Below are 63,427 nucleotides of genomic sequence, written 5' to 3'. Positions count from 1 at the left end.
ACTTTAGTAAGGGCTTCGTAAGACTATTAGCTTTTATTAATACTATTAAAACTTAATAAATAGAAATAAGTCCCCTTTAAACCTCTTAGCGTAACTAATACTAATAGATATCGATATACTATAGCTAGGTCAATAGCTTACTATTTTCCTCTATAAGAATCTATATAGTCTATATATTATTATATTCTATAGCTAATAGGGTCGGAATTTATAGTCGTAAAGATATTAATAGCTAGCTAAGGAAAATCGCTTCTTTAAATACTTTTAAAAGAGCTAGTAGCTCTACCTCTATACTTAAAGTAGTAACGGTAGCTTACTTTAAAGCTCTCTAAGTAATAGTTCCTTTAAAAAGGGATATAATATACCCTTATAAGCTCTTTCTATCTAAGGAATTATCTATAAAGGATAAATCGCTTAAATAAAGGAAGATTTCGGCAGCTAATTTCCTCCCCTACCCTCTTAAGTATAGACTATATAATCTTATTAAATAAAGATAAAGGATTACTTAGTTTACTACTTCTTAGTACCTAGGGCTAGTATTTTAGTTATACTTAGCTAGCTAAGAGACTATAAAAGAAATATCTAGTCTAGTAGAAATAGCTAAAAAAAGTAAGGAGGGTACCTTTTATTAATATTAGTGTTTTTCTTACTCCTTAGCGTAAAAAGATAGATTAAGTAAAAGCTCTTTATTTAATATTAGCGTAAAGGGAAGCTTCTTATTAAGGGTATTAAGGAGGAATTTATAAGCGACCTTATTAATATAAGCGTTTTAGGTAAGCTAGATAGTCTATTAAGACCTATTTTAAAGGATTTATATCCCTAAGAACTATTTTAGCTCCCTTAGCTTAGTTATCTTATACCTTTATTATAGGCCTTATATAGCTACCTTAGTAGTAGCTTCTTTCTCTTTTAAGTAGGCCTAGATAATATTATCGATATAAAAGAAGACTATAATTTTACCCTTTTATATTATATATAGTTCCTAAGGGACTTTCTTAAAGCTTAGAGCTTTAAAGGAACCTATTAAATACTATTATTAAAGGAGGGGTAATCTTTATAGTCTATATAGAGCTTTCCTAAGCTATAGAACCTTTCTTAGTTATTAGAAACTAAGAGGAAGTTATATATAGATAACGTCTTCTTCCTTAAGTAAGTAGTTAATAAAGGCGTTAAATATATCTATCTAATTAAGTTCGAGGTCGAATTCTACTACTATAGCTATAAGGGTCTAAAAAGACATCCTTACTAAAGTAGTTACCTTAGTAAGTAGATCCCCTTTTGCCTATTAATTCCTATAAATAACTAGCTAAGCTTTATACTTTTAAAGGAAGCTATATTTATTAGTCTTATAGATAAAGACCTACTTATAGCTAAGGACCTATTTTCCTCTTACCTTTTCCTTAAGGACTTCTTTAAAAGACCCTATCTCTTTATATAAGGCTAGGTAGTCTTTCTAGGCCTTAAAAAACTAGTCTTTAAAGGGGTGTTTTTATAGCTACTTTTAGTTTATTAGTAGGTCTAGGAGGTCTCTTTTATATACCTTTCTTACTAATAGCTATAGCTTAAAGAGCTAGCCTACTATACATACTCTATAGGAACTATCTTTTATAAGCGTTAAATAAAAGTTAGAAAAACGATTAAAATAAAGGAGAAATTAGTCTTCTTTTATATCGGGCCCTATACCTTCCTTTACTTCTTAAAGTAAGGATAAAAAGGCAGCTAGGTAATCCTTTAAGAGAGGTGCCTTTCCTACCCCCTTAGGGGTCGAGATAGGAAGACTAATAAAGAAAGCTACTTTTAGATCTTCTTTTTATTTTATATAAGGAAGCGTAGAAAGGTAGGCGTATTCTAGCTCTACTACTTTCCTATAGTCTCCTTCTTTATCTAGATTATTTAATCTAGTAGCTTCCTTTTTTTCTTCTTTAACGTTAACGTTATCCTTAACTACTTTAACGTTAGTTTCTTTTTTTATTACCTTATATAAGACCTCTTTTTAAGACTATTAGGAAGGAGGGATTTAAATCTTTTAAATTAGCTAACGTTATAAGAGTAAGAGGGGCTATTAATCCCTTTTTCTATCGAAAAAGCTAGATTTATTAAAAAGTATATCGCTAGTCGAAATAACCTTCTATAAAATAGGAATCTAGATCCGGAAGATATTTATAGAATTATAACTAATAAGGTAACTAATAAAGGCTCTAAGATTAAGCTTTCTTTTCTTCTTTCTCTTTAGCTATATATCGGTAGTTATAGTATATATCTTATAGCTATAGGTATAAAGGTAAGCTAATAAGGCCCTCTTTTTTATAAAGAGCTTAAAAGGGGATTTCTAGTCTATTCCTAAGGTAGTCTCTCTAAGGGTCCGGTTTTATAAGTAATAAGCGGTCTTAATAACTTCCCTCTTAAGGTCGTAGGGAAGCTTTATAGTAAGTCTTATCTTATAGGCCCTTTTTATTATAGTACCCCTTAATATTTCTACCCCTCCGTTCTAGGCTTAGGTATTTAGTGCTAATAAGAGGGGTAAAATGCCCCTTTTTCGAAGCTAATTTAAGATATCCTTTATAAATAGCTCTCTATTAAACTATATCTTCTTTAACGTATAGCTAAAGTAGGATTTTATTTAGTTAATAAAGTCCTAAAAGGTAGACTAGTTATACTTACTTAGGTAGGTCTATAAGAAATAAGGGAAAACTATCCTTAAAAAAGTATCTATAAAAAACATTACCCTAATAAAGCTTTCTTAATCCTTAAAGACGTTAGTTTAGTTAACTTAAATTTCCTTATATAGCTAGTCTAGCTATAAAGGGGTTCGTTTAGAAATTTATCTCTTAGTCTTTTCTTAGCTATAGTATTTATATTCGATAGTCTTTAGTCCCTTTATTCGTATACTATATTATTAGCCTAGCTTATATAAAGCTAAGGGGCCTAGGTAACTAAGTTATACGTACTAAAGAAGACCGTCTCCTTAGGCTACTAAAAGAAGGTCCTTTATAATAGACCTATTCCTCTTAGTAAGGAAAGCTAACTTATTAAGTAGTTCCTTTCTATAAATAGGTTAGAATATAAGAATAAATTAACCGAATTTTTCTTTAATAAGAGTAATAGTTTAATTCTTCTAGACTAGCCTTATAGGCTCTAACGTTATATCTTAGAAGATTCCTTCTTCTTAAAGAAAGCGGAAAGAAATTAAGCTTATTAAAAATTAAGGGTAAAAAGCTACCCCTTTTTATTAAAGAATTTATATAAACCTATCAGGCAATTTTATTATAAAATTTACCCTTTTATATCCCTCTATTTATATAGTTAATTCCCTAGTAATAAGGTATTCCCTCTATACCTTCTTAAAAGACTAGAATTATAAGAGTGTATTATAGATATTAAGGGAAGTACTAAGTTAAGGATAGCTAGTTTTTATAGGGGATAGTTAGAGGGTCTTAATAGGTAGTCTTACTAATTTATAAGGAAGATAAATACCGGATTTACTATACTAATAATTTTTCCTTAAATTTATAGCTTAAATAAGGGTAGCGGAGTTAATTACTATTTCTTAGGAACCTAAATCTTATCTATCTTCTTCTATAATAAGGGGTCCTCCTTAAGAGACTATTATATCGTTTCTTATAGCCTTTTTAAAGGGTTAAATCCTTTAGTTTAGTTTTCCTTAAAGACCTACTAGTATTATAATAATTAATAGCCTAGGGATTTATAGGCTAGGCAGCTATTTCGTTATTTAGTTTTTTATCTCTTTAAGGAATCCTCGTCTTAATCTAGAAGGTTTACTTAAAACCCCCCCCTTTTTACCCTTTATTACTAATTTTAACGAGGTTCGATTTTAACTAGTTCCTTAATTTTTCGACTAATAGACTAAAAGGTCTATTAAGGGACTAGTTAGGCCGGTCTAACTAACGGGACTAGGGCCGGGCCTAGAGTAAGAGGCGGAGCTAGGGCCGGGACTAGGGCAGCTATTAAAGATAGTATTAATACTCTTAAGGGAGGAGGAGCTAGAGGGGTAATAGCTATAATAGTAGTAGCGGGAGCCGTAGTAATAAGGGCTATAGTAGCTATAGGGGCTATAATAGCTATAGGGGTAGTAGGTTAAGCTGTCTAGGTCGAGTGCTAGCTATAAAGGAATAAGACTACTTACTATTATACTTTAATAGCCTTTTTATTTAGTTCCTAGCTAGCCTCTTAAAAGATAGTTAAGTATCCGTTACTAATAGGCTTTATTAGTAGAGATATATTCTATAGCTATTAGCTAGAAAGAGCTTTTATTAAGAAGTATTAGTTAGCTTCCTTAAGGATTTCTTCTTACTTAGCTAGCTATAAAGAAGCTAGTAGGTTCCTAGTAAAAAAGGCTCTTAGGTAGGCTATATAAGTCTTCCTAATATAGTTAGTTATATATCCCTTTAAGGGAGCTATTAAGGTCTCGAGCTTTAAAAGCTACTACCTTAGAGTCTCTTCCTCTTAAAGAGATATTAGCTTTATAGTACTAATAGATTCCGTTATTACTATATAAGTAGTAGTTAGTAGCTTCGTCTTATAAAGGTATTCCTTATAATAACTCTTATAGTTACCTAAGGTAGTAGAAAAAGCTCTCTACTATATAGAGGTTAGCTTAAAGAAGAAGGAAGCTCCCTTTATAAATTCTATTACTCTAGGATAAAGAGGGGGCTTAAGAGGGTCCTACTTATTAAGGAAGACTAAATTATAGATAGTTCTACCTATACGAGCCTATAGCTCCTTTACCTACTTATCTTAATCTTAGGGCTCTATAAGAATCGTTCTATAGACTATAGGGATAGTAAAGGAGTTATTTTTCGATATTATTATAAAAGAAGGGGGTAGAAAAGTTAGTTAAAAATCGGCTTTTCTAGTAAGAAGGGTAAAAGGGATCTATAAAAGATATAAGAAAGGTACTTTTTATAGTAGCTAGAAGGTATAGGAATACTATTCCTCCTAAGCTTATAACTCTTATAAAGAGAAATATAAGAAGTATATATAAAATATATAAAGTTAAAATTAAAAGTAAGGGGTTAGATAGGTAGGGCAAAGATATTTAATTCTTATAAGGCTAGTAATTAATATAAGGGAGTAATTATTATATTACCTTAATTATCCTTCTTTCCTTTATCTAACGCCCTTCTTTATACTTATTTAGTATCTTAATTAATAAAGAAGATCCTACTTAAAGAAGCTATTAATATCCTTTTAACTACTAAGCTTTTTACTAGTTTTTCCCCTCTTTTCTAGCCGTTACTAGGATATCTATCTTATCTTTTACTACCTCTATAAGAAGCTATCGCTACTTTTATATCCCCTTATACCCCTACCCTCCTTTCTATACCTCTTTTTAGCTCCTTCTTCCTTCTTTTATACTAAGTATTTTTAGCCTCCTTAGTCCCTTATACTAAGGGATATCTCTAAGAACTATAAAATTAAGCTACGCTTCGCGATATACCCCCTTAGCTATAGCTTGCCCTTTAAAGGCATAGCTAATATAGCTTTAGGCTAGTAAGCGTATAGAGGAGGTTCTTAGCTCTATACTTCTCCCTTTACTTAAGGAAAGCAAGGGCCCTTTTTAGGTCCCTAGGCTCTTTTAGACCTACTTAAGGAATAAGGGCCTAAAAAGGGGAAAGTCTTATAAGAAAGAGGGCCTTTTTAAAAGGGAAAAACCTAATTAAATAAGGGGCCCTTTAAAGGGAAAAACCTCTTCCTTTTCTTTAGCTATAGACGTTACCTTCTCGTACGTACTATTAGCTCCTCTTAAAGACTCTTAAGGCGGGCCTTTAAGGATAGCTTTTCTTAAACGTCTTCTAGCTTAATTTACTATAAAAAGATAGCTAGCTTCTACTTTAGTAGGGGCTTTATAAGACTATTAGCTTTTATAAATACTATTAGAACCTAAAGGACGGAAATTAGTCCCTTTTAGACCTCTTAGTATAACTAATACTAGTAGATATCGATATACTATAGCTAGGTCGATAACTTACTATTTTCTATTAAAATTCGTATAGTCTATATATTATTATATTCTATAGCTAATAGGGTTAGAATTTATAGTTATGGAGATATTAGTAGCTAGCTAAGGAAAATCGCTTCTTTTAACGCTTTTAAAAGAGCTAGTAGCTCTGCCTCTATACTTAAAGTTATAATAGTAGCTTACTTCGAAGCTCTCTAAGTAATAGTTCCTTTAAAAAGGGATATAATATACCCTTATAAGCTCTTTCTATCTCAGGAATTATCTATAAAGGACGAATCGCTTAAATAAAGGAAGATTTTAGTAGCTAATTTCTTTCTTTCCTACCCTCTTAAGCGTAGACTATATAATCTTATTAAATAGAAATAAAGGATAGCTCTATCTACTACTTCTTAATGCTTAGGGCTAGGATTCTAGTTATACCTAGCTAGCTAGGAGACCGTAAAAGAGATATCCGGTTTAGTAGAAATAGCTAAAAAAAAGTAAGGAGCCTACCTTCTACTAATATTAGTATTTTTCTTACTCCCTAGCTTAAAAGGACGGATTAGGTAAAAGCTCTTTATCTAAAATAGGCGTAGAAGGAAGCTTCTTATCGAGGGAATTAAGGAGGAATTTATAAGCGACCTTATCGATATAGGCGTCCTAGGTAAGCTAGATAGTCTATTAAGACCTATTTTAAAGGATTCGTATCCCTAGGAACTACTTTAGCTCCCTTAGCTTAGTTATCTTATACCTTTATTATAGGCCTTGTATAGCCTCCTTAGTAATAGCTTCTTCTTCTTTTAGGTAAGCCTAGATAATATTATCGACGTAAAAGAAGACCGTGATTTTACCCTTTTATATTATACACGGTTCTTAAGGGACTTTCTTAAAGCCTAGGGCTTTAAGGGAACCTATTAAATGCTATTACTAAAGAAGGGGTAATCTTCGTAGTCTATATAAAGCTTTCTTAAGCTATAGAACCTTTCCTAGCTATTAGAAACTAGGAGGAAGTCGTATATAGATAACTTCTTCTTCCTTAAGTAGGTAGTTAATAAAGGCGTTAACTATATCTATCTAATTAAGTTCGAGGTCGAATTCTACAACTATAGCTATAAGGGTCTAAAAAGATATCCCTATTAAGGTAGTTGCCCTAGTAAGAAGATCCCCTTTTTCTTACTAGTTCCCGTAAATAACTAGCTAGGCTTTATACTTTTAAAGGAAGCCGTGTTTATTAGTCTTATAGATAAAGACCTACTTATAGCTAAGGACCTATTTTCCTCTTACCTTTTCCTTAAGGACCTCTTCGAAAGACCCTATCTCTTTATATAAAGCTAGGTAGTCTTTCTAGGCCTAGAAAAACTAGTCTTTAAAGGAGTGTCTTTCTAGCTGCTTTTAGTTTACTAGTAGGTCCGGGAGGTCTCTTTTATATACCTTCCTTATTAATAGTAGCTTAAAAAGCCGGCCTACTATAAATGCTTTATAGGAACCGTCTTTTATAGGCGTTAGATAGAAGTCGGAAAAACGATCGAAATAAAGGAGAAATTAGTCTTTTTTTATATCGGGCCCTATACCTTCCTTTACTTCTTAAAGTAGGGATAAAAAGGCAGCCGGGTAATCCTTTAAGAGAGGTGCCTTTCCTACCCCCTTAAGGGTCGAGATAAGAAGACTAACTAAAAAAGCTACTTTTAGATCTTCTTCTTATTCTATAAGAGGAGGCATAGGAAGGTAGGCGTATTCTAGCTCTACCGCTTTCCTATAGTCTCCTTCTTTATCTAGATTATCTAATTTAGTAGCTTCCTCTTCTGCTTCGAAGTTAGCGTTATCCTCGACTACTTTAACGTCGGTTTCTTCTTCTATTTCCTTATCTAAGACCTCTTCTTAAGACTATTAAGAAGGGGGATTTTAGATCTTTTAAATTAGCTAACTTTATAAGAGTAAGAGGGGCTATTAATCCTTCTTTCTATCGAAGAAGCTATATTTATTAAGAATTATATCCTTAGTCGAAATAACCTTTTATAAAAAAGGAATCTAGATCTAAAAGATATTTATAGAATTATAACTAATAAGGTAACTAATAAAAGCTCTAAGATTAAGCTTTCTTTTCTTCTTCCTTTTTAGCTATATATCGGTAGTTATTATATATACTTTATAGCTATAGGCCTAAAGGTAGGTTAGAGAGGCCCTCTTCTTTATAAAGAGCTTAAGGGGTAATTTCTAGTTTATTCCTTAGGTCTTAATAAGGGTCTCTAGGTCCCTATAGTCCCTTAGGCCCCTAGGGTCCCTTAGGGTCCGGTTCTAAAGGTAATATACGGTCTTAATAACTTCCCTTTAAAGGTCGTATAAAAGCCTTATAGTAAGTCTTATTATATAGGCCCTTTCTATTATAGCACCCCTTAATCTTTCTACCCCTCCGTTCTAGGCCTAGGTATTCGGTGCTAATAGGAAGGGTAAAATACCCCTTTTTCGAAGCTAATTTAAGATATCCTTTATAAATAGCTCTCTATTAGACCGTATCTTTTTTACCTTATAACTAAAGTAGGATTTTATCTAGTTAACGAAGTCTTAAAGGGTAGACTAGTTATACTTACTTAGGTAGGTCCGTAAGAAATAAGGGAAAACTATCCCTAAAAAGGCGTCTATAAAAAACATTACCCTAATAAAGCTTTCTTAGTCCTTAGAAACGTCGGTTTAGTCGACCTAAATTTCCTTATATAGCTAGTCCGGCTATATAGGGGTCCGTTTAGAAATTTGTCTCTTAGTCTTTCCTTAGCTATAGTATTTATATTTAATAGCCTTTAAGTCCCTTATTCGTACGCTTTATTATTAGCCTAGCTTATATAAAGCTAGGGGGCCTAGGTAACTAAGTCGTGCGTACTAAAGAAGGCCGTCTCCTTAGGCTGCTAGAAGAAGGTCCTTAGAACCTACCCTCCTAGTAGGGAAAGCTAACTTCTTAAGAGATTCCTTCCTAAGAATAAGTCGGAATTTAAGAATAAATTAACCGAATTTTTCCTCGCTAAGCTTAATAGTCTAATTCTTCTAGACTGGCCTTATAGGCTTAAACGTCGTATCCTAGAAGATTCCTTCCTTTTAAAGAAAGCGGAAGGAAATTAAGCTCGTTAAAAATTAAAGGCAAAAAGCTACCCTTTTTCTTTAAAGAATTCGTATAGACCTATTAGGTAATTTTATCGTAAAATTCACCCTTTTATATCCCTCTATCTATATAGTTAATTCCCTAGTAATAAGGTATTCCCTTTATACCTTCTTAAAGGACCGGAATCGTAAGAGTATATTATAGATATTAAGGGAAGTACTAAAGTTAAGGATAGCTGATTTTCGTAGGGGATAGTCGGAGGGTCTTAACGGGTGGTCTTACTAATCCGTAGGAAAGACGAATACCGGAATTACTATACTAAAGATTTTTCCTTAAATTTATAGCTCGAATAAGGGCAGCGGCGTTATTAATTACTATTTCTTAGTAACCTAAATCTCGTCTATCTTCTTCTATAATAAGGGGTCCTCCTTAAGAGACTATTATACTATTTCTTATAGCCTCTTTAAAGGGTTAACTCCTTTTAGTCGGTTTTCCTCGAAGACCTACTAGTAGTCTTCTAGCTAATAGGGCTTTTTATATACTTAGTAAGTAGGTCGATTCCTCCTCGTATATTATTTCTTTAAGGAATCCTTATCTTAGTTAGGAAGGTCTACTTAAAAACCCCCCCTTTTTACTCCTTATTACTAATATTAATAAGGTTCGATTTCGACTAGTTCCTTAATTTTTCTACTAATAGACTAAAAGGTCTATTAGGGGACTAGTTAGGCCGGTCTAACTAACGGGACCGGGGCTGGGCCTAGAATAAGAGGCGGAGCTAGGGCCGGGCCCGGAGTAAGAGGCGGAGCCGGGGCCAGGCCTAGTATAGCCGTTAAAGATAGTATTAATACTCTCGAGGGAGGATAAGCCGAAGGAGCAATAGCCGTAGTAGTAGTAGTAGCGGGGGCTATAGTAATAGGGGCTATAGTAGCTATAGGGGTAGTAGGTCGATCTGTCTAGGTCGAGTGCTAGCTACGAAGGAATAAGACTGCTTACTATTATACTTTAGTAGCCTCTTTATCTAGTTCCTAGCTAGCCTCTTAAAAGATAGTTAAGTATCCGTTACTAATAGGCTTTATTAGTAGAGATATATTCTATAGCTACTAGCCGGAAAGAGCTTTTATAAAGAAGTATTAGTTAGCTTCCTCGAGGATTTCTTCTTACTTAGCTAGCTACGAAGAAGCTAGTAGGTCCCTAGTAGAAAAGGCTCTTAGGTAGGCTATATAGGTCCTCTTAATACGGTTAGTTATATAGCCCCTCGAGGGAGCTATTAAGGTCTCGAGCTTTAAAAGCTATTACCTAGGAGTCTCTTCCTCTTAAAGAGAGATTAGCTTTATAGTACTAACGGATTCCGTTATTACTATATTAGTAGTAGTTAGTAGCTTCGTTTTATAAAGGTATTCCTTTCGATAACTCTTATAGTTACCTAAGGTAGTAGAAAAAGCTCTTTATTATATAGAGGTTAGCTCGGAGAAGAGGGAAGCTCCCTCTATAAATTCCGTTGCCCTTAGACGAAGAAAGGGCTTAAGAGGGTCCTACTTATTAAAGACGACTAAATTATAAATAGTTCTATCTATACGAGCCTATAGCTCCTTTACTTACTTATCTTAATCTTAGGGCTCTATAAGAATCGTCCTATAGACCGTAGGGATAGTAAAAGAGTCGTTTTTCGATATTATTATAAGAGAGGGGGCAGAAAAGTCGGTTAAAAATCGGCTTTTCTAGTAAGAGGGGTAAAAAAAGGGAGCTACGAGGGATATAAGAAAGGTGCCTTTTATAGTAGCTAGAAGGTATAGGAATTCTATTCCTCCCGGGCTTATAACTCTCGCGAAGAGAGATATAAGAAGTATATAAAAATATATAAAGGTAAAATTAAAAGTAAGAGGTTAGATAGGTAGGGCAGAGAGATTTTATTCTTACGGGAGTAGTAATAAAGGTAGGGAAGTAATTATTATATTGCCTTAATTATCCTTCTTTTCTCTATTTAACGCCCCTCTTTATACCTATCTAGTATCTTAATTAATAAAGAAGACCCTACTTAAAGAAGCTACTAATATCCTTTTAACTACTAAGCTTTTTACTAGTTTTTCCCCTCTTTTCTAGCCGTTACCGGTATATCCGTCTTATCTTTCGCTACCTCTATAAGAAGCTATCGCTACTTCTACTTCCCCTTATACCCCTACCCTCCTTTCTATACCTCTTTTTAGCTCCTTCTTCCTTCTTTTATACCGGGTGTTTTTAGCTTCCTTAGTCCCTTATACTAAGGGATATCTCCGAGAACTACGAAATTAAGCTACGCTTCGAGATAATAATAATTACTTCTTTCTTATAATTATTACCTTTATATAAATTAAATAACTTTACCTTACTTATCTAACCCCTTACTTTTAGTTTTATCTTTATATATTTTTTATATACTTTTTAAATCTCTCTTTATAAGAACTATAATAAGCTTTAAGTTTATAAAAGTAAAAGAATTACCTTTTAAGGAAGATATATTATAATTTTAAAAAGAAATAGGATCTTTATTATACTTAGCTTTATTTCCTAAGCTAGATATCTTACATTTTATATTTTCTTATACTAGATTTATAGCTAAGCTTAGTATAATATATTTTAAAGCTTTATATATAATCTAAAAGTATTTAAATAAGTTCCTTAAGTTAAAGATTAAATATAATTATAATATCCCTTTTACTTATTTATATATAAAGGTTTTACTAACTCTAGCTATACGTTAAATTTAATAAATAAAAAAGGCCCTTTTAGTTACTATTTATATATATATATATTTAATATAATAAGCTAGGCTTACTTTAAATAGAAAGTATTTACCTTTTCTACCTATAACGTAAAGTATATAAGTATTAAGAAGGTAAATAAAGAAGCTATTTATTTTAATATACTTTTTAATAATATAACTAAAGATTTATTTACTAAGATTCTTAAAACTATACCTTTTATTTTAATAGATAATACTACTACTATTAAACTAATAAAGAATCTAGAATTTTATAAAAAGTCCAAGTATATAAAACTAGCTTATTACTATACTAAAGCTAGTTTTAGAAAAAGGGAAATTAAACTTTTTTATATTAAATTAAAAGATAATAAAGCTAATATCTTTTTCTAAGAAGTTATTACTTAAATTACGTTATAAATTTAAAGATAGTCTATCCTTAAAATAAGTTCTTAAGTTATTAAAAAGGGGTTTTAGATATTTCTTATACTTTTAATATCTTTCCCTTATATATTTTTTCCTTTTATTAGGTTTCCTAGAAAAATATTTACTAGGTTTTTATTTATAAGAACTCTTTTAAATATAATAGGTCTTACTTTATATAGGGCTATTCTATAAAGAATTTATATATAACTTTAGAATTTTTCTACTATAGATTTTTCTCTAAGTATATACCTAAGGATTATTTCCTAAGAAAGAATATGGTTTTTATATATCTTATTTAAGTATAAAAGTAGTTTTCTAAAAATAAGGTTTACCTTATATATTATAAGAATATACCCTTATATTCCTATTTTACTATTATAAAGAAATAGCGGGTATAGGGAGGCTCTATAATATAGTCTAATAGAATAACCCCTAAAAGATAAAAGACCTCTACTAGATATCTATACCTTCCTTTAGGAAAAACGGGTTAAGATAAGCCTATCCTAATAAATAAATAAAAATATAAAATACATAAGTTAATTATAAGTAGAACGGATACTCTAATGCCTATTTTAGCTTAGCGGCTCCTAAGATATCCGTGATACGAGAATAAGTAGGGCATAGAACATTCTAGTTAAATCTACTACTTATACTAGAACCTATAGCTTTATATTAACTATCACGTTATAATTAGACCACCTACTAAGTTAAGAAGACATACTATAGCTAAAGCTTTTTAAGCACTATAAAATATACTAAAAAGCTAACTAAATAGTTTACTAGTAGGCGAGCAATAGTCTATAAAAGATAAAGGATTTCCCTAGGAGTAGTAGATAGAAGAAGTAAGTTTATAAGTATCTTTTACAACGCTATTCTTTTAATATATTATTTAGCCCCTTATATACTCGTTATAAATTCCGGACGAGATCCTACCCTATACTCCTTCGACCGATCTCTCCGCTTACGTTATTAACTTCCCGATCCTACGCTTATTGCTTATACCTTTTTATATATATATACTACTATAAATAAATTAGTAAAGAGTATATAAGTCTACTCTTTAAGGGAGGGTATAAGGAAAGGTATTTTCCTACTATAAATAAAGTAGCTATAATATACTCTCCCGGTTATATAAACTAATAAGTAAGATATTAATTATAAAAAGAAATCCTATCTTATAAAGTAAGAATCGCTTATTATTTTCTATATTATTATATATTAAATTAGCTATTAGTTACTATTTAATTAGTAATCGAAAGAATAGAGCTAGCTTAATATACTAGCTAGGACCTCTTAAGAATACTAGTATAACTAACCTCCTTTAAATATAAATATTAGTAGAACTAAGATATATCTAGCTATAATCTAAGTACTACTAAATTTCTTAGTTTCTAAGCTATATAGCAGCTTAATTCTAGTCTTAAAAGGTTCTTTTATTTTACTATAACTATTTATATAAGGCAGTATATCTACTAGTAAATATATAAAAAATAGTTAACTTTAACACCTCTTTATATATTAATATACTACTAATAAATTCCGGTAAGAACCCTACCTTATACTCCTTCTTCCCCTTTATTATATAGTATTATATAATTCCTTAACTTCCTAAAATTCCGCTATTACTTATATACCTTAAGAGCTAAGGAAGGTATATAGCTAGGCACCTTATCTTACGGTGCTTAAACTATAGGAAGGAAAGAGAGGTCCTTTACTAAGCCTTTAAGAGATAGAAGGAGGCCCTTAACTTTCCTCTTCTTTATAGCTTTAAGGAAGGAAGGGAAGCCCTTTTAACCTTCTTAGATAAATAAAGATAGGAATAGCTAAGTAGCTTAAAAAAAGTAACCTAAGGGCCCTAGGGCCCTTAAGGGGGAAGAATACTATATAAGAAAAGCTAAATTAACCTTTCCTTATCTTTACTTTTATAGCTCCCCTTTCCCTAATTAGTTATAAGCCTCCGGGCTCTATAGCTAGCTAGGACTACTAATAATAGCCTAGGCTCTTACTAGCCTCGCTATAGCCCTAGAGGCTATATACGAGTAATAATATAAAAGAAATGCGCGCGCTAAATTATAGTAGCGGGTCCCCTTTCTTAATAGGGTTTAAGTCGCCGTGCGTGTTACGCTACTCCTAGAACGAAGACGAGTGCGGCATCCTTGTTACAACCATGGCCAGTGGGCCACGGGAACCAGGACACACTGCACGTGACACGGCACGGATTAGTGTCGGGCCGCCGCCGACTAGGGATGTTCACTCGGGGACGAAGTGAACGGAGACTCTCAGCAAGCTGAGAGCGCGGGCGGAAGGATAAGGGCAGGCACAATTAAGTCCAAACGATGATGCATGTTTTCTATCTGTCTGTGCGACATTGAGGGGGTATTTATACGGAGAGATACCTCTCTTGGACCCGCGGTGGCCCTAAATCAGGGCCAATTCCGCGTATGCCGATTCGGGCAATGTTCCTCTACTATGTCGATACCCGACTCAAGTCCCTGTGTGTGACCTGCCTCTTTTACTAGGGTTTACACGTGCGTGAATTTGACCGTTAGTCTGCTCCCTCTGACAGTTCGTGTCGTCTATACACGTGGGCTAGGAAAGACGAAAATGAATGATCTCTTAATTATGATATCTCTAGCTATAGAAGGTGTGGAAGGGTAGGTCTTATATAGACATAGCTAAGAAATGTCGACATGATAATAGAACCTTCTAGAGACTACGAGTCTCTTCTAACAGTTCGCATATTACCTCCGCAGCCGACCTAACTTTTAACATTTCCCGGTTACCCTACCTCTAGGCAAGCAGTGCAGTTTCCTCCTAAATCATTTAGACCTAAGCTAACTACCTTAAAGTCAGCTTCCCTATTAAGGTCTATCACGGTCTTAGACCTCGCAGCTGTTAGACAGCGCTGCTTGCACTACTAAGCCCTCGTAAAGCCCCCCTGCCCGAGCTATACCTAGCTCTCAAGCAAGGGCTTAAGAGAATAGTAGAAGAAATAGGGGCATAGAAAGGTAAATTTAGTAATATATATCTTAGTCTATCTATTAGGATAAGAGAGGGGCTTATATAGGTATAGTAACTATATATAGCTAGCTAAAAGAGGGCATTAAGATATTCCTATACCTAAGTTAGGCCTATATAATGTCCTTAGGCTAGGGGAGTTATATTGGTCAGGCAGGCTTCCTTATGCATAACAATTAGGTCTATTAGGCATAACTATAGCCTCTTATGCCCACTCTCCTTAATACTAGCGGTCTAGGTGGATAAGAGGTGAATATATATACGGTCAGATAGAGAACGATACACCCTAGGCAGTCCGCAACTGCCGTACATGTAAGAGAGTGTGCCCGCTGTAGGGCACGCCGAAAGGGGCGGGTAATCGAATCCCGAGCCGTCCTTGCCACCATGCGGAATATCGCCTCGAGGCCATCGCCCCGCAGAGCCACGAAGAGGACCGATTTAGTAGCTAACTGTGAAAGGCTGGCCTGGAGTTTATTCAACAAGCAGGTGCCTAGGTGTTGTCTATCTAGAGCTAAGGAGGAAAAGAAGCTGAACTCGAGGCGTAGCCTCGAGTGCGAGCTTATATTACCCTTCTCGGAATGTTCTCGCAGCTTCTGGGTCCGCGGGCCGGCCGGTGTTGCCACCGGGCACGACCCACCGGACCCGGTACAACCGGGTCCACCAGCCGGGCACAGCCCGTGACATTACCCCTTGTCCCCTCCGACCAGGTCGGCGTCTGCGGGGTTCTTGCGTTCCTGCCAGCGTCTCGCCTCTCCCTAGGGCCATCATTGGTCTTGATTGGCCCGTACTTGTCCTCGAATGCCTTCATCGCAATTGTTCCTTGCAACCACTCAACTGGCTCCCAAGTCGGCTCTGCGTAGCCCGTCCATCGCACTAGTGCTTGCCTGAATTCCCCTCGTCCGCGCTTCTTCCATCTCGCGCAGAGGATCTCGTCGACATCCCACAGATCCGTGCCGGACTCATCTTGTACCGGTGGTGGCTGTGCGTCATCTACCTTTGGCCAGGAGCCGGATCTTGATGCGCCCGCCGCAAAGGTCAACATGAAATCGCGGGTAAATTGAGCCACGAACATCGAGCTCAACAACGTGCGAACTAATTACCTTCGTGACTGTGTACTTGTGATGCAGCCAGTCGAGCTTCTTGCACGGTCGTGGCGATCTGTAGTTTGCCATCGAGAGCCACACCTTGTCACCAACTTCAAATCGCTCCGCAGGCTGTCGCTTTGCGTTGGCAGCCTCTTCTTGTTGTTGCTGTGAGGAGGCCATCACTGCTTGCATGTACTCATTGACCTCCTGCAGGCGACTGAGTAGGCTATCAGCTCTGCTTTCCTCTCTATGCCTCGGTGGCTCTTCCGATTCCTCGACGCTGATGGGATCGACGTGGTAACCATGCTCAGCGAAAAAGGGCTGATCTTGGTCGCTGCGGATTCACGATTGTTGAGTGCCAGCTGCGCGGCAGGGCAGTTCTCCCCAGTCGTCCTGCACGTACGACACGTAGGCTCTCAGGTAGGCCTCGATCTCCTGGTTCATTCTCTCTGGCCCTCCGTCCGTCTGAGGATGATAGGCCGTGCTCAATTTCTGCGTGACACCTGCAAGACGGCAGAACCTCTTCCAGAACCTACTTAGCCAGTTGCTCCGCGGTCGCTGACGATGGACCGTGGCATTCCGTGAAATCGGTAATGACACTGGAAAACGGTTTGCACACTGCTCAGCTTCCATGTTGTCCATCACCTCGAGGGTCACAGCCTTTGTCAGTCTGTCCACAATCACCACAGGTACCTTGCCTTGCTCGGTCCAGTAGGCGGCAGATCTGTGATGAAGTCCATGGACAAATGGCTTCGGGGTCGATCTGGAATCGGCAGAGGCTTGAGAAATCCCCTTTTCGACTGGCGCCAGATGTGTGCTCTGCCGCAGGTGTCGCAATTGGCTACGTACCGGCGAACCAGCTGGGACTGCCCAGGCCAGTAGAATCGCCGAGCCACAATAGCCAGCGTACCTTCCCTGCCGGGATGACCGGTCGCAACAGAGTCATGCGACTGCTGCACAATGCGGGTTCTCAACTGGTCTTTCTCAGCTTCCTCCTGGTTACCCTCCTCTCCGGATCCACCCGGCACCCAAATACGGTCTCTGAATGTCAGCCTTTGCCTGCGTCGATCGCACATTCTGAAATCTGGATCTTCAGGCCCAGCGAGGGCGGGAAGGCACGCTCGCGATCGCGGACTGCCTTATAGGCTGCCCGGAATATCGAGTCCTTCGCCACCGTTTCGTCCCAGAGTTGCTGCAGGTCCGCTACCTCGAAGACCTTCATCTTCGGCAGGGTGGATGCCTCTGAACAGTCAGAACTCATCGCGTTGATACATGCTCTTGTCGATGATGGAATGGCACTATCCGGTATCAACTGTATCATTCTTCCTTGTTCCCGCTCGTCGTCAATGCCCTGTGGCTTGTCTTGTTCACGGCGGGACAACGCATCAGGCACGACAGCCTCGCTTCCCGGTCGATACTCGAGCTTGAAGTCGAACTGGGACAATTCGGCTGCCCAACGGCTCTGCCGTTCCGTGAGCTTCTGGCGTGTCATGAAATACTCCAGGTTGCGGTGATCGGTAAGGATTGTAAATGGGCCGCAGCTCCTAAGTTCGGCGTTCCAGTTGTCGAGACATCTCATGATGGCAAGCATCTCCTTGTCGTGAATGGGATAGTTGTACTCCGCTGGCGAAAGTCGCTTCGAGAAGAAGGCGCATGCGTGTCGACGTCCATCTGGGCCTTCCTGCGACAGGACGCCTCCCAATGCGTAGCCTGAGCAATCCGTCTCCAAAAAGGTCGGGAGGCTCGGGTCCCACTGCTTGAGCACCGGTGACTCGCAAAATCGTCGCTTCAGCTCCTGAAACGCCTCGTTCTCCGCTCGTCCCCAATGAAAGGCAGTTCCTTTCTTAAGCAGGGCATCCAGAGACTGCGTGATCTTGGCATAGTCGGGGATGAAGATCCGGTAATAGTTGGCGAAGCCCAGAAAGCTTCTGACACCCTTCACCGTGGTCGGGCCTCCCATTCGCGGATGGCGCGCTGCTTTCGGGGTCGCAGGCGATTCCTTTCCCTGCGTTGACGATGAACCCAAGGTATTTGACCTCTTGTACCGAAAACTCGCACTTCGCTGGGTCTAGGTGCAGCCCAGCGTCGGCGAGTGCTTGGAGAACTCGTCGCACCTTAGCCTCATGATCCGCCTTCGAACCGCTCGAGTAGATCAGTACATCATCCAGGTACGCTGTGACAAAGTCGTCCAGCCATTCGCGCAATACACTGTTCATGTATCGTTGGAATGATGCCGGGGCGCCGCTCAGGCCGAAAGGGCACACGAGCCACTCGTAGAGCCCAAACCTCGTGCGAAATGCAGTCTTTCCCTCATGTCCCGGAGCCATGCGGATCTTATGGAAAGCGGCCACCACGTCCAACTTGGTGAACCACTTAGCCTTGGCCAGATTCTGCAGGGTCTCCGCGATGAGGGCAGTGGGTATCGGTCGCGCTTGGTGATTGCATTCAGCGCTCGGTAGTCGCAACAAAATCGCAGCCCTCCATTCGGCTTCCGCACGAACAGCACCGGCGCGGCAGCCGCTGAGCTACTCGCTCGGATGAATCCTCTGTCCAGCAGGTCTTTCAGGGTCTTTCGCAAGACCAACAGCTCTTCTCGTGACATGTTGTAGAGTGGGCCCCACGGAAGGGGTGGCTCGTTGCCGTTCTTGTCAGGCTGCAGGTTGACTTCATGATCCACACCCGGTCGATGTGGCGGCAGCTTCATTGCCTCTCCTGGTGAGAATAGGTCGCGGAATTCTTTCAGCACTTCTGCCGGGACCTTCTCGCTCGGATCGACTGGCGGCTTCGGCTGAAGCGCCCTCTCTATATCCGACAAACTGATTGCATGAATCGAGATCGCGTTGCACTTCTTGCGTCTCTTTGCGCGTCGACACTCCGCCGTGAATACGGCTGCCGACACGAGTCTTGCGCTTCGAATCGCGCGTATCTTGGCGGGCTCTTCCTGCCCAATGAGGCGTATCGTCACACCTGCCCTCCCATGGTACATTCGCTGCTTGGCAGCATCGTACACGACGTGATTTCTCTCCATCCAAGGCCGGCCGAGGAACATGTCCTGGCCCAGGCTTGGGATCACGTATGCAAAGACACGTTCGTCAAATCCAGCTGTCTCGACCACAACAGCCACGACCCCTGGGGATATGACACTCTTCGCTGACTCTGAGAATCCCCCAATTTCTCGTGGTTTCGAGTCGACGAAGGGTATCCGCAGCTTCGAACAAGGGCTTCGTCGATCACGGCATAGCAGTCACATCCACAGTCGACAAGGGCGCGTATTCGATAGCCTCGGTTTACCCGCGCGTTGACTAATACAGTCCGACTATTCATTCGTGGCTTGAACGCTTCCCAGTCCCGGATGTCTGCCTTTGCAGGCCCCGGCGCCCGCTTTCGCCCGGGGCTAGTCTTTTCCCGCCGACTCGTCCTCACTGGATGCTGCGGTTGATTCCGAATCATCTGCGGCATCGGGCTCTTCATGCGCGCAGCTTTAGGTCGCTGTTGCTTCCCTTCGCCAGGAAAGACCACCTGGGCTGGGCAGTCCACGATAAGATGATCCGTCCGACCACAGCGATAGCAGCGGCGCTCATCCTTCGGCTTCTTATCGACATGTCGACGACCCTTCGACTCGTGGCCAATACGGTTGATGTCCGTCATCTTAACATCTCCGTCAGGGTCCTCCGGTTCCTCCTTGGGTCGTTGCCTTGGTAGCTGTTGAGGCGTCCGCTCAGTCGACGTCGGCTGCCTACCGGGTTTCAGTCTCTCCAATCTGCCCGCAATTTCCTGAACTCTCGCAAGCCATCCCTGGTAGTCGTCGGGTAGGACGGCTGTGACCAAACTCTCTTGGAGGCGTGCATTTATTGCGTTCTCTAGAAATACGATCTTTGCACTGTCCGGCCAGTCTGCTCCCCCGGCTTCAGCTAATGCCTGTTCGAATCGGGAAGGAAGGACGCGAGAGGTTGGTCTTCGCGCTGCCGCATAGTTCTCAGCGTGGCAGCAGCGCGGGATTGGATGTTGCTGTCCTGGTAGGTTCGGTCGAGGTATCGCATGAACTCTTGGGGTCGTAGCTACCCCAGGGCCTCCGCGGCGTAAAGGTAGCGACCACTTGCTGTGGTCGCTCGTCCAAACATGAGTTGATGAGGTACCAAAGTTCGCGATTTCCACTGTAGTAGTGTGCATCAAGGTCCAGCTTGTCTCGCATCTGCCTGGCCCAGGCGGAGTAGCTCTTCCGTGAGCCGTCATACTTGGGTGGGTTGGGCAACGGTTTCCGCATTCCAGTACCGCAGGTTTTGGGAGGGCGTGCCCAAGCCAGGCGTGCTCTCGCCCAATCCTCGTGCCACTGGCGGCGATTGCAAGTCGGCGCTCTGCGGCTGCGCTCGCCCGAGTTGCTCCATCAGCAAGGAAAGTTGGTCCTGTAGAGGGCTGAGAGTCGCATTGACCGCTTCTTGAATGCGTTGGTCAATCCATTGCTGCTGGAGACTTGGGCTCTCACTCTGCTGGTCCATCCTGACGAGCAGTCTGCAGCTTGCGGTATTTAGAAGGAGCTCTAGATATGTGAAAGGCTGGCCCGGAGTTTATTCAACAAGCAGGTGCCTAGGTGTTGTCTATCTAGAGCTAAGGAGGAAGAAGCTGAACTCGAGGCGTAGCCTCGAGTGCAGCTATATTGCCCTTCTCGGAATGTTCTCGCAGCTTCTGGGTCCGCGGAGCGGGGCCGGTGTTGCCACCGGAGCACGACCCACCGGACCCGGTACAACCGGGTCCACCAGCCGGGCACAGCCCGTGACAATAACACACACTTCTGCATCGTGGTGCAAGACACGGGCATGATGGAGCTTTGCGAAGGCCTTGGCAACTGTATCAACGAGACTAGCCATAGCTTGATCAGTGCAATGAGTAGGAGAACATCCAGCGTAGCTAAGACGCAAGCTCACAGAAGCTCGGCCATTGTAGTATAGAGGCCAAAGCAGGTCGACAATTCCGAGACAGACAGGGAGGGACATATCTGCCCCAATTATTAAGTATTTCGTCGTAGATATGTCTCTGTCAAGCATAGCAAATACCACTTAGCTACTAGCAAAATAGGGGCAACTCGTGTTAAACTACTCCGTATAGTCAGCTGACTTTATAGCAAGCCACGAGTTGTCTACTGCTTGCTGGATCTAACACCTGCTTGCTAGATCTAACACCTGCCCGCTTAATTACTTATGAATACCCGCACCGCCTATAGGCAGGCAGTTAATTTAGATTATAAAGCTATATCTTAATTTACAGTCTTGTATATTAACGACTGCCAATCTCGTTGGCCAACCATACTTAAGGCTTAAGGAGTGAGTCTAGTGATGTAGAGTATATGTTTAAATTAGAAGGCCGATGTCGGTAGCGTCGCGAGCGATGGGCCAAACGGTGGGATCGGGTGCGAGCACCGTTTTCTTGGCCGCGGCCGGTTGTCAAAACGGAGGGCTGCAGTAGGCGCGGAGCCAGGGACCCTGGATAGCCCGGGCAGGGGGGGTCGGGTGATGTAAGCATCGGCGCAATCTCGGGCGGACTTAGCGGTGCCGGGCGGGGCAACCGCGGCACAAATCCGGCTAAGCGCGGGGCAAGCTTATTTCTAGACACGAAGTCCCGTCCGATCTCGGTTAAATAAGCATGTAAGGGGCAGATTAGTAGTTAGGTCGGTGACGACCAGCGAACACCGGCTGCTATATGTTTTTATTTCCTTTTTATCTTCTCTAGCTTTTTTTTATATTTTCCCTTAGTTTACTATATCTTAGGATAGTTATATAATTATATAGCGTGTCTACTTAGTCTTACTCGGGTTTAAAATATTATTAAAGGCTACTATAAACTATAGATATAAACTAATTATAGTTAATAAATAAAGCTATTATATATAGCTATTATAAAGATATTAGTATTTATATATAATAAATACTTTTACTAGCGATTATTATTATTATTATTATATCTACCTTTAACTAAGGCTATAAGTAGCTAGGTACCTTATAGTTCTATAAAAGACTAGTTCTTAATAAGTAAGGTATAATAGTATTATAGTAACTAAGAGAGAATATATATTAAAGAGTAGTAACTAAGTTAATTTAATAGGGGTATTTATACCCTAAGGAATATATAGCCCGCGTAGTAAAGTCCTTAGTAAGGTCCTTAGTAGGGTCCTTAGTAAGATTCTTAGTAGAGTCTTTAGCTAGCCCTGTTTTTAATTAAATAATCCCTTAGCCCTTATTTATTTAGGGAAGAAGGAGGGAAAATTCGGTATATAAAAAAGGTCTCTTTTCCCCCTTAGCTAGTAGATAGTATCTTCTTTTATCCTCCTTTATAATTTTCTTCTTTATTTTTTAACTAATATACTTTTTTAGCCCTCTTTATATAAGTATTACTATTTATATATATATATATCTCTATTCGTATAAACGCCCTATTTTTAAGATACGTACTAACGCTAGCCCGCCCCGCCTATTTATACCGCGCCCGTATAGTAGGTAGCGGTACCGCCTAAATACCCGCGCCCGAGCCCGCCTATATATATATACTATATATAAGGCAAGAAAGGCTATATAACGTATACCTCTTAATTCGCTTAAATAACGTATTTATAGGCCTTAAGCTCGAAGTTAAAATAATTAGCCCGTTAATTAATCCGGCCCCTCTAGCGCTTATAGCTATATAGGTAGCGGCGGCGGCGGTCGCCCCTACTTAATAGCCTCCTACTTAACGAGCCCTCTAACGCCTAACGAAGCCGGCGGCCCTAATAAAGCTAAAGGCGCGCTCCTCTTACCGCGTCCTCCTCTTAATCCCCTTCCCTTTATATTTCCTTAGGCTAACGATCCTTATTATAACGCTACGAGAGAACGCGGGCTATAGCTAAGTTCGTCTATCTCGCCTTACCCTCGGTGCCTTAAAATGCTCGCGTTAAGCTGCCTCGAGCTAGCCTAACCTAAATTAGGTAGCTATAATAACCTCGTTGCCGCCGTAGCTACCTTAGCTAGCTACGATGCCTTCGCTATAAGGGAGCTTAGTATAGATAGCTTATTATTACGGGGGCGGCCGCGTATAACTATAATAACGTTAAGATCGCGGATTTATAATAATAGCTCCTTAAGGTCTTAATAGTAATAATTAATAAAGGAATTATTAAAAAGGGGGGGGGTCTTTACTAATAGCTTCTTAAGCTATTAGCGTAAGAGAATATTATACTTTTTAAGCGTTAACCTAGCTTTAAGGCGTTAAAGGATTATATATATATAAAGTAGCTTAAATTAGTATTTAAATCGCCCGCTATAAGGCTATAACGGCTATAGCTCTCGTATTAATAAGGGTATCGCGGCGAGGGCAAGCCTATATTATATAGTAAGTAGGTTAACTACTTTATAGGTAATTTTAACGCTAAGATCCTTAAGCTAAGTCTACTTAAGAAAATAACCCCTTTATTATATCTCTTACTAAGCAGCCTTATATATATATATTATTTCTTTATTCTTAATTATCTATATAAGGGTATCGTAAAGATATAAGAGCTTAGAGGTGCTTATAATTAAATACGACTTTATATCCTTATAGGTAGTCTTAACTAAGCTATTTACCCGCTACCTAAAGTTACGATACTAGCTAATAAGGCAGCCTACCTATTACTTATACTATAGTATATATTCGTTTAAGATATAGGTTACGATATAGCTTTACTATATACCGAAGATCTTATTAAGCCTCTCTTATACCTTATAGAAATTCGCCTCTATCTTTACGTAAATAATATACTTCTAAGTAAGGAATATACCCTTACAGCTATATTCGACTTTACTATTTAGGTCGAGGTTTAAATTAGCCGCTATAGCGGCGCTTTACTTAGCGGCGCTTTATTCGATAGCTTCTTAAGCGAAAATAGCTTCGACCTTTAAAGGGATCTCTATATTAATAAGGTTTTTAAGGCTATTAGGATTTACTTTATCTTTTTAATATAATTAAATTTAAGCCTAAACGTTACTATTAACGTAGAATATATAGAGTTATTATTATATAAGAGGGAAAATATAAAGAAGGGCGTTTTTAAGGGCAGCTTCTTTATTTATAATAACTATATTAGGCTCTTATATATTAATCGCCCTATTATAAGAGTCTTTAATTATTATAGGTAATAGGCTTAAGCTATGGCCTAAGCCGTATAGTTATATATAAAGGGCCGGATCCTATATATATAAGGGCGGGCTAGCCGCGTATAGAAGAGCTCTATATAGCTTATTAATATTATCCTATATACGGCACCTATATATACGCCTCTGCCTACTCCGTAATAGTATAAGCTATTAACTAATAGATCTAATAGATATCTCCCTAGAAAGGGTGCCGCTTGTAAGAGCACCGCTACCCCCTAGGCGGATAGGAAGTATTATAGCTATCCTAAAAGCGATTAAAAGCGCGACGGCTAGCGAGAAGAATAAGGTTCTCGCTATACTAAGGGAGCCGTTTACGAGACTAGCGTTAACCCCTATAACCTTAGTAATACCGGTTACGGCGGCGGCACTACCAATATAAAAGCCGCTTCCCTAGCCGACTTAGGACGGTAAGCCTAAGTCCTTCTACTTCTTCCTTAGCCGGCTATAGATAAAGTTTATAATAAACGAGAAATAGGGCCTAAATAGCTATTATAATATAGTATAGTATTCGCTCCTTTATATACTACCGGAGCCCTAGATATAGCGGATCTTTAGATTCTAAGATAAGGGCGGCCCTAGAGGTAAACCCGACCTATAGGACTTCTTCTAATACCTTATATATACGTTCGGCAACGTATAAGAGCGGGAGAAGGTATAGGATAAGCTATAGACCCTTAAGTAGAGGGACGGGTAGACCTTTAGTAAATTCCTCCTTAACTTTAAAGAGACGCTCTTATAAGTAGCGGGAACTATAGTATAGGAAGATAGCGCGAAGCTTATATAGTTATAGAACTCGATTATGCTAGCCCTATAGGAGCTACTTATCCCTATAATTATACCTACTAACTATAGCGAGTATATAAGCTAGTTAATAAAGGTAGTATAGGGCTATAAGTAGACGCTATATTTTTAGAAGCTTTATAAGCGTACGCCGTATAGCGGTAATAGGATTACCGCCCCTCTATAAAAGGAATAGCTAACTATCGATACTAACGGAGATACCTTAATATCGGCTACTTATATAGACCGAGCTAAACGCTATAGGAAGTTATTATCGAATATCCCTTATACTATCCCGCTCTCTAAGTAGCGGGCGAAGTAAGTAATAAGCAAGGAAATTAAGAAAAGGAAGGCTAATAGCCGCTACCTATATTATAGCGCGTTTATATACTTTATATTAAAATGCCCCTTCCTTTTAGCTAAGCGGCCTATAGTAGTTTTAGTAGCGAAGATAAAACCGCTCCTTACTTTAGACGATAAAGAGGACTCCGCTCCCTTAGGCTTAAAGGAAAAAGAGTAGCTCTAAAGTAAAGACGGGCTCTAGAGCCCTAATTACTAGTACTAGTAAAGGAGAAAGAGGAATAATCCGCCTTTATAAAAGAGGAGCTTACTTTAATATAGGTTATAGTTAATAACTCCTTACCTATCGCCGCCCTTATAGATAAGGGCTATTAGTGCTATACTATAGTTAACGAGGCGCTTATAAAAGAGATATAAGTACTAGTAGAAAAGATCGCTTTAAGGTAAGTAAAGGGCGCCTTAGGTGCGATAGAGGGTATAGTAATTAAGGGTATTATATAGCTAGCTATAGAGGTCGATAGTTATTATAAGCTTATTATAGCCTATATAATCCCTTAACTAAAGTTTCCCTTAATCCTTAGGAAACCTTAGTTATTATATATAAAGTTATACTTAGTTCTATACTAAAAGAAGCTATAGTTTAGGCCTATATAATAGTAGGTCTACTATAACGATAGTTCTATAAGTATAGGACTAGGCGTGCGAGCTTTATACTTAGTATAAGAAGTCCTTACCTCTATTTTTATAGGAACTATATATCGGTTAAAGTAAGAGGAAGGCTAGGTAGCGGCTAATATAGCGGTCTATATAGTTAGCCTAGCGGATATTAATAAGGCCCTTTAAGCAAAGAAGCTAAAGTCGCCCTTTAAGCTATAGTAGTAGATACTAGAGCGCTTTTATAACCTCCTACTACTATTTAAGTCCTAGGAAGTAGATAGGCTTAACTTATATAAGCTAAGGGTAGACTATAGGATCGTACTCTATACTAATAAGAAGGGGTAGGAACTACCTATACTATTTAGACCGCTATATAGTATATTATATATAGAGCTACTAGTACTAAAGAAGACGCTAAGGGACCTCTTAGATAAAGGTTTTATTTAAGTAAGTAGCTCTAAAGTAAGAGCGCCGGTCTTATTTATACGTAAACTAAGGGGTAAGATATAGTTCTATTATAACTATAGGGCTCTAAATATAATTATAAGGCTAGACCGCTACCCCTTACTCTTAATCTTAGATATACTTTATAACCTTTTAAAGGTAAAGTAGTTTATAAAGCTAGATATAAAATAGGCGTTCTATAAGGTATAGATCTTAGAGGGTAATAAGTAAAAGATAGCGTTTTATATACGCTATAGCTTATTTAAGTAGCTTATAATGCCCTTTAGCCTCTTAGGAGCGCCCGCTACCTTCTAGTATTATATTAATAATATACTTTAAGACTTCCTTAATAAGTTCGCCTCTATATATATAGATAATATCCTTATTTATATAAGCGGCTCCTATAAGAACTATATATAGAAAGTATAGAGGGTCTTAGAGCGCCTCTAACTTTATAGGCTCTACCTTAACCTAGATAAGTATAAATTTAGGGTTAAGAGGGTTAAGTACCTAGGCTTTATTATCTATATAAGCGTAGGTATATAGGCGGATCCTATAAAGATCTAGGCGATTTAGGACTAAGCTACCTTAACTATATAAATAGGTATATAAAGCTTCCTTAGGTTCGCGAACTATTATAGGATATTTATTAAGGGCTTCTCTTATATTATAATGCCCTTAAATAAGATTACTAAGAAGCGGACCGCTTTTTACTAGGGGCCTATATAGGAAGGAGCGTTCCTTACGCTTAAGGACCTATTCTTTTAAGCCCCGGTACTACTTTAATAGGACTTCGACTAGTCTACGTTAGTTAAAGCGGACTATAGCGGCTAGGCACTTAAAGGAACGCTCTCTTAGGAGGTAGATAGGCAGAAGTAACTAGTAGTATTTTACTCCTATAAGCTAACCTTAGCGGAGCGGAATTACGCTATTTACGATAAGGAGATACTAATAATTATTAGCTACCTTAAGTAATAGTAAGTAGAGCTCTAGAGCTATAAGAGCTTTAAGGTTCTTATAGACTATAGGAACCTTAAGTACTTTATAACTCGCTAGTAACTCTTAGAGCGGTAAGCCCGCTAAGCGGAGTATCTCTTACGCTTTAACTTCTCGATTAAGTACCGCCTTAAGTAGGACTCTATAGTCTTAAACGCGCTTTCTTAGAGGGATTAAGACTAGCTAACGGGAGCGGATATCGAGGCCTAGGATCTATAGCTTATCCTATAGGAAGCACTACGGACTTATATAGGAGCTTCCCTAGTAAAGGAAGACGTAGTACTAGCGAATAAGCTTCCCCTTACGCCCTTACCTTAGTCCGGCGAGGAGGGATAGACCGGCTTAAGGGCACGCGCGGTAAGAGTATTCTAAGATAAGGCCCTTTAACGCTTATAGGATAGGATAGCGGCTCTAGACTATACCTATAAGGGCGTGCGCTGCGCCGTTAAGTCTAGCGCTTAATGCCTAGATCTAAAGCTAAAGCTAAAAGTATAGGTAGCCGATTACTATATCGACCTATAAGGGCATCTACGCTAGCGGGGGAGACTATAAGTACTAGGCGTACTATATACTATAGAAGCTAAAGAAAAGGAGGGGCTATTAGAGCTAGATAAATAGAATAAGCTCTAAGAGAGGCTAGTTTAACTTATCTATAACTCTAGTATTATAGGTTACCTAGGTAGATAGGGTATAGTAGTAGGCCTTATAAGGGACTTTTACTAGCCCCTCCTATAGTACTACGTTTATTACTTTCTCCGTAACTATAATATCTATAGCTATACGAAGATCTAAAGGGCGTAGCTTAAGGGGCTACTAAAGTAGCTTTTAATACTAAACCGGTTCTATATATATATATAGATAGACTTTATAATAGACCTCCCGCTTATAGAAGGCGGTAACCGCTATATATAGGTAATTAAGGACCGACTTAGTAAATTAATAGTACTAAAGCTAATACTATTTATAAATATAAAAGCTTACGTAGAGCGCTTCCTTTAATACTAAGCCCGCTTATATAGCTAGCTAGCCTCTATTATAAGTAATAAAGGGTCGAACTAAACTAGCCGCTTTTAGTAGTACTTATACCGGCTACTTTAGATTATATAGCTACTTAGTATAGCTTATTACTTATAGACTAATAGGGGACCTAAGAGGGTTAACTAAGAAGTATAGGCGTACCTATATATAGTTATAGCCTATAACTAAGCGGACTAAGACCGCTAGCTCCCTACTACCTAGCTCGCGCTAAATAGTAAACCGTAAACCTTTATTAAGATAGCCCCCTTCTTTGTAATATATAGCTTTAAGCCGCCCTCCTTAATCCTATTTACCGCGGATATAGTAGCGGAGTAGTATAGTAGTACGTTACTAAAGAGCCGCGCTTCCGCGTTTATATAGAAGCTATAAGAAACTATAGAATACTATTAATCTACGATAGCTACTATAGCGTAGGATTAAGAGCAGCACGCTAATAAGACTAAGGCGCTAGCGGATAGGTTTATAGTAAGAGATAAAGTATAGCTTAACCTCTATAACTATAAGTTAGCGCGACTAAAAAAGAAGCTAGACTAGCTATATATAAAGTTTATAGTATAGAGGGTTATTAGCCTATAGGTAGTTAAGCTCGATAGTCTCTTAATAGGGGTCTATAATAAGGTTAACGTTAACCTCCTTTACTAAGCCTCCTTTAACCCGCTACTTAAATAAGAAGTAGCGGACGCTTAACCGCCTATATTTAAGATAGAAGGGGATAATAAATTCGAGGTTAAAGAGATATAAGCTATACGCTAAAAGAAGGTAAGCTAAGGGAAACGCTAGGAGGTTCTTATTAAGTAGCGCGGGTACCTTAACCCTATATAGGAACCTATATATAAGTTTATAAGAGCTATAGCCCTTAATAAGTTTAAGGCCCTATATAGACTAATAGATAAGAATAATAGACTAGTAAACTATTAATAGCGGCCTAGGCTAGGACTATAAAGTAAGTAAAGTAAAGGGGGTAGTTATAGTAATATAGGTAATATAAGTATAATAGTATAAGTAGAGATAAAAATAGCGTTTATTATAAGGCGGAGCCCTTAAACTACCTAAGCCTATTCCTTATCGTTATCGTTACCCTTATTATTATCTTTATTATCGTTGTCCTTATTAGCCTCCTCCTTCTTATTAATAGCGGCGGCGGTCTTTAGGGCGCTAAGGCAGCCCTTTAAGCTCGTAAGCTAGTTAGCGGCAGCGGCGGCTCTAAGGGTAAAGGGGCGGCGGCTAGCAGCGGCGGTAGGGGTAGCGGCGGTAGCGGTAGCGGGCACGGCTAAGGGGACCGCTAATAGGGCGACGGAGGCAGTATCCTTAGCGCTAGGTACGTTAAAAGCGGAAGTAAGGGAGTAGAGGAGTAAGGACCTACTTAGGTATAAGGCCCTATTACTTAAGGGCGCGGAGGTTATAGTAGGCGGCGGCGGCGGCGGTAAGGTACTTCTTAGTAGCCCCCCGCGCTTACCCGTATAAGCCGGCCTTTTAAGCCGACGCTATAGTAAGTAAGACGGGAGGCGCCGCCTTATAGGCGCGGCCGGCGTACGCGTACTAATAGTAGCTACCGCCGCGGCGGCGCCTAGCCTAGTCGGAGTAGTCGAGCTCCTACGACGTATAATATATATAAGGGGCTAAGTAGGCGGCGCCGGCCTATACTTAGCGCTTATATTATAGGAGGTTAGCGGATAATATCTATTACGCTTACCTAACTACGGACTTATAGGGGTAGCGGAGACGGAGGCGGGGGCTAAGGGGCCGGGCGTTATAGGTAGCGGCGGGGACGGCGTCGTTACCTTAAAGGGCGACGTAAGGGCGAATAGCGTAGTAGAGGCGGCGGCGGCGGCGGTAAGAGCGGTAGTAGCGGCGCGGGTAGGAGCGGCGGTAGCGGCGGAGTTATCGTCGGCCGCGGCTAGTATAGCGTTAATAAATAACTCTATACGCTCTAAGAAAGAGGAGGTAAGAGAGGGAGAGGTAGATATATCTATCGCGGAAGTTAGTATAATAGAATATAGCCTCCTACTTAGTAGGGCGCGGAACTTACTAGTTAAAGTTATTATTATTATTAAGGCTATTATTACTACTATTACTACTACTATAAGTATATATTAATAGAGCGGCCTATATAGCTAGGAATAGACTAACGCCCTAAGTAGAGTAGAACTTACCTATTAATACTACTACTACAGTTAAAGAAGGGAAAGAGGGAAAGAAAAAGGGAAGGGGGGGATACTACTTTATATACCCCTTAGTAGAGGATACTACCTAAGGTAGAGGGGACGGGTAACCTAAGGCTTACGTAGGTCTAGACTAGCCGCTAGCTACCTAAGGGCGTATATAATAGGTTACGCTCTTATTTAAACGGCTAGCTAGCCGACGAGTATAAAGCTAGGTTCCGGCTACCTAGGCTAACGGGCGCGGGGATAATAGGGCTAGTAGGGCCAGCTTAATTAATAGGAAAGGGTAGGGAAGAGCTAGCGGTATAGGCCTAATTATATAGGAGCCGTTAATAAGGTAGCCCTATACCGCGCTTAAGGGAGGGTATTATATAAGAGTTTTTAACTATTATAAGTAATAGGCTTAGGCTATAGCCTAAGCTATATAGTTACGTATAGAGGGCTAGATCCTATATATATAAGGGCGGGCTAGCCGCGTATAAAAGAGCTCTATATAGCTTATTAATATTATCCTATAAATAGTACCTATATATATACCTTTACTTACTTTATAATACCTATAAAGCTTATTAAGAGACTTATAAAGCTATTAATATCCCTCTTCTTTCTTTATATTAATAAAGCTAAAGGCGAAGTTTACTAAAGACTTTTAGTTAGTAACCTTAGTAACTTAAAAAAGAAAGAGCTTAAAGCGGTTTATCTTATATATATTATTAATACTAAGAACCTTAAGGAAACGTTTTTATATCTTTTAATACTATAGGTAGGTCTATAATATACCTTAAATCTTATTTTTATTATATAGGTCGAATTTAATATAATAAGGAAGATTGCTAGCTTAAAGATACTATAAGAACGTATATATTACTATTATATCTCTAAGAGCGGTAAAATAAATCTTTTAGCGATCGTTATCGATATCTTAGATATAAAAATAAAAGGCTTAGCCTTACGTAAAATATTTAATATCTCTTAAGCTAGTAGCGCTTTATATTAAGAGAGGTTTTACTTAAGAGCTTACTATATTATAGTCCGTTAGTAATAAATATTATACGCTAAGGGATTAAGAGATAGCCTATAGTTATAGTAGCCCTTAGTAACTTAAAAAGTCTACTACTAAGCTCCTTCTTCCTCGTTATATAAAGCTATTATAATAAGGCGGAAAGGGTAGTTAAGCTTCTAAGTAGACGGCTTATATAGCCCTATACTAGTAGAAGCTTACTATAGGCTATAATTATATATAAAGAGGACTTAGGTTATAAGGGAGATCCTATTAATATCTCGCTTATATAAGCTTAACCGCTTAATAATAGTAGCACCGTTCTTATAAAGGAAGCCTTAAATAAAGTTATATACTTTATCGTAGGTTTCGAAGCTTAGAAATAGTAGTAAGGGCGGGATAGTATCTTTACGTTCCTCGTTAGTATTATAAGATTTATTATCGCCTTAAGGTAGTATAGGTATATTAAGGAGGGAGAGAAAGGGTTCTATTATAGTAGCGGCGATAGCTTTAAATTTAGTATATATATATAGAATATAGGTAGGATCTTATATATATATATAGTATATATATATAGGCGGGCTTAGGCGCGGGCATTTAAGCGGTACCGCTACTTACTATATAGGCGCGGTATAAATAAGTAGAGCGGGCTAGTATTAGTATATATCTTAAAAATAAGGCGTTTATATAAATAGAGAGATATATATATATAAATAGTAATACTCCTTTATATTTACCTTATCTTACTTAGTACTTTCTTTTTTTCTTTATCTCTTTTAAAACCCTTTATCTTAATCTAGCTACTACTATTACTATTACTATAAGTATATCTTTAAGTATATACTATAGCTACTATTAAATTAACCTAGGCTATAGTAATACTCTTTAGTTTATTATTATAATTATTATAGTTAGGATATTATTATATTAAGAGAAATATACTAAAAGTACCTTTATATATACTTATATTACTATAGTTAAAGCTAAAAGTTAAGGTTATAATAAGATACTATATTATTTAGTAAGATAATCTACCTTACTAACTATAGAGAGCTAGGTTAAATATTAACTTAAAGTAAATATAAAGTAAGTAGTTAGTTTCTACTTAAGGAGAATAAGCTATAGTTTCTAGCTATTAAGAATAACTAGCTTTCTTAGATACCTTTAATAGGTCCTTATTATAAAGTAAGTAGAGGCGTATATATAGGTACCGTTTATAGAATAATATTAATAAGCTATATAAAGCTCTCTTAATAGCTAGCTTATATATATATATATAGGATCTTCTCGCGAAGAGAGATATAAGAAGTATATATAAAATGCACGAGGGTGAAATTAAAAGTAAGGGGTCGGATAGGCAGGGCAAAGGGATTTAATTCTTACGGGGGCAGCAATAAAGGTAGGGAAGTGATTGTTATATTGCCTTAATTATCCTTCTTTCCTCTATCTAACGCCCCTCTTTATACCCGTCTAGCATCTCAATTAATAAAGAAGATCCTGCTTAAAGAAGCTACTAATATCCCTTTAACTACCGAGCTTTTTGCCGGGTTTTCCCCTCCTTTCTAGCCGTTGCCGGCATATCCGTCTTATCTCTCGCTACCTCTATAGGAAGCTATCGCTACTTCTGCTTCCCCTCTTGCCCCCACCCTCCTCTCTACACCTCTTTTTAGCTCCTTCTTTAAAACCTGTTTTTTAGCTTCCTAGGTCCCTCTTACTAAGGGATATCTCCGAGAACTACGAAATCAGGCCACGCTTCGCGATATACCCCCTTAGCTATAGGCTGCCCTTATAGAAAGGGTAAAGCTAAATACCTAGGCTAGTAAGCGTATAGAGGAGGTCTTAGTCTACACTTATCCCTTACTTAAGAAATCCGGGTTTTAGCCCCGGGCTCTTTTAGACCTACTTTAGGAAAAGGGGCCTTAAGGAGGAAATTAAGTCCTATAAGAAAGGGGGGCTTCTCTAAGGACAAGTCCCTAAAAAGGGGGCCTTTAAGAAGAATAAGTCCTAATTAAGCTAGGGGCCCTCCTTTAGGACAAGTCCTAATTCCTCTCTTCGGCTATAGACGTCTCCTTCCTCCTACGTGCTATTAGCTCCTCTCGTAGACTCTTAAGGCGGGCTTCTAAGGATAGCTTCTCTCGAACGTCTTCTAGCCTAATTTACTATAAAAAGACAGCTAGCTTCTACTTTGGTAGGGGCTTCGTAAGACCGTCGGCTTTTATTAATGCCGTTAGAACCTAACGGACGGAAATAAGTCCCCTTTAGACCTCTTAGCGTAACTAATGCTAGTAGATATCGATATGCCGTAGCCGGGTCGACAGCTTACTATTTTCCTCCGTAAGAATCCGTATAGTCTACGTGTTATCGCATTCTATAGCTAACGGGGACGGAATTTATAGTCGTAACGATATTAGTAGCCGGCTAAGGAAAATCGCTTCTTTTAACGCTTCTAAAAGAGCTAGTAGCTCTGCCTCCGTACTTAATATAGTAACGGTAGCTTACTTCGAAGCTCTCTAAGCAATAGTTCCTCTAAAAAGGGATATAATATACCCTTATAAGCTCTTTCTATCTAAGGAATTGTCTATAAAGGACGAATCGCTCGAATAAAGGAAGATTTCGGTAGCTTATTTCCTTCCCTGCCCTCCTAGGCGTAGACTATATAATCTCGTTAAATAGAGATAAAGGATTGCTCTATCTACTACTTCTTAATACCTAGGGCTAAGATTCTAGTTATACCTAGCTAGCCAGGAGACCGTAAAAGAGATATCCGGTCTAGTAGAAATAGCTAAAAAAAGCAAGGAGCCTACCTTCTATTAATATTAGTGTTTCTCTTGCTCCCTAGCTTAAAAGGACGGATTAGGTAAAAGCTCTTCGTCTAATATAGGCGTAGAGGGAAGCTTCTTATCGAGGGAATTAAGGAGGAATTTATAAGCGACCTTATCGATATAGGCGTCTTAGGTAAGCTAGATAGTCTATTAGGACCTATTCTAAAGGATTTATATCCCTAGGAACTACTTTAGCTCCCTTAGCTAGGTTATCTTATACCTTTATTATAGGCTATGTATAGCCTCCCTTATAATAGCTTCTTCCTCTTTCGGGTATACCTAGATAATATTATCGACGTAGAAGAAGACCGTGATTTTACCCTTCTATATTATATATAGTTCCTAAGGGACTTTCGTAAAGCCTAGGGCTTCGAGGGAACCTATTAAATGCTATTACTAAAGAAGGGGTAATCTTTATAGTCCGTATAGAGCTTTCCTAAGCCGTAGAACCTTTCCTAGTTATTAGAAACTAGGAGGAAGTCGTATATAGATAACTTCTTCTTCCTTAAGTAGGCAGTTAATAAAGGCGTTAACTATATCTATTTAATCGAGCTCGAGGTCGAATTCTACTGCTATAGCTATAAGGGTCCGAAAAGACATCCCTGCTAGGGTGGTTGCCCTAGTAGGTAGATCCCCTTTTTCCTATTAGTTCCCGTAGATAACTAGCCGGGCCTTGCACTTTTAAAGGAAGCCGTGTTTATTAGTCTTATAGATAAAGACCTACTTATAGCTAAGGACCTATTTTCCTCTTGCTTTTTCCTTAAGGACCTCTTTAAAAGACCCTATCTCTTCGTGTAAGGCTAGGTAGTCTTTCTAGGCCTAGAAAAACTAGTCTCTAAAGGGGTGTCTTTCTAGCTGCTTTTAGTTTACTAGTGGGTCTAGGAGGTCTCTTTTATATACCTTCCTTACTAATACTAGCTTAAAAAGCCGGCCTACTATAAACGCTCCGTAGGAACCGTCTTCTATTAGCGTTAGGTAGAAGTCGGAAAAACGATCGAAATAGGGGAGAAACTAGTCTTCTTTCGTATCGGGCCCTATACCTTCCTTTGCTTCTCGAAGCAGGGATAAAAAGGCAGCCGGGTAATCCTTCGAGAGAGGTGCCTTTCCTACCCCCTTAGGGGTCGAGACGGGAAGACTAACTAAGAAAGCTGCTTCTAGATCTTCTTCTTCCGTAAGAGGAGGCGTAGGTAGGCAGGCGTATTCTAGCTCTACCGCTTTCCTATAGTCTCCTTCTTTGTCTAGATCATCTAATCTAGCAGCTTCCTCTTCTTCTTCTTCCTTAAAGTCGGCGTTATCCTCTACTACTTCGACGTCGGTTTCTTCTTCCGTTTCCTCGTCTAGGACCTCTTCTTAAGACTATTAGGAAGGGGGGATTTAAATCTTCTAAATTAGCTAACGTTAAGAGAGTAAGAGGGGCTATTAATCCCTCTTTCTGTTAAAGAAGCTAAATTCGTCGAAAATTATATCCCTAGTCGAAATAACCTTCCGTAGAAGAGGAATCTAGATCTAGAAGATATTCGTAGAATTATAACTAACGAGGTAACTAATAAAGGCTCTAGGATCAAGCTTTCTTTTCTTCTTCCTTTTTAGCTATATATCGGCAGTTATTGCGTATGCCTTACAGCCGTAGGCACGAAGGTAGGCTAGCGAGGCCCTCTTCTTCGTAAAGAGCTCGAGGGGGGATTTCTAGTCTATTCCTTAGTTTAGTCCCCTAGGGTCCTTTAGGTCTCTCGGGGTCCGGTTCTATAGGTAATAGGCGGTCTTAACGACTTCCCTTTAAAGGTCGTATAGAAGCCTTATAGCAAGGCTTATCGTGCAGGCCCTTTCTATTATAGCACCCCTTAATCTTTCTGCCCCTCCGTTCTAGGCCTAGGTATTCGGTGCTAACGGGAGGGGTAAAATGCCCCTTTTTCGAAGCTACTTTAAGATATCTTTCGTAAATAGCTCTCCGTTAGACCGTATCTTTTTTACCTTATAGCTAAAGTAGGAATTTATCTAGTTAACGAAGTCCCGGAGGGCGGACTAGTTATACTTACTTAGGTAGGTCCGTAAGAAATAGGGGAAAACTATCCCTAAAAAAGCGTCTATGAAAAACATTACCCTAACGAAGCTTTCCTAATCCCTAGAGACGTCGGTCTAATCGACCTAAATTTCCTTACACGGCTAGTCCGGCCGTAAAGGCGTTCGTCTGAAATTCGTCTCCTAGTCTTTCCTAGCCGTAGTATTCGCATTCGACGGTCTTTAGGCCCCTTATTCGTACGCCTTATTGTTGACCTAGCTTATATAAAGCTAGGGGGCCCGGTAACTAAGTCGTGCGTGCTAAAGAAGACCGTCTCCTTAGGCTGCTAGAAGAGGGTCCTTAGATCCTACCCTCCTAGCAGGGAAAGCTAACTTCTCGAGTAGTTCCTTCCTAAGGATAGGTCGGAATTTAAGAACAAATTAACCGAATTTTTCCTCGATAAGCCTAATAGTCTGATTCTTCTAGACTAGCCTCGTAGGCTTAGACGTCGTATCCTAGAAGATTCCTTCCTTTCGAAGAAGGCAAAAGGAAATCAAGCTCGTTAAAAATCAAGGGCAAAAAGCTACCCTTTTTCGTCGAAGAATTCATATAGATCTATTAGGTAATTTTATCGTGAAATTTACCCTTCCGTATCCCTCTATCCGTACGGTTAATTCCCCGGCAATAAGGTATTCCCTCCGTGCCTTCTTAAAGGACCGGAATCGTAAGAGTATATTATAGATATCGAGGGAAGCACTAGAGTTAAGGATAGCTGATTTTCGTAGGGGATAATCGGAGGGCTCTAACGGTTGGTCTTAGCCTTATTAATCCGTAGGGAAGACGAAGGCCGGATTTACTATACTAACGATTTTTCCTTAAATTTACGGCTCGAATAAGGGCAGCGGCGTTATTAGTTGCTATTTCTTAGTAACCCGAATCTCGTCTATTTTCTTCTACAACGAGGGGTCCTCCTTAAGAGACTATTATATCGTTTCTTATAGCTTCTTTAAAGGGTTAAATCCTTTAGGTCGGTTTTCCTCGAAGACCTACTAGCATTATAATAATCGATGGCCTAGGGATTTATAGGCTAAGCAGCCGTTTTATCGTCTAGTCTTCTATTTCTTCGAGGAATCCTCGTCCCGATCTAGAAGGTCTGCTTAAAAACCTCCCCTTTTTACCCCTTATTGCTAATTTTAACGAGGTTCGATTTCGACTAGTTCTATGATTTTTCGACTAACGGACTAAAAGGTCTATTAGGGGACTAGTCGGGCCGGTCTAACTAACGGGACCGGTGCCGGGCCCGGGGCAAGATTCGTAGCCGGGGCCGGGGCCGCAGCTGTAATTAACGACGGCGTTGAGGCTCTCGAGGGAGGAGGAGCCGAAGGGGCAACAGCCGCAGCAGCAGCAGCGGGAGCCGCAGCAATAGGGGCTATAGGTCGAACCGTCTAGGTCGAGTGCTGGCCTCGAAGGAATAAGACTGCTTGCTGTTGTACTCTAGCAGCCTCTTCGTCTAGTTCCCGGCTAGCTTCTCGAAAGATAGTCGAGTAACCATTACTAATAGGCTTTATTAGCAGAGATATATCCCGTAGCTACTAGCCGGAAAGAGCTTCTATAAGGAAGTATTAGTTAGCTTCCTCGAGGATTTCTTCCTACTTAGCTAGCTACGAAGAAGCTAGTAGGTTCCTAGCAGAAAAGGCTCCTAGGTAGGCCGTATAGGTCTTCCTAATCCGGTTAGTTATATAGCCCCTCGAGGGAGCTATCGAGGTCTCGAGCTTTAAAAGCTACTGCCTAGGAGTCTCTTCCTCTCGAAGAGTGATTAGCTTTACGGCACTAACGGATTCCGTTATCGCCGTACGAGCAGCCGTTAGTAGCTTCGTCTCGTAAAGGTATTCCTTTCGGTGACTCTCGTAGTCGCCTAAGGTAGCAGAAAAAGCTCTCTATTATATAGAGGTTAGCTCGGAGAAGAGAGAAGCTCCCTCTATAAAGTCCGTTGCCCTAGGACAAAGAGGGGGCTCGAGAGGGTCCTGCTTATTAGAGAAGACTAAATTATAGATGGTTCTGTCTACACGAGCCCGTAGCTCCTTTACCTACTTATCCTAATCTTAGGGCTCTATAAGAATCGTCCTACGGACCGTAGGGACGGTAGAGGAGTCGGTTTTCGTTATCGTTGCGGGGAAGGGTAGAAAAGTCGGTTAAAAATCGGCTTTTCTAGTAAGAGGGGTAAAAGGAAGCTACGAGGGATATAAGAAAGGTGCCTTTTATAGCAGCCGGAAGGTATAGGAATTCTATTCCTCCCGGGCTTATAACTCTCGCGAAGAGAGTTGCGAGAAGTATATATAAAATGCACGAGGGTGAAATTAAAAGTAAGGGGTCGGATAGGCAGGGCAGAGGGATTTAATTCTTATAGGGGCAGCAATAAAGGTAGGGAAGTAATTGTTATATTGCCTTAATTATCCTTCTTTCTTCTATCTAACGCCCCTCTTTATACCCGTCTAGCATCTTAATTAATAAAGAAGATCCTACTTAAAGAAGCTACTAATATCCCTTTAACTACCGAGCTTTTTACTAGTTTTTCCCCTCCTTTCTAGCTATTGCCGGTATATCCGTCTTATCTCTCGCTACCTCTATAGGAAGCTATCGCTACTTCTGCTTCCCCTCTTACCCCTACCCTCCTCTCTATACCTCTTTTTAGCTCCTTCTTTAAAACCTGTTTTTTAGCTTCCTAGGTCCCTCTTACTAAGGGATATCTCCGAGAACTACGAAATTAGGCTACGCTTCGCGATAGATCTAGCCCTTTATATATAACTATATAGCTTAAGCTATAGTTTAAACTTATAACTTATAATATAAGAGTCTTTAACTATTATAGGTTATAGGCTTAGGCTATAGCCTAAGCTATATAGTTATATATAGAGGGCTAGATCCTATATATATATATATAGGCTAGCCGTATATAAGAGAGCTCTATATAGCTTATTAATATTATCCTATAAACGGCACTTATATATACGCCTCTACCTACTCTATAATAGTATAAGCTATTAATTAATAGATTTAATAGATATCTCTCTAGAAAGGGCGCCTTCCTTTTAAGGAAGTACTCCGCCCCTCTTTAGATAAATAAGAAGTATCGTAGCTATCCTAAAAGCGATTAAAAGCGCGACGGCTAGCGAGAAAGATAAGGTTCTCGCTATACTAAGGGAGCTATCTACGAGACTAGCTTTAACCCCTACGACCTCTATAACGCTAGTTATAGTAGCGATACTACTAACGTAAAAGCCGCTCCTTTAGCTAACTTAGGATAGTAAGCTAGAGTCCTTTTACTTCTTCTTAAGCCGGCTATAGATAAAGTTTATAACTAATAAGAAATAGGGCCTAAATAGCTATCGTAATATAGCGTAGTATTCGCTCTTCTATACGCTACTAAAGCCTTAAATATAATAGATCTCTAGATTCTAAGATAAGGGCGGCCTTAAGGGTAGACGTAACCCATAAGACTTCTTTAAATACCTTATATATATATTCGGCAACGTATAAGAGTAGGAGAAAGCGTAAGATAGGCTATAGACCTTTAAGTAGAGAGATAGATAAACCTTTAGTAAATTCCTTCCCGATTTTAAAGAGACGCTCTTATTAGTAGTAGGGACTATAGTATAAGAAGATAGCGCGAAGCTTATATAGCTATAGAATTCGATTACGCCGGCCCTATAAGAGCTACTTATCCTTATAATTATACCTACTAACTATAGCGAGTACGTAAGCCGGTTAATAAAGGTAGCTTAGGGCTATAAGTAAACGCTATGTTTTTAAAAGCTCTATAATCGCACGCTATATAGTAGCGACGGGATTACCGCCCCTCTATAAGATAAATAACTAGCTATTAATATAGATAGGGATACCTTAATATCGGCTACCTATATAGACCGGGCTAAACGTAGTAAGAAGACGCTATTAACTACCCCTTATACCGCCCTATACTTTAAGTAGCGGGCAAAATAGGTAATAAGCGAGGAAATTAAGAAAAGGAAAGCTAACGGCCGCTACTTATATTATAAAATATCTACGTACTTTATATTAAAATGCCCCTTCCTTTTAGCTAAGCGGCCTATAGCGGTTTAAGTAGCGAAGATAGAACCGCTCTTTACCTTAGACGATAAGGAAGACTCCGCCCCCCTAGGCCTAGAAGAAAAAGAGGAGCTCTAGAGTAAAGACAGGCTATAAAGCCTTAATTACTAGTACTAGTAAAGGAGAAGGAGGAATTATCCGCCTATATAAAAGAGGAGCTTACTTTAATATAGGTTATAATTAATAACTCCTTACTTATTACCGCCCTTATAAACGAGGGCTATTAGTACTACGCTATAGTTAATAAGGCGTTTATATAAGAGATATAAGTACTAGTAGAAAAGACCGCCCTAAGGCGAGTAAAGGGCGCCTTAAGCGCGATAGAGGGTATAGTAATTAAGGGTATTATATAGCTAGCTATAAAGGTCGATAGTTACTATAAGCTTATCGTCGCCTATATAATCCCTTAACTAAAGTTTCCCTTAATCCTTAGGAAACCCTAGTTATTATATATAGAGTTATACTTAGTTCTATATTAAAAGAAGCTATAGTTTAGTCCTATATAATAGTAGGTCCGCTATAATAATAGTTTTATAGGCATAGGACTAAGCGTGCGAGCTTTATACTAAGTATAAGAAGTCCTTACCTTTATCTTTATAGGAACTATATAATAAGTAAAGCGGGGGCAAGGCCGGGCAGCGGCTAATATAGCGGTCTATATAGTTAGCCTAGTAGATATCGATAAGGCCCTTTAAATAAAGAAGCTAAAGTCGCCCTTTAAGCTATAGTAGTAAATACCGGAGCGCTTTTATAACCTCCTACTACTATTTAAGTCCTAGGAAGTAAATAAGCTTAACTTATATAAGCTAGGGGTAGACTATAAGATCGTACTTTATACTAATAAAAAGGGGTAGGAACTACTTATACTATTTAGACCGCTATATAATATATTATATATAAAGCTACTAGTACTAAAGAAGATACTAAGGGACCTCTTAAATAAGGGTTTTATTTAAGTAAGTAGCTTTAAAGTAAGAGCGCTAGTCCTATTTATATATAAACTAAAGGGCGGGATATAGTTTTATTATAACTATAGGGCTTTAAACGTAATTATAAGGCTAGACTACTACCCCTTACCCTTAATCTTAGATACGCTCTATAACCTTTTAAAGGCAAAGTAATTTATAAAGCTAGATATAAAATAAGCGTTTTATAAGGTATAAATCTTAAAGGGTAACGAGTAAAAGACAGCGTTCTATATACGCTATAGCTTATTTAAGTAGCTTATAACGCCCTTTACTCTCTTAAGAGCGCCCGCTACCTTTTAGCGTTATATTAATAATATACTTTAAAACTTCCTTAATAAGTTCGCCTTTATATATATAAATAATATCCTTATCTATATAAGCGGCTCTTATAAAGACTATATATAGAAAGTATAAAGGGTCTTAGAGCGCCTTTAACTTTATAGGCTTTACCTCGACTTAGATAAGTACGAATTTAGGGTTAAAAGGGTTAAGTACTTAGGCTTTATTATCTATATAAGCGTAGGTATATAGGCGGATCCTATAAAGATCTAGGCAATCTAGGACTAAGCGGCCCTAACTATATAGATAGGTATATAGAGCTTCCTTAAGTTCGCGAACTATTATAGGATATTTATTAAGGGCTTCTCTTATATTATAAGTCCTTAAATAAGATTACTAGGAAATAGACTGCCTTTTATTAAAGGCTTATATAAGAAGGAGCGTTCTATACGCTTAAGGACCTATTCTTATAAGCCCTAGTACTATTTTAGTAAGACTTCGACTAGTCTATATTAATCGAAGTAAACTATAGCGGCTAGGCACTTAAAGGAACGCTCTCTTAAAAGGTAGATAGGCGGAAGTAACTAATAGCGTTCTACTCCTATAAGCTAACTCTAGTAAAGTAGAATTACGCTATTTATAATAAAGAGATACTAGCGATTATTAGCTACCTTAAGTAATAGTAAGTAGAGCTCTAGAGCTATAAGAGCTTTAAGGTTCTTATAGACTATAAGAACCTTAAGTACTTTATAACCCGCTAGTACCTCTTAGAGCGGTAAGCCCGCTAAGCGGAGTATCTCTTATACTTTAACTTCTCGATTAAGTACCGGCTAGGGTAGGACTTTATAGTCCTAGATACGCTTTCCTAGAGAGATTAAGACCGGCTAATAAGAGTAGATATTAAGGCCTAAGATCTATAGCTTATCCTATAAGAAGCGCTATAGACTTATATAAGAGCTTCCTTAGTAAAGGAAGGCGCGGAGCTAATAAATAAGCCTTCCCTTATACCTTTGCCTTAGCTTAGTAAGGAGGGATAGACTAGCCTAGGGGCGCGTATAGTATAGGTATTCTAAGATAAGGTCTTTTAGCGCTTATAGGATAGGATATCGTTTCTAGACTATACCTATAAGAGTATATATTACGCCGTTAAGTTTAGCGCTTAATACCTCGATCTAAAGCTAAAGCTAAAGGTATAAGTAGCTAATTATTATATCGACCTATAAGGGCATCTACGTTAGCGGGGGAGACTATAAGTACCGGGCGCGCTATATACTATAGAAGCTAAGGAGAAAGATAGACCGCTAGAGCTAGATAAATAGAACGAGCTCTAAGGGAAGCTAGTCTAGCTTATTTATAACTCTAGTATCGTAGGCTACCTAGGTAGGTAAGGTATAGTAGTAGGCCTTATAAGGGATTTTTACTAGCCCCTCTTATAGTACTACGTTCGCCGCTTTCTCTATAACTATAATATCTATAGCTATACTAAGATTTAGCGAGCGTAGCTTAAAGGGCTACTTAAGTAGCTTCTAGTACCTAACCGGTTTTATACGTATATATAAATAAACTTTATAACGGACCTCTTACTTATAAAGGGCGGTAACCGCTATATATAGGTAATTAAAGACCGACTTAGTAAGTCTATAATATTAAAGCTAATACTATCTATAAATATAGAGTTTTATATAAAGCGCTTCTTATAGTACTAGGCCCGCTTATATAGCTAGCTAGCCTTTATTATAAGTAATAAGGGATCGAATTAAACTAGCCGCTTTTAGTAGTACCTATATTAGCTACTTTAGATTATATAGCTACTTAGTATAATATATTACCTATAGACTAATAGAGGGCCTAAGAGGGTTAACTAAGAGGCGTAGGCTTACTTATAGGCTATTATAGCTTATAACTAAGTAAATTAATACTAGTAGCTCTCCGCGGCCTAACTTACGTTAAATAGTAGACTATATACCTTTATTAAGATAGCCCCTTTCTCTATAATATATAGCTTTAAACTACCCTTACTAGTTCCCTTTACTATAAATATAATAGCGGAGTAGTATAGTAATTTATTACTAGAAAGCCGCGCTTTTATATTTATATAAAAGCTATAAGAGACTATAAATTATTACTAATCTAGGATAGCCGCCGCGGTATAAGATTAAGAGCGGTACGCTAATAAGACTAGGGCCCTAGTAAGTAGGTTTATAGTAAGAGATAAGGTATAGCTAGACCTTTATAACTATAAGTTAGTACGGCTAAAGAAGAAGCTTAACTAACTATATATAAAGTTTATAGTATAGAGGGTTATTAGCTTATAAGTTATAGAGCTTAATAGTTTCTTAATAGGGGTTTATAATAAGATTAATATAGACCTTTTTTATAAAGCCTCCTTTAACCTACTACTTAAATAAAAAGTAGCGGACGCTTAACTACTTATAATTAAGGTAAAGGGAGAGTATAAGTTTAAGGTTAAAGAGATATAAGCCGCGCGCTAAAAAAAGGTTAGTAAAAGGAAACGCTAAAAGGTCCTTATTAAGTAGCGCGGGTATCTTAACCCTATATAGGAACCTATATATAAGTTTATAAGAACTATAGCCCTTAATAAGTTTAAAGCCTTATTTAAAATAGTAAATAAGAATAATAAATTAATAGACTACCGATAGTAGCTTAAGCTAGGACTATAAAGTAGGTAAAGCGGAGTAAGTAGTTATAATAACGTAAGCGTAATAATATAAGTAGAGATAAAAATAGCGTTTATTTTAAGGTAGAGCTCTTAGACTACCTAGACCTACTCTTTATCCTTATTATTATCCTTATCCTTATCCTTATCGTCCTCCTTTACCTTATTAGCGGCGGCGGCGCTCTCTAAGGCGCTTAGGTAGCCCTTTAGGCCCGCGAGCTAGTTAGCGGTAGCGGCGGCTCTAGGGGCTTTAAGGGCCGGGGGTGCCTAGCTAGTAGTAGTAGCGGGGGCGGCGGCGGGCATAGCTAAGGGGACCGCCGATAGGGCGATAGAGCTAGTATCCTTAGTACTAAGAGAGTTAATAGTAAAAGTAAAAGAGCTAGAAGAGAGGAACTTACTTAAGGATAAGGCCCTAGCGCTTAAGGGCGCGGAGATTATAGTAGGCGGCGGCGGCGGCGGTAAGGCGCTTCTTAGTAGCCCCCTATACCTACCTATACGCGCTAGCCTTCTAAGCCGACGCTATAGTAAGTAAGATAGGAGGCGCTGCTTTATAGGCGCGGCTAGTACGCGCGTACAAGTAATAACTACCGCTACGGCGGCGCTTAACTTAGTTAGCGTAAGGGAGCTCTTATAACGCGTACCGTATATAGGGGGCCGCGTAAGCGGCTCTAGCCTATACTTAGCGTTTATACTTTAAGAAGTTAGCGGAAAATAGCTACTATGCTCGCTAGGTAGTAGACTTATAGGGGTAGTAGAGGCGGAGGCGGGGGTAGAGGGGCCGGGCGTTTTAGCCGGCGGCGGGGATAGCGTCGTTACTTAGAAGGGCGATATAAGGGCGGCTAGCGTAGTAGAGGTAGAGGCAGCGGCGGAGCTATCGTTAGCCGTGCTTAGTATAGCGTCGACGAACGACTCTATATACTTTAAAAAGGAGGAAGTAAGGGAGGGGGAGGTAGATATATCTATTATAGAAGTTAGTATTATAGATTATAGCCTCTTACTTTATAGGGTAGAGAACTTATTAGTTAAAGTTATTATTATTAAGGCTATTATTACTACTATAGCTATTACTATAAGTATATATTAATAAAGTAGCCTATATAGCTAGGAATAAACTAACGCTTTAAGTAGAGCGGGACTTACTTATTACTATTATTACTATAGTTAAAGAAGGAGGAGAAGGAAAGGAAAAAGAAAGGGGGGGATACTACTTTATATACCCTTAGGTAAAGGAGGCTACCTAAGGCTTATATATATCTAGGCCGGCCGCTAGCTACCTAGGAGCGTATATAATAAGTTACGCCCTTATTTAAATAGCTAGCTAGCTAATAAGTATAGAGCTTAGTTCTATCTACTTAAGCTAATAGGCGTAGGGATAATAAGGCTAGTAGGGCTAGTATAATTAATAGGAAAGGGTAGGGTAGAGCTAGCGGTATAGGCCTTATAGTATAAAAGCTATTAATTAGGTAACGCTACGCCGCGCTTAAGGGAAGGCATTATATAAGAGTCTTTAACTATTATAGGTTATAGGCTTAGGCTATAGCCTAAGCTATATAGTTATATATAAAGGGCTAGATCCTATATATATATATATAGGCTAGCTATATATAAGAGAGCTTTATATAGCTTATTAATATTATCCTATAGATAGTACTTATATATATACCTCTACTTACTTTATAATATATAATAGTTAAAGACTCTTATATAATATACCCCCTTTAGCGTAGTATAGCGCTACCTTATTAATAGCTTTTATATAATTAAGCCTTAGGCCTTTTATATTACTAGCTCTACCTTATACTTTTTTATTAATTATATAAGCCCTACTAGCTTTATTATCCCTACGCTTATTAACTTAGGTAGCTAACTATTAGCTTTATACTTATTAGCTAGCTAGCTACTTAAATAAAGGTATACTTTATTATATACGCCCTTAAACGGCTAGTAGCTAGCTTAGATATATATAAGCTTTAGGTTACTATAAGGAATAGTGTTTCCTACTTTAAATAAAGTAGCTATAATATACTCTCTTAATTATATAAGCTAATAAGTAGTATATTAATTATAGATAAAATCCTATTTTATAAAGTAAGAATCGCTTATTATTTTATATATTATTATTGTTATTATAAAGATTATACTAAGGACCTAGCTAGAGGTATATAGAACTTTAATATTAAATAAAAAGGGATAACTAAGGTACTTAAGGGAAAACCTTCCCTTTTTTTAATATAGGTCTACCTTAAATAAGGTTATAATAGTAATATATAGGAAATTTATACTAGCTACTATAGGCTTCTCTTATATATTTATATTTTAGCGTAAGCCCTCTTAGGCTATAGCCGCTACTATCTTAAGCGGCCGCGGCCTAGGCTCGCTAGCCTAGGCCTAAGGTTATAGGTAGTAGTCTCTCTTTAAGGGCCTAACTCGCGGGCGCCTTTATTCTTTATAGCTCCTACGTCGCTACTATATAGCCGCGGCCGCGTTAGCTTATTAGTCTATTAGTTAGTAGGGCAGGTAATATCTAGTTACCGGGCTAGGTACTAGTATAGGTTACTCTTAGGTAGGGCTAGCTAATCGAAATTTAGTTAGCTAGCTCTATTAATCGAAATTTAGTTTTTATCTAGCTATATAACTTCTTAATTAAAGGTATAGCGGCCTATATTTACTATTTATTATATAGTTACTAATTATACGCGCTTAGCTTATATATATATATACTTACCCTCCCCTCTTAATTTTATTCTTACCTCCTCTTACCTCTTTATTTATTATCTTTATTATAGGCCTTAATTTCCTACCTATATTATTTCTATATCCCTATATCTTACTAGTACTATATTTAGTTCCTTTACTATTATATCGCTATATTTAACTAAGAAGCCGACTTAAGTAGTAGTAGCTCGCCTCCTTTAAAACCCCTTCCTTATAAGAAAGTCGCTACTATAGTAAGATCGGAGCGCTCTATCCTATATTTTATATATATCGGGCGCCTTACTAATAAGCTTACTTATAAGTCCTTCGCTAGCTATTAAAACTAGTTTTATAAGTACTAGTCTTAGTCTTATCTTAAGTTAGTCCTACCTTTAATACTTTTTTACTAACTTTACTAGCTATAAAAGCTAAAGTATATATTACTTATACTAACTTTAATTAGTCTTATTACTAAATAGGTATAAAAATATATAAGTAATAAGCGTAGGATTAGGTAATTAATAACGTAAGCGAAAAGATCGGTCGAAGGAGTATAAGGTAGGATTTCGTCCGGAATTTATAATAAGTATATAAGGCGCTAAATAATATATTAAAAGAATAGCGTTATAAAAGATACTTATAAACTTACTTATTATATCTACTACTCCTAGGGAAATCCTTTATATTTTATAGACTATTACTCTCCTACTAGTAGACTAATTAGTTAGCTTTCTAGTATATTCTATAGTGCTTAAAAAGCTCTATTTATAGTATATTTTCCGAACTTAGTAGGTAGTTTAATTATAACGTAATAGTTAACGTAAGACTATAGGTTCTAGTATAAGTAGTAGATTTAACTAGAATATTCTATGCCCTACCTATTCTCGTATCGTAGATATCCTTAGAACCGCTAGGCTAAAATAGGCAATAGGGTCTCCGTTCTACTTATAATTAACTTATATATTTTATATATATTTTTATTTATTAAGATAGGCTTATCTAGACCTACCTTTCTTAAAGGAAGGTATAGATATTTAGTAAAGGTCTTTATCTTTAAAGGTTATTTCCTTAGACTATATTATAGAGCCTCTTTTTACTAGCTTATTTTATAAAGCCTCCTTATACCTATTATTTCTTTATAATAGTAAAATAAGAATATAAGGGTATATTCTTATAATAAGTAACCTTATCCTACTATAGTACGGTCTAAGTTTAGTACTAATCTATATTTTAGATTACCTTTTAAGATAAGGAGGCTACTTATACCTTTTACTAAGCTTAGTCTAAGGTTAATAGCCCCTTCCTTATTAAGGGCTTAGTATAAGACCGCTTTTACTATATTACTTTAGAAACTTATATTTACGCTAGTTAAAAGGCCCTTACCGCTAAAGGTAAGGGCGCGTTAAGCGAGTTTACCCTTAGTCTAGCTATAGTCGCTAAGAATATTAAGATACTTACCTTAGCTTTTACTTATTTTATAGATAATACCTATTATATATATAAGTCCTTAGAAAAGTACTTAGGTAAGTTTAGTAATACTATTAAGACCTTAGCCTAGGTTAAGCCTAAGTCGCTCTTAGTTACTTAAAAGACTTTTATAGTAGTTAACGATCTCGCTAACTATTTCTATTTTATTACTAGCGACGATTATAATAGTAATAATAATAGTCTTAATCTTACTATATCTAGTCTAGCCTTAGCCCTTTTTAATAAAGGGAAGGGTAAGGGTAAAAGTAAGAGTAAGGCGGCTATCGCGTTTAAAGCTCTATCTAAGGCTAAGGCTAAGGAGTCCGCCGTCGTTCTTATACCTATAGTTGCCTTAAAGCTAGTAAGGGATCCTACCTCGTCGCCCTTTATTAGCTTTAATAATAAGCTATAGCCCGGTAGTTCTCTTATCGCTAAGCCCGCCTTAAAGCGTCCCTATCTTATATTACTTAGCGACCCTATTAATACTCCTAACTTCGTTTAATAGTATCTTTATAACTATCGCGGTTTAGTCCTAGCTAAGATTATCGCTAGTCTTAACCTTAATTAGATCTATAGTTATAGTATAGGCTATAGTAAACGCCTCTATACCGCTACTAATATAGGTCTTACCTTAGTATAAACCTTAGTTATTACCTTATCTTATAAGCTAGCCGTTTAAGCTAGCTTTAGTTTAGGTTTAGGGTTAAGCTTAGCTAGCTATTATTAGTCTTCTTATAGTAATAGTAGTCCCTATACTCCTTATAAGTCTTAGGTTACTCCTTTTTATACTCTTAAGGTATATAAGTAAAAGCGGAATTTTAGGAAATTAAGGAATCACGTAAGACTACGTAATAGAGGGGAAGAAGGAGTATAAGGTAGGATTTTCAATAGAATTTATTGGTAATGTATTAGTGTATAGAAGAGGTGTTAAAGTTAATAATTCTTTTTCTATCTACTAGCGGACATGCTGTCTTATATAGATAATTGTAGCTGAACGGAAGAACCTTTCGGGACCAGATTTAGGCTGCCGTATAGCCCTAAGACTAGGGAATTCCGTGATACCTTAAGTGAATCTAGAAGTGTCTTGGTTCTACTAATATTCGTGTTTAAAGGAGGTTGGTCGTGCCGGTGTTCTTAAGAGGTCTTAGCTAGCATTCTAAGCTAGCTCTGTTCCTTCGATTCCCGATTATACAATAACCGGCAACCCGTTTAATGCATAATAACATGTAAAATAACGAGCGATTCTTGCTCTATAGGATAGGATTTTATCTATAATTAATATACTACTTATTAGCTTATATAATCGGGAGAGTATATTATAGCTGCTTTATTTATAGTAGGAATACCGTTCCTTATATATACCCCGCGTACTACCTTAAGGGGGTCTTATTATTACCGCTATAATAGTAAGGTAGACGTTACTATTAATAATTTAAGCTAAGGTTATAGTTTAAAGGCTAGTTATTAGCTCTATCTTAGTTTAGTTTTAAATTAGGTTTTATTTAGTTATAGTCTTTTAATAGTAGGTCTTATTTTATAGCTATTAAGGCCGGCTTAGCTAGGTCTTTTTAGTTTTATTTAGCCTATAGTTTAAGTAGCGAGGTTTATACTTAGTCTAGGTTTAGTTTAATCGATACTATAGTCTTATTATTATAAGTACTCTCCTTTTCTTAGGTCGCCTTAGTAAGGGAAGTAGTTAGCTAAGGTAGTTTTAGTTAAGGCCGCTCTATCTCTAGTATAACCCTAGTCTTATTATTTAGTATATCTATATATAGCCTCTAAGCTAGGTTAAACTAACGGAGCCTACCTAAGTAAAGGAACTACTATACTAGCGGCGCCGCTATCTTTTTCCCTTAAAGGCCTACTCTTATATTACTTACGTCCTAGGCCTATATTAAGAGGGATTCCCTTACCTTTATTATTAATAGATAGTTAATTATTATATAGTAAATAGTATCTTATTTTTATCTATAGGTATATATTAGCGAGACTATACTAAGGACTTATCTATTAATAAGGAAGTTATTAAGCCCGATCTTTCTTATATATATCTAAGTAATTACTATATTAATTATAAGAATATACCCTTATATTCCTATTTTACTATTATAAAGAAATAATAGGCATAGGGAGGCTTTATAGAATAAGCTAGTAAAAAGAGGCTCTATAATATAGTCTAAGGGAATAACCTTTAAAGATAAAGACCTTTACTAGATATCTATACCTTCCTTTAGGAAAAGCGGGTCTAGATAAGCCTATCCTAATAAACAAAAATATAAATAAAATGCATAAGATAATTATAAGTAGAACGGATATCCTATTGCCTATTTTAGCCTAGCGGTTCCGAAGATATCCGCGATACGAGAATAGGTAGGGCATAGAACATTCTAGTTAAATCTACTACTTATACTAAAACCTATAGTCTTACGTTAACTATTACGTTATAGTTAGACAACCTACTAAGTTCGGAAAATATACTATAGATAGAACTTTCTAAGCACTATAGAATATACTAGAAAGCTAACTAATTAGTCTACTAGTAGGCGAGCATTAGTCTATAAAAGGTAAAGGATTTTCCTAAGAGTAGTAGATATAATAAGTAAGTTTATAAGTATCTTTTATAACGCTATTCTTTTAATATATTATTTAGCCCCTTATATACTTATTATAAATTCCGGACGAAATCCTACCCTATACTCCTTCGATCGATCCTTCTACTTATATTATCGATTACCCGATCCTACGCTTATTATATATACCTTTTTATAGGTTATAAGCCCGGCTTCTTTATAAGTTAGGTAATAACTTTAAAAAATCTTCGAAATTCTAATACTAACTATATAACCTTAAATTCTCTAAAATAGGCTCTAGGAATAAGTTCGAATTTACTAAACTTAAGGGTAGTTCTAACTATACCTTCTAGGCTATTTAAATATAGGCTCTTTTAGTTAGGGAGAATCTTTCTACTACTATATAGTAAGGAAATTACTTAAAGATAAAAGAAGCACTTACTTTAATTTTTCTTTATATTAAAGATAGTCCTTTAACCTAAATAAAGTATATAATAAATACTAAAGAGGCGTAGGATAGGTTAAAAAACCTATATAACCCTATTTCCTTTACTTTAAATTACCTACCTATAAAGGAGCTTTTTAATACTTTAGTAGGAGATTTCGTATACTTTAGTAAGGGATTTTAAATCCCTAGAAAGCTACCTAAATAAGGTAAAAGAGGTATTTAAGGAGCTAAAAGCATAGAATATTATAATTCTAGAAGTAGTTATTATAGCTTAGATTTTAAATAGCCTTTTAGGCTCGTTTTCTACCTATATAACTAATATAACGTAAGCTCTTTAAAATAACTTAGAGGCTTTTAATCTAGAGTCTCTCTCTAGTAGTCTTATAGACGAATTTAAGAGGACTAAGTCTTTAGAAAATCCCTTTAAGTAAGCTTTCTTTACTAAGAAGCCTTAGAAAAAGATAAAAATTATATTATAATATACTTACTATAAGAAGAAAGGGTATCTAGTTAAAGATTACTACTATCTTTACTTTAAAAAGGCCCTTAAAGGCTTTTCTAAAAATTTAAAAAAGTTTAAATAAAGGAATACCTTCTAAGAGGCCTAGAAAACCTTCTATAAAAGGAAATCCTATTAAATTAGACTCTTACGTCGATAAGAAGAAGAAAAAACCCTCTTCTCTATATATATTAAAAGTAGGAAAAATAGAAATCGATAATTAAACGGATAAAGAACCGGAAATCGATTTTTCTATTCCTCCTCTTACCCCTAGAGGTTATAAAAGCTCTAAAAAAGAAGTAAAGGTATATATCTCTTTAAATATCCTTAAAAAAGCCGTTCTTAATAATAGGTAAATAGGACCTTTAAATTCCTCTCGAATTAAAGACCTTATATATAAGGTTAAAGAGAAGGAAATCCCTTATAAAACCTTAGAAAATAGATATTTCTATAATTTTATATATAATACTAGTGCTACTAAGTATATAGTATTAGAAAAGAAACTCCTAATTAATTTTCGAACTATCTTTACTAAGGTTAATTAGGGAAAGGCATCCTATATAGTTATTAAAAGCTATTAAGATCTTCTTTTTAGATTTCTAAATAATAAAAGGCTATTTATCTTAAGAAACTACCTTTCTATACCCGAATTAAGGGTAAATATTATAAGCTAATAGTATTTTAAAAATACTTATACCTTTATTAATAGTAAGGAAATTTTACTACTAGATAACTAAGCTAATATTATATTTAAAGGAAAATAGTAAGATAACCTTTATATCTTTTCTTTAGAAATTCCTTTCTTAAAAAAGAAGACATTCCTATATAATATTAATAATATAAGGAATAATATAAAGGACCTTAACTTTTATTTATAGTATTTAAGGCTAGGATATATAAGTCCTAAAGCCTTATTAAAAACCTTTAAAAGATATAATAAAGATATAACTATCCTTAAGAAGGATATTATAAAAATAAAAAAATATAAGGCTTATATTAAAGTAAAGTTAACTAATAAGAGGAATAAATCCCTATCTAATAAGGTATATAATTACCTTAATAGAGTTACTATTAGTATTTAGGGCCCTATAAAGACCCTTACTTATAATAAATATACCTCCTTTATATACTTTTTAAATATAGGGATAAGATATTTAGAGATATCTTTAATAAAATCTAAGGTAGAAGCTCTAGATAAGTTCTTAGAATATAAAGCTTTAGTTAAAAATAACCGGTATAATATTACTTTAAAGGAAGTCTTTTTAGATAACGTAAAAGAATTCCTATATAAAATAAAGCCCTACTACTTAAGAAAGGGAATTAAATATTATACTAGCCCTCCTAGGACTCCCGAATTAAACGGAGTAATAAAAAGGATTAATAGGACTATTTTAAATAAAGTCTAAGCTATTTTATTTACGGTAAAACTACCTAAATATCTATAAGGAGAAGCTATTTTAATAGCAGCCTATTTATATAATAAGACCCCTTACTTATAAATAGGCTTCTAAACTCCTATAAAAAAGAAGGAAAATAAATCTTTAGCCTTAAAAGACTTAGAGAAAAGTAAGACCTTTAAAAGTACTATTTATTATAAAAATAAAGACCCCTTAAATAAGCTAGAAATAAGAGCTTATAAGGGTATTATTATAAGCTATACTAAAAATACTTATAAAATATATAACTTTTCTAAAAGAAAGGTAATAATTTCTAAAGATATTATTATCCTAGAAAAGATTTTTAGGATTACTATTATATTAAAAGAAAAACTTTTCGCGAAACTAATATATACCTATAGCGGGTATATATCGCGACTAAAATACTAACTAATACTAAGAATTAATTTAGCGGTATTAATTACCCTTAGTAATAATATTACGCTAAGGCTAAGGGGTAGGTAGATATAGTAGTAGCCCTTAATATACTAGGCTCGACTAAAGTATATAGCGCGAAGAGACGCTACCTGAATTTATATACCTTAATAGGGCGAGTTAATAAACCTAAAGTAGCGATATAATACTTACTTAGGCGCCGAGCGACCCTATAGAAAAAGTAGTATATAATAAACTAGCGGGCTTTATCGTAAGCGTATAGTTTAGTAGGGTATAGGTAGTAGTCGAACGGCTCTTTAAGGTAAAGAGCCTTACTAGTAGCGCGTTATCGGCGGTACTCTATATAGATAAGAGCTTTAAGATAATAATCTAGGAAGTAATTAAGGAAGCAGTTAAGGAAGAACTCCGCCTAGGCATCGCTTTAGGCCTAGGGGGTCTAAAGCGAACCTAGGCCGTAGTTATAGCTAAGACTAAGGGACCGACTTAATATAAAGCTATAGTAAAATAGGTCCTACCGCGCTATAAATACGAGATTATCGTAGTCCTTACTAAGGCACTATATAAAATCCTAAGCTATAAACTAAAGGATATAGTTAAGGCGGTAAACGCGGCCCTAAAAGCTATAAGCGCTATAGCGGCGAGGCGCCTTTAAAGTAGAGATATCGCGGTTATATTTAATACCTTAGTAAGAGCTTACTAAAGGGACTAAGGCTAGGTTAAGGCTATATTTAGTCCGGAGGCTATAATTACCTACTATATATATATAGTAGTCGCTAAGAATATCCCCTTAAGGGTAGCGATAGTAAATAGGGAGCGATTACTCTATAAGATTATAGAGGCGAATAAAGTTAAGGTCCTTTAGGCCTAAGCGCTATACCCTTAATCTAAGATATCGATAGCAACGACTATACTTATTAGGGTTAGTACCTTAAAGGAGGCTAATAGGCTCTATAACCTAGGCCTAGTCCTTAAAGTATAAATCTTTTAATATAAACCCTACGATAAGTTAGTCTAAATATAGAGATACTATAATTATTATAGGTATATATAAGAATATACCCTTATATTCCTATTTTACTATTATAAAGAAATACTAAGCATAGGGAGGCTCTATAGAATAAGCTAGTAAAAAGAGGCTCTATAATATAGTCTAAGGGAATAACCCTTAAAGATAAAGACCTCTACTAGATATCTATACCTTCCTTTAGGAAAAGCGGGTTAAGATAAGCCTATCCTAATTAAATAAAATATGCATAAAATGCATAAGTTAATTACGAGCAGAACGGATACCCTATTGCCTATTTTAGCCTAGCGGTTCCGAAGATATCCGCGATACAAGAATAGGTAGGGCATAGAACATTCTAGTTAAATCTATAAGGGCTTTTGCCCTATATAGGCCTAGACTAGGGTCTAGGCTAAGTCTATATATAAGCGGCCTCCGCGCCTATATAGGCTAGGCCCGCACTTCTCTTCCTTTTCCCCCTCGTAGATTATTAACCTTCTTTTAACGGACCGCACCTAAGCCTACGCCTCTACCTACTCCGTAATAAAATCTACTACTTATACTAGAACCTATAGTCTTACGTTAACTATTACGTTATAATTAGACCACCTACTAAGTTCGGAAAATATACTATAGATAGAGCTTTTTAAGCACTATAGAATATACTAGAAAGCTAACTAATTAGTCTACTAGTAGGCGAGTAATAGTCTATAAAAGACGAAGGATTTCCCTAGGAGTAGTAGATATAATAAGTAAGTTTATAAGTATCTTTTATAACGCTATTCTTTTAATATATTATTTATCCCCTTATATACTTATTATAAATTCCGGACGAAATCCTACCCTATACTCCTTCGACCTATCTTTCCGCTTACGTTATCAATTACCCGATCCTACGCTTATTACTTATACCTTCTTATACTTATAAGCGCTATAAGTTATTAGTTATATTACTAATAATTACTAAGTATCTATATATATATTTATAGTATAGAACCTAAGGGGTACTTAAAGTATTAATAGCTTACTTATATTAAATTAAAATTAAATTACTTAATAATATTATTTTATTTTATTTTATTTTATAGAGTTTATATAATATATAATGTTTTCTAGGTTTAGAATTTATAAAGTATCTTATATAATAGTTTTAAGTACCTAGTATAAAGAGTATTATTTATTAAAGAAGTAATTCTTATTAATTTCTAAGTTAAGTATTATAGGATAGAAATTATATAATATATTACGTAATATATAACGTAATATCTTTCCCTTATATAGATCGTTTAGCTAAGAGAAGGAGAGATTCTTATCTTTTCTCCCTTTTTATCTAACTATAGTCGCTCTTTAGCTGCGTTTTTCCTTATATCTCGTACCGTCTCCCTCTATATCTCTCTTTCTTCTACCTCGAGCCCCCTGCCTAGGCCGACCTATCCGCCCTACCTAGCTATTATATAATAAAATTAAAGAGGGAGAAAAGAAGAGAATCTCTCCTTCTCTTAGCTAGACGATCTATATAAGGGAAAGATATTACGTAATATATTACGTAATTTCTATCCCGTAATATTAAGGTTTAAAGACTACTTTATAAATAAAATAATTAATTAGTATTAAGTAGTTCCTACTAATAAATATTAAGTAAGAGCGCTAGTACTATATAATACTACTAGTATATATAACTATAAAGGCCGCTACTAGTACTATACTAGTACTACTATTAGTTAAAAAGAGGATTCTCTTAATAGTTCTATAAAAATAAAAACTTTTATAAAATTAAGAATTCCTACTAATTTAATATACTTAAGGTTAGATATAAAGAGTATAAAAGAGATAATCTATATTAAGGAGGACTTTTTATAGGCGCTATTCTTATATATAACGCCTTAAGGGTCTAGACTATTTATAATCTATAGTCTTTAGCGATAGCTATAGCGTACTCCCCGCTATAGCTAATATAGGTACCGTAGGGCTAGTCCCTATAGCGCCTTTTACGTATTATCCTTAAGCTATCTTAATTAATAGGTAGTAAGAGAAAATAAATTCGAAGCGGCTAATACTTATTCTTTATACTTCGAGAATACTATACGCTCTCTTAGCATAAGTAGGCGTCTAACTTAGCATAGAAGTCACGCGAAGGGCCTAGACGTCTAGCTCCGATAATTTTGGCAATAGCGTCTATAGCAGGGAGAATACTTAAAAGAAGGCAATTAATATGCGCGCCGAACCACGTTACTACGGACGCCGCCTTATAGACGCCGTGTGGCTGATTTGCTTTTAGCTATATTAAAGAACATATTCTACGAATGCTCGCCATTTCCACGATTTAAATCGGTGAAATGTTGTGTGCTCTTGTCGCTGGTAGCCACAAAATTAAAAGCGAAGAATGGCTACGGAGTCAGAATAACGATGCAGGAGACTCGTCTCGTGCGACCACTTATAAGATGTCCATGTCCGTATACCATACTGCATCCGGACAATTTTTGCTCTAGCGGTTTCGGTTATATTCTCATATTAATAGAGTCTTAGCGTCTTTCTTCATTATCTAAACTTGCTACGGCTGAAATCGCTGAAAGAGTAGGCCGCTTTCGAGGACATGGTTGTTTATGTTTTGGTGGAATTTAAAGACTGCGGCTTCTGATCCTCAGACACGCTCTCCTATTCTAATCGCCGCCACCGTATGCCTGGATCGTTCTGCGAGTCATGTGACAGTTTTGACACTGTCACCGGGCCGTACCTATAAGATACCTGGGTATCGGCGCATCGCCACCAGACGGGCCAGTAACGGTCATGTATCTACTCATACCGGCGCTGTCTTAGTCTAAGTAAATGCAAAATAACAGATCTCGTAGTCGACAGCTGAACGTCGCTTCCGTAGCGGGGACAGAGGTTGGGGAGTGCTAGAATATAGATGGCCCTTCTAATAGAATTGGGCAGGTCCGCAGGGAACTATACTTAAAGGGGCAAGGTGAATGCTGGGAGATGATCAGTTGCCCGATTCGGATTGGCCAGCCATACGGCGTCCGTAAGGCGGCGTCCGTAGTAAAGTGGTTCGGCGCGCATAGGACAAACTGTACTCAGTACGTCTAGGTAGTTGACCCTACCAAGGCCAAACACATCAGCAATCCCAACAACAGCGCCAATAGGCTGACGCTGGCGATCCGATGGTTCTGGACGCTACGCGCCAAGCTAGACCTACGAGGGAGGACCGTTTTACTAATAACCTCTGTTTATACTGCAAAAAGCCCGGCCACTTCAAGAGCGATTGCGATGAAAAGAAGCAGGCCGACGTAAGAGTTCTATGTCTGGCTCCCGCAAGGCTTCGTAGAACTTGATTTCTTGAAACCTGGGGAAGGCTCAACCATGATCGCGGAACTTGACAAGGCCTTGTATGGTCTTCGAGAGTCTCCATTGCTCTGGTACAGTGAGATCTCCAGGCTCAAGGAGGCAGGGATTGGCCGTACGGATGAAGAACCTTGCGTGTTTACCAACGGCAAAACATAGCTCTTATCTATGTCGACGACATTATAATTCTTGGCCTACGGCAAGAGAAGAAGGCGGTAAATGACCTTATCTAATATCTCTAGTCTAAATACGATCTACGCGAATAAGAATTTAAGTGGTATTTTGGCATCCGAGTTATAAGGGATCGACTAAATAGGAAAATGTACCTCTGCCAAGACGCGTATATCGAGAAAATTGCGCGAAAGTTCAAGCTTAACGACTTAAAACTCCGAGTACTACTAATCCCCATCACGCCTATCACGACGATCCCACTCGTTAAGTACAACGGGCAGGATACCAAGGAGGAGATAAAGGCCTACTGGGAACGAGTTAGATCCTTATTATATATCGCGGTCATAACTAGACCAGATATAGCACGAGTAGCAGCCTAGCTCGCCAGGTTCTAAATAAACTTATCGCCTAAACACCTTAAAGTAGCTAACTAATGCATCCGTTACCTCTATTTAACGAGATTCTTAGCGATTATACACGATAGAGCGCACGAAGGAGAGGCACTCGTGATCGTAAACGACGCGTTATAAAGAGATAATATTAAGACCCGCCGTTTATCGTAGGGATATATAATAATGCTATTTTACGGACCGCTTATATAGAAAGCTAGGCTCTAAGTCACAGTCACGACTTCGACCACCGAAGCAGAAATTCTTAGCCTAGAGAGAATAACCTAGGAGGGCTACGCCCTAGACCGACTATTAAGGGATATCTCTCTTAATTTCGGGCCTCTGAAGATTTACTGCGATAACTATTAGTCGATCCGACTAGTGGTTAAGGAGAACTTGAGAATGATGACGAGGTTGCGGCACGTTAACATCCAGAATATATACTTAAAGCAGGAATTTAAGAAGGGTAGGTTCTTGGTGGAAAACTTAAAGACTGATTAGATGCTAGTAGACGGATTGACAAAAGCGCTATAGAGCGAAATTCGAGCACTTCCGATCGATGCTAAAATCTAACAGATATCTTAAGGGAAGCAAATTAGGAAAAAAGACCATAGTGGGATAACGATGATCCTCTGACTGGAAAAGGCTGGTTGTGATAGCTTCTAGCAACGTTGACTTGATCACTTAACGCTAGGGGGTATGTTGCATATCAAGCCCGCCTAGCGTGATTATTTATAAAGTGGCGATGTTACTCGCAACGCCGCTGCTGCCTGCTAGGCAACCGTTACTACGTAATTACGCGACAGACCTTTTATTTATGTATAAAGAGCTGCATAACTCTGTGCGTTCGTTTATTTACTTCTTGTTCCTGAGATAATTCTTATCAATTGCCTGATGCTATCTCTGACCTATGTGGAGCTAAATGTCTAACACACTGCTAAGGTAAACATTGCAGTTACGGATGAATCCTATATTTTTATAAGGAATGTAAGAATAGTAGGAATGTAAGAACAGTAGGAATGTAAGAATAGTAAGAATGTAAGAATAGTAGGAATGTAATATTCGCTAAAATCTGCCTCCTTCGTAGTAGGTAACTAATAACTATTTTTCTTTAACTAAGTTATCCTCTTTCTTTAATAGTGTTAAATCCCCCCTCTCTCTTATAAGCTAAAGAAACACTTATCTTCCTTCTATATTTACTTTATAATGGAACCCAAGATTTTTGCTCTTTTTATTGTTAGAGTAGCTGCTAACGTTAATGCTCTTCCTCAAATTATAAACCAAATTGGCAAATGGAAATTCGACGGCTGCTATCCTGTTAGTAACGGCATTAAGGTGGCTCTTCCTTACCTTAAGTATGGGCTCCATTATAAAGATTTGACCCCAGATAAATGCGTCGATATGTGTCAGAGAACTGGTTTTAAGTACGCCGGTTTAAGGGCTGCTCGTGAGTGTTATTGCGGGGATAAGGTTAATATAGTTAAGTCTGGTGTAAAGAAATTCCCCGCAGGAGTTGGATGCCCGTATGGATGCATTGGTAATGCGACAGTAAATTGCGGGGGCCTCTTCGAATTCTTAATGTACGTTCAAAGCGGTTAAGGTGAGGTAACTATAAGGATATAACTACTATAACATGCAATACTTAGGGGGCCTAAAAATCGGCTATAATTTCCTCCTCTGCTTTATAGAGGAGGGGGGGGGGGCTTATTAACTAATAAACGGGCCGCCGACTAGGAAAAAAAAGATATACCTATAATTAGGCGTAGATTACTAGTAGAACTAAGTATACCGTTTTTAAGCTATACCCCTAATAATTAAATAGATTATCCTTATACTACCTCTATAAAGTTATATATATATAAAAGTATTATAAGAGGCATATAGCGATTAGCCGCTAAGCACTTATATAGGAAGTAAACGGCATCGAACTTATAGCTATTAATACTAACGGCGATAGCTTTAAGGAAGACTAAGTAATTAATATAATTATATATACCTTATAAAGCGGCGATAATAAGATTCCTAATAATTAGGTATATTAACTCTCGAGCAAGGAGTTTATATATTAAATAAAGTAATATAGTTATATTAAATAACCTTATTTCCCTATTAAAAAGCAGTATCTATAAGTATCTTTTCTTTCTTAGTTATAGTTAATAAGTCTAGAGATTATAGTTAATTTTAAGCCCCCTAAGTATTCTCGTAAAGAAGAGATTAAAAGTAAGTATAAAAGCAAATAAAGGGACTTTTTATAGGTAGATTCCTAGATAGTCTAATAGTCTATAATAAGTATATATTAATTACTTTACTTTAGCTACCCCTTTCGTATCTAAATAGCGTCTTTTATATCCTTATACGCTTCTCCTAAGGTACTATCTTATTTTTAGGTATAGTATATATTCTATTAAGAAGAGGGCACTTCTTACTACTTATTAAAGGCTATGTTAGTTATCTACGTTAGTAATATTAGCTTTATCTCCTTAAATAAATAGCTCTTTTAGCTATTAAATCGATAGTTTAGTTTCTTAAGGTCTACGAGCTAGTAATAGTTATACCGGACTCCTTAAGGGTCCCCGTTTAAATAAAAGATCCTCTAGACCCCTTAGTAGTCTAGGAAGAAGAAATAATAGTTTATAGACTTCCCTTCTTACTTAGTTTTAAGTTATATTACTTAGAGAGGCCTAAAGATATTAAATTATTTAGACCTTTTTCTTAATAGTATACTAAGATATATTATTTTACTTAATAGTTTCTAAGAAATATAACTTCTAGCTAATTACTATACTATTAGATCCTACTATAAAGTATATATAAGATATATATTATATATAAAGCTAATATTATAAGTAAAGGGTAATTAAAGTCTTAATAACTATTATAATAAAGTATATATAAATAAGCATTAAGTATTTACTAGCTTAGCTTAAATAGCTATTAAAAAGCATACTAATATTTATAGAAATAAAACTTAAGTATCTCTAAGTAATTAGGTATCTATTCTACTTATAATTAACTTATATATTATATATATATTTCTATTTCCTAAAATAAGCTTATCTTAACTTATATTTTTAAAGGAAGCTATAATTATTTAATAAATATCTTTTATCTTTAAGGGTTATTCCCTTAAACCGTATTAAAATACCTCTTTCTACTAGCTTATTTTATAGAGCCTTTTTATACTTATTATTTAATTTATACTAAGGGACCTATTAAAGGTATTTAAGAAAGCTATATATTCTTAGTAGCTAGAAACTATAGCTCGTTTTACTTAAGTAAAAACTAACTACTTACTTTTCCTCCTATTAAAGTTTATATTTAACTTAGTACCTTATAATTAATAAAGTAGATTATCTTATTAAATAATATAGCGTCTTAATATATTCTTAGACTTTAACTTAGACTATTAATACTTACCTTTTTAGTAGTAGATATAAGCTAGTTAAGAATTAAGCTAAAGGCGCTAGTAGTCTTCTTAAAGGTCCTTCTTTTTAGCTAATCTAAGGGCGCTATTTACTATTATTTAAGCTTACTAGCGGATTTCCTTAAAGGAGTATATCGTTTCTACCCTAGGGCGGCCTTAGCTCTCTTAAGCATAAACGGCCGCCTTAGCCTCTTCTCGCTTTCTTTCTCTTTTTCTAAGGCTATAGTTATAGATCTCTACCTCTTTACTAGCCTCTTAGCTAATATAGACTCTATACCCCCCCTCTTAGCTTAAGGCCTTACCTTTACTACTTAGCGCTCTTAGAACCTCTTAAGCCTTACTAAATAAGCGCCCTAAGTACCTTCCTATACCTTCTATAGTTTTAGATAGGTATAGCTTTATACTAAGTATATACCTTAATAAAGCGCGTATTAAATAAGGACCTCCTTAGTTTTTAATTAATATATATCCTTACTACCCTTATATATAGATACTATATACTAACTATAAATCGCCCTTATACTATAGTACTTAGTAATATATTTAATTTAGTAGTACTTAAAGTACTAGTAGAGCTATATTATTTCTTTATATAGTTTTATATTAAAGATCTTTAATTAAATTACTACGCTCTTATTAAGGAGTTAATTTATATCGTCTATACTATTTATAGTTAAGATAAGGGCCGTCTTAAGTATATGTTTAATATAGGGTTTCTTTATATATAGCTAGATAATAAAGACGCTATTAGCCCTTATAATTTCCCTTTTAATACCCTTTCCCCCTTTCTTTAGCGCCTTAACTTTAACCCCTTTAATAATAACTATTAGGCTTTTATTTATAAGGGTAGCTTTTACTTTAAATAC

General features: G+C 37.3%; 2 protein-coding genes across 2 annotated transcripts; one reads left to right on the top strand and one right to left on the bottom strand.

Moving 5' to 3' along the window:
• Positions 1-17,364: 17,364 nt before the first annotated feature.
• HRG_06847 (reverse transcriptase (RNA-dependent DNA polymerase) domain-containing protein) lies at positions 17,365-18,918 on the bottom strand (the record flags this gene model as incomplete). The annotated part of the gene is made up of 3 exons (XM_044865318.1): positions 17,365-18,241; positions 18,339-18,747; positions 18,846-18,918. 3 exons carry the CDS (start codon positions 18,916-18,918, stop codon positions 17,365-17,367), a joined length of 1,359 nt encoding a protein of 452 aa, XP_044719280.1.
• Positions 18,919-58,595: 39,677 nt separating this feature from the next.
• Positions 58,596-58,736, top strand: HRG_06846 (reverse transcriptase (RNA-dependent DNA polymerase) domain-containing protein; the record flags this gene model as incomplete). Its single annotated transcript, XM_044865317.1, has 1 exon — positions 58,596-58,736. One exon carries the CDS (start codon positions 58,596-58,598, stop codon positions 58,734-58,736), a length of 141 nt encoding a protein of 46 aa, XP_044719279.1.
• Positions 58,737-63,427: the final 4,691 nt, after the last annotated feature.

Source organism: Hirsutella rhossiliensis (genome assembly GCF_020360975.1).
Source record: "Hirsutella rhossiliensis strain HR02 chromosome Unknown scaffold00007, whole genome shotgun sequence".
Classification (NCBI taxonomy): domain Eukaryota; kingdom Fungi; phylum Ascomycota; class Sordariomycetes; order Hypocreales; family Ophiocordycipitaceae; genus Hirsutella; species Hirsutella rhossiliensis.
The sequence above is the reverse complement of the archived record's forward strand: the minus strand, read 5'-3'. Positions and strand labels throughout refer to the sequence as shown.